General features: G+C 41.5%; 2 protein-coding genes across 2 annotated transcripts in view; both read left to right on the forward strand.

Moving 5' to 3' along the window:
* Nucleotides 1-15,184, forward strand: part of LOC118779207 (adenosine deaminase-like) — a 16,539-nt gene extending 1,355 nt beyond the window's left edge. The window contains exons 2-11 of the mRNA XM_036531182.1: nt 2,409-2,470; nt 3,218-3,340; nt 6,140-6,283; nt 7,176-7,291; nt 8,279-8,403; nt 10,844-10,915; nt 11,976-12,077; nt 14,332-14,399; nt 14,589-14,718; nt 14,836-15,184. Coding sequence (XP_036387075.1) covers nt 2,409-2,470; nt 3,218-3,340; nt 6,140-6,283; nt 7,176-7,291; nt 8,279-8,403; nt 10,844-10,915; nt 11,976-12,077; nt 14,332-14,399; nt 14,589-14,718; nt 14,836-14,934 — 1,041 coding nt within the window. The 3' untranslated portion in view covers nt 14,935-15,184. The remainder of the gene's footprint in view (nt 1-2,408; nt 2,471-3,217; nt 3,341-6,139; nt 6,284-7,175; nt 7,292-8,278; nt 8,404-10,843; nt 10,916-11,975; nt 12,078-14,331; nt 14,400-14,588; nt 14,719-14,835) is intronic.
* A 31,333-nt stretch (nt 15,185-46,517) lies between these two features.
* Nucleotides 46,518-60,694, forward strand: si:ch73-267c23.10 (serine incorporator 1). The gene is made up of 10 exons (XM_036530910.1): nt 46,518-46,724; nt 51,033-51,194; nt 51,516-51,709; nt 52,583-52,662; nt 52,747-52,884; nt 54,001-54,170; nt 57,058-57,148; nt 57,467-57,668; nt 58,023-58,253; nt 59,354-60,694. The coding sequence occupies exons 1-10, from the start codon at nt 46,683-46,685 to the stop codon at nt 59,490-59,492; spliced, it is 1,449 nt and encodes a 482-aa protein (XP_036386803.1). The 5' UTR covers nt 46,518-46,682; the 3' UTR covers nt 59,493-60,694.
* The last annotated feature ends 254 nt before the right edge of the window (nt 60,695-60,948 follow it).

The raw sequence follows: 60,948 nt of genomic DNA on the forward strand, positions 1-60,948 counted from the left end.
GTGTTTACTGAAAGAAAAAAAAATATAGTAGGGACACAACTGCAGTGTCTCCCTGGTCAACGGAACCAGCCATCATCTGGTTATAAGTCCTGCCTTCCTAGCATGCGTTTTGGCATCGACCCTTCAGAGACATGAGGGAATATCACACCAGTGGTGGTACGGTGAGCCACACTGCTGTCACAAATTGCTACATTATTATTACTACATCACATTATTTTCATTTAGCTGATGCTTTTCTCCAGAATGACTTACATACAATAGGTTACAATTTTATCAGCTGGATATTTTTTGAGGCAGTTCTGGGTTAAGTACTTTGCCCAAGGGTACAGCAGCAGTACAATCACACATCTCCCATTTAAAGCCGCTGCATTCCGCCCTGCTATCCACGCAAGCGTGCACCCGTGACTCAGTCTTCCCTCTCGTCTCTATGCTGTAAAGACCCGGCTGATTCCGGGAGAACAAAGAAATACCACTGTGTCCAAAACGTTGATTAAGTGCACATCTAAGAAGTTGTTGCAGTTACATTTCAGTTATGATTGAAAATGATTTTGAGCAACAGAAATGACAACCCGGTAGACCGTTGGGCTGCTTATCTTAGTGTTTTTGAGTATATGTTGTTTTGTGAGAGTAATTCAATCAAGCGAAGGATTAAAAATATGCATTGGCGATGGTTAACTAATAAATATGAATTTGAAACCCTTTCAATTACGCTGATATTGTGTAAAAGACTATGTTCAGATTTCCCTCTATGCTGCTCTTCCATCACCCCTGCTTAACATCTCTTGCATGTGTACAGCCTAGACCATTTAAAAAATACAGTGGCCTTATGATTTTATCCCATTAGTCAATCTAGAGGCAGGCCAGGAAGAGAAAAAAAAGAAATGCGAAGATGAAAGACATGTCAGAATGAGGGAAAAAAAAAAGCAAACACTCTCCTGATTACAGCTTGTGTGATGCGACAGGCTTGGAGATGATCAGGACAGCACCCGGTTGTTGTGTACGACTGCAAACTGGCTTTATCACTGCCATCTGCCAGCATTGCACAGGTCCCTGGCTGCTGGCATGAGAGCAGCGTGCCCAGCACTCACTGGACCCGCTCTACAGCTTTAGCTTTTCACTCCAGCTGAGTGCGTGTGTGTGTGCGCGTGTGCGTGTGTGTGCGTGCGTGCGTGTGTGTGCGTGCGTGTGCACGCGTGCGTGCGTGTGTGTGTGCGTGCGTGCGTGCGTGCGTGCGTGCGTGCGTGTGTGCGTGCGTGTGTGCGCGTGTGTGCGTGCGCGTGTGCGTGCGCGTGTGTGCGTGCGCGCGTGCGTGCGTGCGTGTGCGTGCGTGTGTGCGTGCGCGCGTGTGCGTGCGTGTGTGCGTGCGCGTGCTCGTGTGTGTGTGCGCGCGTGTGTGTGTGCGTGTGTGCGTGCGTGTGCGCGTGCGCGCGTGTGTGTGCGTGTGCGTGCGTGTGCGTGCGTGCGTGTGTGCGTGCGCGCGTGTGCGCGTGCGCGTGTGTGTGCGTGCGTGTGCGTGTGTGTGCGTGCGTGTGCGTGTGTGTGCGTGCGTGTGCGTGCGCGCGTGTGTCCAGGCGCAGGCCTCCATAGGAGATGTGGTAGCAGTGCAACACATCGGTAAGGAACTGAAAGGTTGCTGGTTCAATTCCTTGCTGGGATCACTACTGCTATACCCTTAGGCATGGTACTAAACCCAGAATTGCCACAGTAAATAATGAGCTGCATAAATGGCTGAAATTGTAACCTATGTAAATCGCTCTGGATAACAGCATCTGCTAAATGGTGAATGAAAGATGGGCAGGAGGAGGAGGATGGGTAGGAGATGGGCAGCTTAATCAAAAAGTGTCTTTGTTCAGCTAATTCAGTGCTGAATAAGAGCAGTCTCCAGCTTTTATGTACTACTGCTAAAATATATTATTTTTCAGGCTGGACAGCGTAAAACACACCTAGATTCTCTGAATTCTGTTTTGACAATCGGAACATTGTTTTGAAACCATTGCAAAACCTGCTGGTTTGCATGGTAATCTGCATCTGTGGCTTGCTATTTATGTGCAGTGGGTGACATTTTCTCATTCAACATCTGTGTACATGTCATGTGTGCCAAATACTTTTTTTTTGGGAATCACTTCATCCGACAGGTGAATTCCATGTGATGTGTTTAAAGTGTATACAGTATTTGTGCATGATTGTTTTGTAAGGCTGATGTGTTTAGTCATAATTTTTGAACATTGATTCTATGTACTGGCCTTGTGAATACGACTTTTGCTCTGTTGCTTGATATTGTTTTGTCATTTCACTTCATTCAAGACCAGAATCATGCATCTGAAGTCCCAAAGATTCAGCTCTGGCTGAATATTAAGAGAATCCAAAAGATAAAACTGATTTACTTGTCATGTATTTTTTGTACTCAGGTGGAGCTGCATGTTCACCTTGACGGTGCTATCCGACTAGACACCATTCTGGATGTTGCACGGTAAGTGAAATATACTGCGTGTGTGTTTGTTTCTGTATGTTACCTATATTACACTTAAAGTGCAGGCTTACTTGATTGTGAAACTGATCGCAGAGCTTCTTCCTGTGAAGAAAGTGAAAGACGGTTGCACAGAAACCAGTAAAATATGATTAACTGAAGCCTTGTCACCGGGTTAGATTAAATATTTATTCAACCTTGAACGATAAAGACTTTGAAATGGTCTTACAGGTCTCTTTGAACCACAGCCAGCACACCCTATTCATAGGAAAGAGGGCTGCCACCAGCTTCACAATCAAGTAATTCTGCCTATCTGGCAAGAATTCAGAGTGTCAGCTGCTGTGCAGACACAAGTACCTTTGGCTACTTAAGCATTTGAACTGAGATTGTTAAATTGGTGGGTGTGTGTGTGTGTGTGTGTGTGTGTGTGTGTGTGTGTGTGTGTGTGTGTTTTTGTTTTTTGTTATCATCTTTAACTTTGGCACTCATTGCGCTGTTTTTGAATTTGGATCTTGTTAGTTGCCCTATACCCTGTAGTTGTATAAAATTAGCTAGTACTGCGTCTTCAGACAGACTTTGCTCTCAGCTGAGAACTACGGTCTCATTGTGGAACTGTACGCATCCTGTCCCCGTACTGTCCCTATACTTACTGTATGCACTTTTGTACGTCGCTTTGGATAAAAGCGTCTGCTAAATAAATAAATGTAAATGTGGTTCTGAGCGGCACGCTTGTCTGACTGTGCGTTGCAGGAGGCGAGAAATAGCGCTACCTGCAGACACACCCGAAGGCCTGGCGCGCTTTGTTACCCTTCAGCAGCCCTCCTCCCTCACCGATTTCCTCAGCAAATTCGGCCAGTACATGCACGTCATTGCGTAAGTCCCGCCCGGCTCCTGATGTCTCCGCAGTGTCTGCACCGGCTTCCGGTCAGTCACATTACTGTCATTTTACAGACACTCTTATTATCCAGAGCGACTTACATAGGTTACAGTGTTACATGCTATCCATTTATACAGTTGGATATTTACCGAGGAAACTGTTAAGCACCTTACCCAAGGGTACAGCAGCAGTGCCCCAGTGGGGGATCGAACCCACAACCTTTCAGTTTACGAGCCTGGCTCCCTACCACTATGCTACACTGCTGTAAAGAGGACAGTGGGCTAAAAAAAGAGGGGTTACCATCAGCCTCTCACTTTCACATTCTAAACACATATTTATAATTATAGTACCAGCAAAGGTGTAAAGCAGATCCTGCAGGTCACTATATTATAACTAGCATTTGATGCGTTGTGTAGGTCAGAGCACTGGGCTCTGGACCTGAGGGACATGGACCAGATACCTGGTAAGAGAATGGTATCGCACCCTTGAACAAAGTACTTTCTTAACGTAGTAGAAGTCCAGGTGAGGGTTTCTTTGTCTTAATATAAGTCGCTCTGGATAAGAGTGTCTGCCAAATGACAATGTGATGTAACGAAGCTTATGAAGTAATTAGCAAATTGTTATTGCAATTTTCTTTATTTACTGTTGAATTTGCCCTTTATACTGATGGATGTCAGATATTTTCTGTGGTTAAACCACTTGTTTTTCAGAAAAGTGCTGTAGTAAGGGCGAGATAAAATACAGGAAACAAGTGAGCTTGAAACTGTGGAACTATACATTTCACGAAGAACATTTTAAGTTGCTTGGCTTGAACAGCAAGTGCGTTCATTTAACTAAGGTCAACCATCTACGGCTCATTCCCTTTTGATCACATCAAATTGCTGCACCCTCTCTCTTTTGTCGAACCAGTAAGCCTGGTTAACCGTCCAGGACTCCTCACAAATCCACTTACTTTCTGCCTCTTATCCTGTTCCCCGCATTGCGCATTACATTACATTATTGGAATTTATCAGACAACACTCTTATCGAGAGCGACTTACATAGGTGGCAATTTCACATGTTACCCGTCTATACAGCTGGATATTTACTGGGGCAATCCTGGGTTAAGTACCTTGCCCAAGAGGAACAGTAACAGTGCCTCAGTGGGGGATCAAACCTGTAGCCTTTTCGTTACAAGCACTGCGCCTTGCCACTGTGCCACTGATACACTGATACACAATTAAAGAGAATTGCATAATTGATAATACACACATTGATAGTACATCATTGGAAAGTACAGCTAATGATTGCGTGACAAAATCAGAACACACACACACACACACACACACACACACACACACACACACACACACCCAACCTACCCCTTTTGTACACAGCACAGTGCCTTTTGTAATATTTATCCTTCTTGGTCATGAGTATGTGTTATACTGTAAAACCAAATCACTCCTGAATCTGTCACTGTCACATGTCGCCCCCCCCACCCCCCCCACTTTGTACATACCCAATTCGATGTGGATCATTCCCCACCCTCACCAGATCTCTGGAATGGTGTTAATGCAGGCTGCGTTTGGGAAAATGTCAGAATGCAGAAGAGTGCCTTGTGGGTCATGGGAACTGTCAGAGTTTCAATGTTGCTTATTCTGCTTATGTACTTCTCTTTAAAAATCCTTTTTAAAATTTATAAATTTGATATCCAGAGTCAGTCTTGTTGCTCTACGGTGGAGCTTAAATAATGTTCTTATTGTGTGGTGCTCAGAACTTGACATAATGTTACTGTATTCAGTGTACTAAAGATAAACTGCATGTATTTATACTCAGAACTTAGGCAAATAGGATACTGTGATATAAAACACTTTTTTGCTTCAGCACAATGTCTGATTGTCAGTGTAACTTAGTCACCCAGTACTGATGTCTGTCCTTCCTGACATATTTTATGTTGTCTGTTCCACAAGTGCAAAGTGTTAAGATTCCAGCCTAATGGTATCCTATAACATACTCCTAGAATAAAGCCCCTCTCATAAAGAAAGGCTTACAGTAAAAAAGAAGCATTATTTATTGGGCCTTCAAACACCCACACAAGCTACTGTAGCTATATTTGGCTGTTGTGAGATTTTAACTGTTAAACTGTTACAACAGTCATATTTACATGCTGGTACAAGTGTTTTCGAGGCCATGTGATCTTTGCTGTGTCCAGAGCCATCTTGTTTTGGAACATCTGAGTAAGTGTAGGGTGGTTTCCTCCCTACAGAGATAATAGAAGCATCACAGTAACCGAAATTAAGAAAGAACCTGTTGCAGGTGAACATTCTCTCAGAAAGGGCTAAAAGGATCAGCCGTTGAGGCGTTAGGAGTGGCTTTCTCACAGCAACACACAATGGCTGGTGGGATTAAATCTTTTTTCTGTGACATGACACAGCAACATGAACAATTCAGCTCAAAGGAATCAGTGCATTGCAGTGTCCCTACATCATGGACTGGGCTGGGTTGCAAGGCTTTTTATTTCATTAAGATTCTGTAACGACATCTCTAAACAAATCACCCAATGTTCTCTGTAGGCACATAGCAATGTCATGTCATTTGGTCCTTAGTGAAGCTAAGTCCAATGATATAGTGGCCTTAAGTCAACACTTAAAGCTGCACCTGTGAAAAGCTTTTCCATACAATTACCAGGACAATTTAATCTTTTTTGACCTCAATTATAGTTGAACAAACCTGATACAGGAAGTGCTGGTGTCCTTAATTACATGTACAGCAGCATGAAACTTGAGCTGCTAATAAACCTCGTCTCTCCGCAGGGGTGACAGGGAAGCAATCAAAAGAATAGCCTGTGAGTTTGTGGAGTCGAAAGCCAAAGAAGGAGTGGTATACGTGGAGGTGAGGTACAGTCCACACCTTCTGGCCAACAGTAAAGTAGACCCTATACCCTGGAACCAAAAAGAGTAAGTTTGCAGTTTGTCCATCTCCCATGTTTGGGTGCCACCTACCAGTTTTTTCCAATGTGATTACGCAGGATCAGTGATATTGCTCTTATCAGTTACGTCACTCAGTTAAATTCACTTCAACAGGCCCAAGCAAATAGTATTTTGTTTATAATTGTAATACTGCCATAATTCTATTAATATAATAAATATCGATACAATTATATTAAATATGTTTTTCTAGTCACAAAGCTAGAAAAAGGGACAAAGGGAATTCTTATGGAAGTAATTAGAGTTATTGAGTATATTCTTTATTTTAATAATCCTTCATGCTCTCGTTTTAAATTTTTTTGAGGTGTTGAGCAATGACCATCCTTCAGAGGGTTTTGGTCAGTCCAGTGTGCAGCATCACATTACATCACATCATTTAGCAGATGCTCTTACCCAGAACAACTTCCAAATAACTACTCTTAGCATAGTGATGTACTTATCGAGAAGTATTACAAGAGGTCAGTAAGATACTGAGTGCTAAACCAGTGTAGAGTGCTTTTTATAGAAAATAAAGATAGATAGATAGATAGATAGACAGATAGAGAGGAAGGTAGACTAGAGAGACAGCTAGAAAAGATGAGTTTACAGCTCTCTCTCGAAGACGCCCAGAGAGTCTTTTGCATTCCCGTATCTTCCCGTCGAAATTCGTACATCATTGCCTTCACTATGGCCTACAGCTGCAATGAGCTGGCAGACAAAGAAAACCAGAGAGGGAAGTTCCCAGAGCCTCTGTTGTAAAACTCCCAAAAGACAGGGCCAGCTGAAACTCGTCAGGAAGCCTGCAGTGCGCTTCCTTGGCTCCTGGACCCATTTCCGTGAGATTTGCTTTACTGACATTTTCCGTGTCTCCCCCCCCCCCCAGAGGCGACCTGACCCCAGACGAGGTGGTGGATCTGGTGAACCAGGGACTGAGCGAGGGAGAGAAGAAGTTCGGCGTGAAGGCCAGGTCCATTCTATGCTGCATGCGCCACCAGCCAAGTAACTCCCCCAGTCTTTCCTCTCCTGACCATCTGCCCCCATTCCCACTTTCAGCCCTGCTCCGATGTCCTGTCCAAGACTAGCATTCTAGGAGACACTGCATCTGCGTTTAGGAGCTGGCACGGAGCTCGGTCTGAAAATGCATTCTCTCATTTATCATTTACTTGCCTGGAAATGTAAGGGTTTGAATGATGTCTAAAAGTAGCGACGTTTAGAATTTGCCATAATTGGCAAGAAAGAAGGCCGAGTATGTAGCAAATTGGCCTGCTGCCAACCATCCTTAAGTTGTTAACTTGCTGAAGTCTGTTCTTTGGCAAGAGGATATTAAAGCATGTCTTGTCCACGTTTTACATTTTTACTGCAGAAAGCAGTACTGCAAGCATCCTCTCACGCAGATAAATGTGGTTTTCATTTACTGTAGATCAACACTCCATATATTACATTACATTTTTGTCATTTAGCACACATTCAGAGCTCTCATCCAGAGCAACTCCCAAAGTTACAAGGTCAAGTGCATCCAACAAAATGACACAGAACTTTACACAAAATAAGGGAACCAACAACCACAACCGCAGGTGTGAGCGTGGACCAGCACACATATACAACACAATATGCCAGACGGGAGGAGCTTCAACACACTGCTAAACTGAAACTTTCACATGTAATATGCTGTAAATTCTCTCAGATTCAATATTAGCCTACCAATTTGCTCTGGAGTGTCTAAATGTGAAAGTCAGCCATGCTGTGATGGTGGTGATGTTGTGATAAAGCTTGAATAATGTGGAAGTGTAAAAGAATGTATGAGAATGTACAGACTGTGGCTGTACAGCCATTTTTTAAACCTTCTGAACTGCATTTCAATGTTATACATGGATGTAGTTTTAAGACTGCACCTATTTGAGTGAGACATGAGATGATGTTAGACCCTTCTCTAATGTGTGTGTGTGTGCGCGCGCGCGCGTGTGTGCGCGCGTGTCTGTTGTGCAGACTGGTCCATGGAGGTGGTGGAGCTGTGTAAGAAGTATCAGAAAAAGGGGGTGGTGGCCATCGACCTGGCAGGAGACGAATCCCAGGACTGCACAGCACGTCCACAGCACAGGGAAGCCTTTGAGGTAAAGCCAACATAATAATAATAATAATAATAATAATAATAATTTAATAATGATTCATTATGAGGAAAGAGAATTACTAATCAAGCTATAAATCCATCATGCCATGAATCAATGATCTCTGAAGATGCACAATACTGGAAATACAATGTGTTTACAGAGTGACTTATTTCAGTCCACACTCAGTTAATGCAAGGCATAGCATTGTTTACCATTGACAAAAGTTATGCCTATGCCTATGTTCTGTAAGTGAAAATTGTCTGTACAAAACTATGCTGTGCCATACGGACAGCGTTTCCTTCCATTTATTCTTGTGTAAGCTTGTGCTCCATTTTAAACTGTATTAAAATGTCCCAGTGTGAGAAGATACCATTAGATGTACATGTATGTAGGAGCTGATGAATCCTGTGTAATTCATGGACAATCCTTTTCAAAATGAGAGTGGGAATGCATCCCATAATGGAGCACTGTGGTGGTCTGACCTGCTGGATCACCCCCTCTCTACATGACCAAGAAGTGACAGTAACATACCAAGCATTACTGCTTCCTTTCAAACCTTTAGACTTTTAAAACATTGTAGGAGGCTCACTTCACGAGATCTGTTGATTTGTGCTTTGTGTCAGCCCAGTGCTGTATGTTTCCTGGGTATTTGCCTCTGCAGGTCACAAAAAAGATATCACCCACAATCATTTATGCTTCAAGGATCGCTTGAAGCACATCAGGTCAATCAGTTGCCTGTGTGTTAGTCATCACCTCTGAGTTTTTAAAAAGAAAGCACAAGTTAAAGGCTTGTGTGGCCTTCATCTAAAATCTTTTCTGTTGAAAACAAGAGTTAACATCACTCAGAAACTATTGATGTGTGTAGTGTAGAAAATCTGAGTGAGGATGTTAGAGGGAGACTATAAACTTCATGTTTTTACTTTCTAATTACTTTAAGGGGTGAACAGAAGCTGGGGTGAACAGACACCATCAATTTTAATAGTACATTACATTAATATCATCTAGCAGATGGACATTCTTATCCTGAGAGATATAAAGGTTACAATGTTCACGTCTAGTTGTGAAAACAGAATTCAGAGAATCTTGGTGTGTTTGATGCTCTCCAGCCTGAAGCAAGAATCAATGTGTCTGTTCACAGTGAAATATGTCCTGTGTTGAAGCAGTTTGTGCAGACGACTGCTCCGTCTCACTGCGATAACTTGCAGGCTAGCCCTTAGCCGGGCCTCAGGGGCGTTTATTGTGGTGAAGAGGGGTCAAGAGACAGGGAAGATAGATAGCAGATAGCAAGGCAATTTCCTTTTTGGATCAATAAAGTACTAACAGTCAAGCATGTTAGGAATAGAGGTAGACAACATAAAATAAAGATAAAATAGGACAATAAATACTGCAACTGCCCTATTAAAGTAACAAGTTGCAGAATATCAGTAATTTCTGTACGTGAGCTTCTTGCACATATTGCACTTATAATATCGATAATATATTGCACATGAGGGGTTTCATTGGCAAGGTGGTGCAGTCCTCCAGCTCTTTAACAAGGTACAACTATTGAACTTGCCACGCCGTAAAATGACACAGCTAGCATTAAATGCTTTAAAGTACATGAACATTAAGCCCTCATAAGCCTGGTTTACAAATGTTTTTTGCTTACAATTCAAGCACTCTATAAGTGTCTGACGCCCAAACGTAGAAGAGAAACCACCCAAGCCCTCCTAGCTGATTACTATGAATGTCTTCGGGAAGTTTCCCCAAACATGCCATTACACTGTGGCCATTGTTTAGCGAAAACCATATGTCAGTTGAATAATAATTATAAAATGTGTACACACTAACCTCTGTGGTTATGATTAGTGGGATGGAGAGGAGTGCCAAGATAAACTTTAAAATTTCTTTCTTGGTATTTGGGTCCATTAACTAGCTGAATGGTTTTCAGAATTGGACTTGCTCATCATCCTTATCACCTTGGTTTCAGGTTGGTTTTGATTCATGGCTGTGAGGGTTAAGTACCAGTCTAAAAATGTGGGAAACCTTAAAGGGAAGGAGCACAGCGTTACTTTGTGGAAAATATCCCACAGCAATGATAACATTTGCAATTGGATTGCTGTTGTGAAAATACCACACTCGTGTTTAGATGTTTTCGGTCATTTATAACATGAAGATAGAGGAGCATTTGGAGAAAAACTCTAGCCTTCAGAATAATTAGCCATGCTTCCAAGTGCAGAAATACCTGCACATAGAAACAGACAGTCCTGCTGTTGATCTGCACCCTCAAGCTGTAGAGATGAGCGTCTCCTCTGATGCTCAGAGCTTTGCATCAGCGTGCTAGCACTTGTGCAGCTAGAGAAATTTGTCAGTTCTCAACAGAACTCCTACAGAATATGATGTAATCATTAGGCAGTAGACAATCCCTGTGGCTGACTCAACTAATGGGTGATGATGTCAACAGGAAGCGGTGAGGAGTGGGATCCACAGGACGGTTCACGCAGGGGAAGTGGGCCAGGCGGCAGTTGTTAAAGAGGTGAGTATCATCCCAGCTTTCATCTTGACAGTTAGCATATCTTATCCAGAGTGACTTACATAGATTGCAGTTTCATCCAATTATAGAGCTGCATATTTACTGAGGCAGTTGTGGGTTAAGTGCCTTGCCTAAGGGAACAGCGGCAGTGCCCCAGCTGGGAATGGAACCAGCAACCTTTTAGTTACAAACCCTGCTCCTTACCAAGGGATGCTCCATTCAAGGGACAATGCTAGGGAGACAGGGGCTAAAGGTAGAAGTGAGTATGGTGCATCTTCAGGAAGACAGCTTTTGGCTAAACAGCATTCACGGTCAAGGCAGCAGGGACATGGAATTAAGTACCCACTAACAGAGTATCTAGTGTCTATAGTGTCGATTTTTTTTTTAATCGAGTTTGGCTTAAGACCACCCAGTCGCAAACATTAGCCTTTGTTATGGCTACTTGCTCCATGATAAATGTAATGTCCTTTTCCATCCATCCTTTTTTTTTTTTTTTTGTGAATGTTGTATATTCATGTTGTAATGTTGCGACATGATGCTTCCTGCTTGTAATGTGTTTTAATGCGATTCCTGTTGAAGGACTACATACTCAAATTAGCTTCATAGCTAAATATGGTGTAACTAATGGTGTTGTGTATGGTTCTTGCTAAATAAACTAAACCAAACCACACCATACCACACCACTACACCACATCTTTACAAGATGTTCTGGAACAAACCTGACCAAGTCCACAACTAAGAAAATACCCTCGGTACTAGGAAGAGATAGACCTCTCTGTCTGCGGTGATCTACTCGGTGTCCCAATAAGCTTCTCACACTGATGAACACAGTGGCCTACAACCATAACGTGTTAAAGTAATTATTTAACTAGAATTGCATGCTGCATTACCAGCTTTCTCAGGACCCTTTTGCAAGGTTATGGAAGCCACATTTTTCATACAAACCATGTCATGGTTACAGTGAAATGGTTTTGTACTCAGTGAAAAGGCAGCAAAGAACAGACAGAAGTGGGGAGGGGGTGGATTTTAAAGTCTGTGTGTGGAACTCTATATTCCCTTCTAGGCAGTGGAAGTCTTGAAAGCTGAGCGAATCGGGCATGGCTATCACACCATAGAGGACGGGGCTCTGTACAAGAAGCTGCTTAAACAGAACATGCATTTTGAGGTGAGTTTGAGAAAAGCAGCATGAACTGATTTCATCTCATAGAAGACCTACGGGACCTGGGGTCGCTTTTTGATGTTGACACCAGTTCTGAAGCTCAAAAGCCTTGCTACACCCTTTATATCTAATGTAAACAAAATTAAACTTTTTTATATAGCTCTGTGTCTTTAATTTGCTGCATTTTTCACACTAAATGTCATACCAAGAGTTGGACTGAATAAATGCAGTCAATCAATTGTGAAATGATTTTTTGTGAAAGTTATAACCATTGGGGGTGTAATGCAAAGCTGCAGGTTGTGTAGCCTTATAGTGGCATCAATACTGCTTAGAGGGTAAAGAGTCCACTCCACTATCCAGTATATTAACAGATCACTGCACAGACATGGAAACCAGAAATCTACCATCATTTGGTAGTGAGTTTTAAGATAATTGCAGTGCAGTTTCTGGACCCCTTTATGAATCTTGTTTGACTGTCATTGGTGCCATTATGGACCAGCACTGTGGAGCAGATGTCTGATGGTAATGACCAAGACTCCTCTAACAGGAGTAATTGGGTTGGGGTGGGGGTTAGACAGCGGTCAGAAATGTTTCAACCCTGTGCATTGTGACTACAATCCTAAGAAATCCTGTATAATATATATAAATTTAGATGACGTGTATGCGCGTGTGTGTGTGTGCGCGTGCGTGTGTGTGTGCGTGTATATAAGGATTGTCAGTTGATAAAAAAAAAAAAAAAAAACTGTTTATGCTGGCTGGGTGGTAAATTGTGTGGTTTGGACAGAATGTTCTGCAACATAGTGCAGAATGTACCAACATAACAAAAATTGATAACCAGATAAATCAACACTTTTTGTTCTATGCAACCAAACACAAAAAATGGAAAATTACAGACCTTATCTGCATATGTCAAAAGATGTCTGGGTTGGTGGTAAATTGTGTGGTTTGGTCAGAATGTTCTCAGCAACATAGTTCAGCATGCACCAATTGAAAAAAAGAGCGATAATCAGATGCAGAACTTCCTCTGGTGTTCTATACAGCCAGACAAAAAAAAATGGAAAATTACAGCCCTGATGTATGTGTCAAAGATGTCTTATTTACGATCATGCCTTTAAATCTGCCAAATGCATAAACGTTTTTTAATTTTTAAATTATAAGTAAAAAGGATTGTTGGGTCTGCAGTGACCTCTGGTGGTCTGGAGTTGTAATGCACTGGAATGAACTTGGACACTAATGTACTTACAACGATGATGCACACTGAAGTTATTGAAGTTACTTTCAACATTGCCTTTTCTTTTCCTTTTTAACATTGGAATATGTGTATAGAATCTGTAAATTCTTCCAAAAAAAAAAAAAAAATAGCTGGGTGATCCACCCTGAATATGCAATTCATTTTTTAAATGGGTGCCTGTGTGTCCATTCTAACTTGACAATTAGATTTTCTTTTAGCAGACACTCTAATCCAGAGTGACATCCAGTTTTATCCATTTATACAGCTTGAGGTTTGCTGAGGTGCTGCTGTGGGTTGGGTACCTTGCCCAGGGATACAACAGCAATGCCCCAGTGGGGAATCGAGCCAGCAACCTTTTGTTATGAGCGCTGCATTACCACTGCACCACACTGCTGCCCCAGACTGGGCACACTAAACAGCCACGGTGATAAAACTACAGGAGTGTGCTGTAAGGTTCCATCTGGGGTGTAATTTAAGGTGTTTGTTTGCAGTCAAGTTAATTCCACACATGACCTACAGCATCTTCAATATCATTGCATGTTGACCTCATGGCAAGTGCAATTTTTTTATGAAAGGTCTTTATTATCAGTACTAGTAGTAGTACCTGATAATTCCATTTAGTTGATATGGGAAAGTAGTTTTGTGACATTTACTATAACCAACATGGGAGGTGTCTGGAAGTCTGGTCTGACACTGTTGCTCATAAGGATTTAAAGGATGTGCTTTTGTGCTGGAAGTCATTCTGGATAAGAGTATCGGCTAAATCATACGAATGAAATGTACTGTAATGTAAAGGAGTGGAACCAGACCAAACAAGCCAAGAACTGAACTTCAGTTTCTCATGGTGCAGCAAATGGTTACTAAGAGACTCAGATTGCCTCCATCTGGTACCAGACAGAGCAGCAACTAACTGTGTGGCTCAAAGCTGAGAACAGTCTTAAAAACTCACAGCTCACGGTCAGAGAGGTGGGTGCAAGTGTTTGACAGTGACGGCATGCCCTCTAATGATTCACTGATCTTTGACTCCAGGTTTGTCCAATATCTAGTAAGTTTACAGGAGCCTGTGACCCAGATTTCACCAAACATCCCCTCATCAGGTGAGCCCCTCTCTGCCCGACACCACAAGCGATCCGTTACCTCAGACTGCAGTATCTGAGCTGAGTGTGCAACCGCTTGTTCCGAAGGTCATTAAGTGCATAAAAATATGACTTTACTTTTTAAACAGATCTGCTTGCAAATGAAATTCTATTTTAATTGAATTCTGGGGATGTGGTGTGCTTGTCCAGGTTTAAAGAGGATGAGGCCAACTACTCTTTGAACACCGATGACCCTTTGATATTCAACTCCACCCTGGACACAGACTACAATACTGCCCAGGAGTACATGGGATTTACAGAGAATGAATTCAAAAGGCTGGTAAGATTTCATATTGACTCTGCATTTGATCTCTCCACAATATCTCTGCGCTATATTCACATTGAGTGGATTGAGTTTAGATTCAAAGAGTTGTTTCTTCTTGATTTATTCCTTCAGAATTTAAATGCCGCCAACTCCAGTTTCCTGCCGGAGAAAGAGAAGGGTGAGCTTGTGAACCATTTGCGCAGTGCTTATGGAATGGTGAACAACCTTTGAAGGGACCACTGACACACAGCACAGATACCCACTGTTTAAGCATGATTTCAACGGGAACAAGATCATGGATTATGATGCGAAAGAATTTTGGGCCTTTTATTCCAGTGCAGATATCCAACTCTGACGCACACACACACACACACACACACACACACACACACACACACACACAAATTCTATATTTTCCTCATTTTATATGTAGTACATTTTATACAGTACTTAAGCAAACTAAATTCTTACATCTCCTGTAGGCAACCAAAGAACTTCCTTATAATCTGTGCATATTATTTACTGTACTGTAGAAAATGCCAAAGCATTATGTTCAAAAACTTCTCAAAAGTGCCTTGAACACAACAGTGCAAAGGGCTTACATATTTATGCATCTGATGTTACAAGACTCTTTTTACTTAGACGTCTTACATTTATTCCATAAACGCATTGTTTTTTTCCCTTTTCTTTTCATATTCTACGGTATATATATGGCCTCCTTTAAGGCTTAAAATGGCTGGCTCCATTCACTGCTTTGCACAATTTACACTGTAACAAGGATGAGCAGGTGATGCCTATTCATGTCTAGATCCCCTGGCATCTCATCCATAATATTTTATGCGTTTCTGCGTTTATGATATGACATGCATCGCATTCAAATTATAATGCAGATGCCAAAAACAGCTGTCAAATAGTTTGATCTAATTATAAAATTAAAGCTGCATACGCACAGATTATTATGGAAAAATAACGTTTCAGCCCCTGTAACGGAGCTACCTGTCCATTATGGAATGTATTCCAAATTACAGGTCGTGAACACACAGAAAGACTAGAATAATAGAAAAGACTAGAAAGACTATGTGGTTTTATTGTATACAGAGACAAATGGCAGAGGGTACCTATTCCAATGCAGGGCACACTGAATTGGGAGCAGACGCACCAATGGGGGTTTCAAAGTTGTTTGATAATGTATTAGCAAGGAAAAAGTCACCATTAGGATGGCTCTTTATTTTTATATATACACACACTTTTTTTTTTTTTTTAACTTTGTAATGTGCAGGAATATTGCTACCTAGCTAAGACCAATTTACCGCGTATGTATGTGTTGAAGTGTCTTTTCTGAATTTCTGAGAGCAACCAGAACAAAAGGGGGGGGGGGGGGGTGGGGGGGGGGGGTGGGGGTGACGCTGTTTCAAATTATTGGTATTTATGTGTATTTTTACCGCCAGGGAACAGTTCATTCTTTGCCGTATAATTACTGAATGTGTACAGTCGGAAATTGTGTCTTTTTTTTAACTTGGGGCTATAGTGCATAAGGTAGCACGTCTATTGTAATGGAAAATGAAATACTTAAGGACTTTCTTTTACAATGGTAAAATTAGTTTACATCTTTGTTAAAGGAAGTCAGTCGTGTTAGTTTCTCTTAGGTAGCCATCAGGTATAATAGCCACACATTTACTACCATTTGAGGGTTGGTTGGATGCAGGCTTGGCGCCAGGAGAGAATACAGAGATGTGCAATTGCAATCCACAGGGGTGCACAAAAAGTCATAAATACTATGTAGACATCGGGATATAAAGAGACAACTGGGGGTGCATTGAGGTCTGTCTGGGGGGTGCAATGCACCCCTAAGCACCCCCATAGCGCCGGGCCTCGTTGGATGGGAGGCCAAAGTGGTCCGAGTCAAACTGCACACAGCCATACGTAATAATTGTGACCTTCTCTATACATTTGTTTCTTGGTGCTTTTTTATAGTTGTCTTTGTTTTTTTCTACCTGGACTGTAAGTAATCCTCACCTGCAACTGTACCTGTTTGGGGAGCAATAAAATCGCTATCATTTTGGCATCATGCATCTTCATCTGTTATGGAAATCTAATCTCCATCACAGGCATCTTGTCACACCTCCATAATCCTAACATAGCCAAAATTCCCATGAATTTCAAATACTGTAGCAATGAAAATGGTCATTGAAAATTGTATGCTTAGCCTGAAAACCTCCCCAAAAAGTCATAGAAATCATGCAGAGAATTCGATTGGGAACCATGCTTACTACAGATCCCCTTCAGTAGACTTCAACATTAATGCAGTGTGACTGGATAACTGAAATCAACACTTGGCTCTGTAAAAGGGGAAGCCAGTTTGTGTCACACAGAACTGTCCCGAAGCATTTTCACAACACAGTGATCATTTATGCCAGAGCAAATATCCATATTTCATTGCATGTCTCTGCAAAGGTGTTTTACAGCATATTTCCTTGAACCAGGCAGTGTTATTTTGAAATGAGATCAGCTGGATGTAAACATATCTGGGTAACATCAAGAGGGTTTATGACCATTTTTCATCTGTGGGTGGCTTTTTTTTTTTTTTTTTAAACAGGCACCACTCAGTGAATATCTGCTGCTAATTCAGCTAGACTATTCCTAAACAGGAGATATCACAGCTGTACTTTATGAATAGACCACCTAAAATACATTCTGCATTCATAGATTTTTTTGATTTCCTATTTTTATAAATCAGAAGATATCTGCTGTAGTTTCCTCAGACCAAAGTGCTATGAAATCGAAGCTCGAGTTCTGAGAACCAGAACCGGTTTCTTTGTGATACCGGAGAACATTTCCTGGAAAAGATCACAATATATGGTTCCTGGAGATACATTTAAAACCTCCATTAAACAGATGGAGCTCTGTTTATACACAGGATGAATGAGAACAAATTAACCAAGAAACCATGCCTCAGGTGAACTAGAGGGTACTGTAACTTTTTTTTATGCAAGATGTATGTATGTAATAGCAGGCAGAACTGAACATGAAATGGCCAAAGGGACAGATATGCTTTGTTAACCTGAATGTGTCCCACCTTGCCAAACAGGCCATGATAAACTATACATGAATTACTACATTAATATATCATATGGTGTGAAAAGGAATGCTTATTATGCCCACGTTAAGGAAATGACACAAATTGAGGATAAATGTATAATTTATTTCATAATTCATTGTTACAAATGTTTTGAGAACTTTCTGAAATCACAGAAATGTAAAAGCCCTTGAAACAAGTCAAGGACAAAACGGTTCTTCATCTGTAAAATGATTTGGTAAATTAGAATGAATTCAACTGAAGGCACCCTTAAAAACGATTATTTTTACATTTTTTCCTTTCTTAAAGCCAGCCATTAGCAACGTTTCTCAGTGGTATGGCATTAGATCCTGTGAAGAACTCTTGTTAAAGGTGCAGGTGCAACCATCCAACAAATATGCTGGTATCTTAAATCTATACAAAAAAAAATACACCACCGCATATTTTAAGTGCAGTTTAATATGCCATTTAATTTGCCAAGTGGTTGTTCATGATGACAAAGGATTCATCTTTTTAAACTAAGCAATACTAGTTACATATAAGACCAAATCAGACTACAATTTTCTGGAGGAATGGACAATGCTGTGAATAAAGAATGTTTAATTTTAATTTAGGCTTCCAAACCAAAACAGGTGAAAGCCTATTGCATTTGTTAAGCTTTGGTTTCCATTTATTTTTCCCTTCAGTCTGAAGACATACTGTAAGTTGAAACAGATGGTGTTATTCACTGCATACTTCAAATGCACATTTGAAGTCTGTTTACAGTATGCATTCCCTATTAATAGATTTATTGTAAATAACTGTAAATGGGTCACCACTTTCATATGATTGTTTGTGTCTCGTTATATTGTTGTTGCACTTCAGTCTTTCCACTCCTTGTTTTTCAGACTCCTTGCGTTATCCTTGTTTCTATAATGGTAGCCTTATTGCATACGGAGCTGGCTCTAAGGCCAAACCTTTGAACTGGCAACACCCCAATATTTGCTTTCTCAGTTTGGAGGCTGTATTGTGGAACACACATCAACACATATAAAAGCGGCGTTTGCACATCCTGATTTTTTTACGTTTGTCTTGAGAGCATTTCCCAGTGTTGCGCACTTCTGACATGCTTCTGAATTACAGTTTATGGGTAGACCTACAAGGGGTGTCCAACTGTTCTGCCAAGTTAAAATGTAACAAAAATGTGCTTGCTCATGTGATATGGTGGCGTTATTGCACATCACAACCATGCAGATATCCTTGAAATCCATTACTCCACATCCATGACTTGCCCCCTCAGTGGTGCTGGTAGGTACCTTACCATTCAATGCATCGTCCATGCATGTTGGAGAGGATATAACCAGCTACACCGTGAAGAAATCTCCATTTCCCTCCATGCTGTGATAGTGTGAATCTCCCTCCAACGCAGGTGAAGAGTGGACACATGATTTTTAACTCCCTGAAAATAATCCTGAGCTCTGTATGAGCTTTCAATGACCGGACAGCAGTCCTGAACCACTTAAAAATCAATGAAACATCAACTTTTGACATTTTAGTTGAACCTGAACCACAGATTCTGGTGCACAGCTAAGCCACACCTGCTTGCTGATTACATTGATTAAAATTCAGTGAAATTCAGTCCAAATTCTGATTCCAAACAAATCCCATTCAAAAGGCTAGCATGCCAACAACCCGCTTGATCTACCACTGAGATAAATACTGACTCAATGCTTAAATTAACAAAAGGTTAACAAAGAAGCAGTGCATATGGTTAGTGAAGGAGAGGAAGAGCGAAGGATTCTGGGATTTGTATGAATCTGGTATGTTGAAACCACAGATTGATTTCAAACAGTATTGTATTTGTACTTTGTCATTAAAATGAAGAGCTTTTCAACATGGATGCATATTATCCTGAAAGTAAGAAACATTAAATTTTTTAAGAGATTTTCAGGGAAGCGGGTGCTTTAAGTCATCTGAAAGATGGTGAGAGACAGAGACAGAGTCCTCTCAATGGAATGAGTGGCAGCAGGCCTTCCTTCACTGCTGTGCTGATAATGATGATCCCTCTCCTGTCTGGACCTTCACACTCGCAGCCTCATTGCCCTCAGGAGTGCAGGACATGGCTGAGCTCTCCCCCTCTGAAAAACACGAACGCATTCCCTTTCAGCAAGCAGCAGCACAGCGTTCACAGTCTTATGGATCTACAGTTCGAAAGAGTGCAAAAATAGGGCAGTTAGGGATGGTGTTAATTGACGTGGAGAACGTTTTTCATGTGGATCCATGTGATGTTGTGACCAAAATGACTTCATCTGATTACACTTACATTACATTTGGCATGTGGCAGGATGTTCTTATTGAAAGCAACTTAAAGATTGCCGTTATCCATCCGTACCGCTGGGTATTTACTGAGGCAATTGTGCCCAAGAGAACAGCAGTGCCCCAAAAGGGAAATGAACCAGCAATCTTTTAGCTGCAAGCCCTTCTCCTTACCACTGTGCCACACTGCTGACCCTCACTGAGCACAGATAAACAGCATGTTCTATTATTTATGAATAATTGTGGTAAACAGATGCAAACAGATAGCACACAAAACATAAGCCATTTCGTCATTTTCTTCCACCGTCATCCTGCATTCGTCAGGTGTGATGTTGGGTCAGGATGTCACGTCATCCCCCAGGGGCTCACAGCGCATGCCTATGCCTATGCCTATGCCTCTGCACCCACCTGTGGCTTGCACCTTGGAGAAGTCGCCCTCCTCTTTAATGTCAGGTACGGCGTTCCTGCGACCCGTCCGATCACAGCTGGAAAAATCCGTCAGTGCAGGCTCCACCTCCATCATCTCCCCGCGTCCAAAGAGCTCATCGTACCTGCCGTAAGGAGAGACAGGATGAGGGGCCTTCATCGGATGCAACAGGCAGAGCCTGGGATTCAATCAACACTTGCTGCTGACTTTGACCCATTACACATTTTCCTCATGAATTTTGGTGACAGCTGAACTCTAATCTACATCAAAAACAGATTTAAATTCAAAATTCTGATTATTTTTCCCTGTAACCAATCTTGTGTCCTTATGTAAGCAACCTTCTTGGCACAAGCACGTTTAGTCACAATTCACAATCAGCATAGTACAGGTAATCTGAACAGCACTGACAAACTGTAAAGCTTGAGACAAAGCAAATGTAGAATTTGTTGTTTGTTGAATTCTGAATTCAATGTTTATTGAATTCAGTGAGCAGTACAGTCCTGGGCATATTCAGAACCAAGCTGGCCTGCTAAGGCATGGAAAACAGCAGGGGTTTCTGTCTGGAAATGTGTACAGACTTTACCATCTGATAAGTTCATGCAAGTTACTTTTACGTTATCTACCCACATTTCTATCTTAAAAAAAAAAAAAAAAAAAATTCAGACACAGACAGTTACAGGTGTTAAAGTTCAAGGCCAGAGGCACTAGGCACTTCTTTTCTTACTCAGTTTTTAACAGGTCAAGAGGTAAATTTGCTGGGGACTTCAGGATGAGCTAGAACCAATAGCCCTAATAAGGAAAGTCACATACATCAGCATTTATGGGAAAAATGCATGAAACTGAAGTGCCGCTTGCAAGCAAATTACATTCTAGGTGAGTCAAATGGCGAGTCAGTTTTTTTATCCAGTCTGGTCCCAGTTCAAAGTTAGATAAAAATCACACAATGATTAATAAAAGACCCGCTCAACATCCTTTGAAGCAAAGGAAGATTCAGAGTGTACAGGAAGAGTGTAACCTGCAGTTTTTTCACTTTACCTGTCATCTTAGTGCCTTCACTCCCACAAAGCTCCTGTCTCATACATCTTACAAATGCCAGAAGCTGTGAGACTTAACTTTCTGTTCAGGGAACACTAATATCAAGTAATTTTGTAGGAGAACAGAGAGCAAGTTGCTTTTTAAAATAATTTGTTACCACCATAAGTGAGGGATGTAGCATGTATAGCATTCTGATTCTGGTCATTTATTCACTGTATGTTACCAAAGGGTTTGGCACTACCAAGCTTTCAGCACAGACATGGGGGGATATTGCTCTAGTAAGGCACAGCTGAAACTCTGGATGCTATCTCAGATAGCAAAGAACCAGCACAACACAAGAGAACGTTTGACTACTTTTTCCTTCCGATGGATTTCCCTGCATCTTCTCCCCACTAATGGGTTTTTCCATTTAGTTTTTTTTTTTTTTTTAATTAATTGTTCTCCATTTTGTGACTAAACTCAACCACTCCCTCCCTACAGGGGATGCAAATTCCACAAGATTTTTGTACTGGGCTAGCATGCCCAGCTGACAACATGCGTTAGACTCCTCGGTCTGGAAAAGCCAATGCCGTTTGGCTTCCAACCTCATTGTACCAAGGCTGTCAGCTCATTTTTTGTCAGTTCCACATGTGTCTGGGCAAAGGTGGGGAAAAGGCTAAATTCAGCCATTCTGATTGGACTTTGACTTAGAAAGGTGATCCTGTCACAGGTAGGCAATGTCCTGGAACTCCAGCATGAAGGCCTAATTCAATGCATGGAAAGACATGGCAAAAAAAGGCATCCCTTTCCATACTAAAAAAATATCCTATTCAACATACCACACAGCTGGGCAGGCCAACATGCCATGCTGGATATACATGAAGGTGCATGTTTAAAAAAAAAAAAAAAAAAAAAACATTTTGAGTATTAAAAAAAATTATAAACAATGTTACCACGCAGTAAATAAGGGATCATAAATATTATATTATAAATTCATATTGCAACATGAATTTTTCCGTCTACCCATTGTATTGAATTAATATGGAGTAGTACTTCTGGCCTGCCCCGAAACTGATTATGGGATTAGTCTGTAGGTGTCATTTTTGTCATGTCTGCTTGCAGTTACTGCAGACAGCTTGTCATTGGATTTCACACTGGACTCGCAGTATTCATTGCCCTGTTTCCTTAAGGTAGCCCAACAGATCTGTGGACAGTGTTAGAGCACTGACTTTACTCCCATTTGCAACCAGAAGGTAACCGCCCTAGATGCCAGGGGAGGAAGACTCCCTTTTACAAGAACACAGCCACACAGATTCAAAATAAAGAATAAACTGAACCAAGACAACATTCTCGTTCCATTTTTGGGTCCTCTTTTACAGCTGGTATTTAACTAGGTCACAAACCCTGCCAGCAAAAAAGCTACTGGTCCCAGGGTGCAAAGAGAGAGAAAATGAATAGGAACAGACACACCACACCACATGGGAGAAGTAGACCACATGCGGAATTCTCTGCAGTTTCTGATGCGGGGATGTGAGACCATATGCAGGATTTGCATTAGGGACAGCTGTGGAAGCCCATCTCCACAGGCATTAAGGAGCAGTATACACCAAGAACAGACAGCAGCTGTTAGAAAAAATTTGATAACCTTAATGTATCAAAGATGTGGGTCTTTTGTAAACTAGAGCTCACAAGTTGACAAAATGGCTACAACCAGTAGCTAATAATTTGCAGATTGAAGCACCAAAGTTTTTTTTTTTATGTTTTTAAAATGTTAAACTGAGCTCTAGGGCATACTCCTTGGGCACACGATAACAAAACTTATCCTGTTTGTTGAAATCAAATGTATCAATGTTTTCCAACCAAACAAGAAAGTTGGCAGTCCTTCCTTTCCCAGTGACACAATGACCCCACAGACCTAGTTCCCAAACTCATTTCACATTCCCTGCATGTCATGTAATGGTTCCAGAATTCTCTCTTAAGACATAAACAACGCAAATCATGAAGTGAAGAGGGGGAAATGAAGGTAATACTTAAGCTTTTCCCCTCAGTCATCAACACGTATTAGTCATCTTCCCATTGCTAGAAGATCAATGTAAAATGTGTTTTGATTAAGATCTTAACCGATTTAAATTGTTTTGTCAGGGAAAAAAAAACCATAGATCCTTGCTTTCTGTAATCATTCAGCGACTGTTTAATGTGTAATAGATACTTTGCTTAAGGGTCTGATTTTATGTTTCCACCCCCACACACATAGATCAACAAGCTCCATGTAGAGGGACACTATGTATAAATTTCCCTTTTGACAAACCAGGGCTTACAGAAACAAGTTGTTAGGATCCTGTAGCAGAGATTTATATTATTGTGAGCTAGGATTTTATGACCTAGGTCTGTAGACCACCCAACCATTGATACACTGCTGATTCAGTACACTCCAGACTGCGCTGTGCAAAACCTTATACACAAAGTATGGCTGTCTTATAGCGGGGCTGCCAACTTAAAAGAAATTAAAGGAGATGTGCATTCTGTCATTTCAAAGCCTTCTGCACCAGCGGCTGCTGCTACTCTGAATCTTGTTTACAGTAATGAAGTGCATTCATTTCAAGGAGCTTGAATCAATTCATTGTAATTGCAGAGTGCAGGACGGTCTCATGTGAAAGAATCCGTCGCCACCACCACAGTCATGGTAGCAAAAACACACACAAGATAAACAAGTTCAGCACAGATGCCCTTTAAGTGGAAACTGCTGCCAGTTTTAACAAATCAAAATATTCCCCATCTCTAAAACTGATGTGGGCTTGGTTTGACATGTAGTCTTTGTAAGGTTTGATTTCAGCACCCCCAGTGCATATAGGCCTTAAAAATTAAAGCAAAGGAAATTAATCCAAGCTATACAGGGGAGCTCATAAGTGTTTCATAGAAACCAGCATAATGCAATACAGGACTGGTAGCACAGTGGCACTTTGCTCATTAAGCTTCCTCCTCTGCAAAACCTGTCTACCTTAATAAGCACTATTTATAATTCCAGACATTACATTGATGGTACTTACAAGCAAAAGCACACAATCGCTCTTTTTCATAGGCCAATAAATTTCTTAAAGCGCCTCTGCTAGCACATCATTGTAAAAAGTGAAGTACTAATTTTCACAAGGAATGTTCCTGTATACATAGAGTCGAGTGGAATTACAATCCATCTTCATAAAAACTGACTTCTTGTAGACTGCTTTAACAAAGAGTAAAGAAAGTAAGGTTCATATAGTTAATGTTTACAATTTACATGTACTAGTTTAAATTAAATTACAGATAAGTAATTATTCAAAATAATGACTAGCATAAGTTAACAAGTTGACTTGTTAGCTTATGCTAACTTGTGCTGATGCTTGAATGGTGCTGTGCATGACTGTGGATAAGTGTCCAAATGTATGCAATGTAAAAATCCTGCTGAACCACTTAAGTCGTCCTGTCATATTAAAACTAGATGATATTTTTGCACCAAGCACACAGTCCTGAAAGCCTACAACATTGTCCTCATCCTCTGATCTTTTGTGTGCATCACAGGCTTTTCAGTATGGAGAAGGGGACAGTACAAACCTGTCAAACTTTTTTTTTGTAAATACTATAGCCCTGTGGTCACTAATGTGCTCCATGACACATTTCTGATGGAGTGATGTGATCATGTGACTATTACTTCTCCATTCCAAATGAAAATGACTGGCTGGCGATAAGGCCAGCATATACATCATCAGCTTAAGGATGAGAGCCAGACAGCAGATTTACAAGAATGATTCATTGTTCATGCAAGCATTTGATACATAACACACATACCATGTTTTTTGCCTTAAGCTGTCTTTTAATGGACTCTCAGCTTCTACATTTGAGGGTCTTCTTCTGTCACTTATGAACTGCTTGTCTGGTCATAGGCACTTTCTGAACATCTGACATGCATCGCAAACGGGCAGATTAAAACAGTAACGCAGATTTGGAAAGGCGGCAGAGACTGTAAGTTCAACCCCATGGGACCTTTTCCAGAATCTTTGAATATTCAAAGCAAAGCTTCTATGCCATCTGGTTTTGAGTAATACAACTCCTGTCCAGGTTTATTGTTGCCTGTAACCCAATTTTACACATACATGTATAACTTCACACAGACCTTCCCAACTTTGAAATGCATTCAAATGAATGAGCGTCATACACTGTCAAAAGGTATGGAATGCATTCAGCATGTTTAAATCAAAACCAAGTGTCAAATGGAGATTCGTTTTCAGCTTTGTGACGAGCATGTCGCTTTTCCAAAAAAAGTTGGGAATAGTTAAATTTATAGCGCGTGTAATACTACCGTATTGCCCATTATCTGCAATTTTACCTTAAAAATGCTGACTGGGGTTAGTGAACTGAACTAAATAGTAAGAGCATATTCACATATTGCAGGTTTCCAGCTGAGTAACAGTTCACCAGCAAGTTACGTCTTTCAAATAGTCATGGAGGTACAGGTGTAGAGCATTACTGAATGTCTTTTCCACGGATAAATTTAAAATTGTTGAAACGAAAGGATACATGGAGCACGACTAACAAAAGCATTCAAACTTACCGTCATTAAATGTAAATCCGTCTCAACGCGATGCGGGAAAGATCGGACGGAGATTCTGCAAAGGAAAATCCCTTCAGACCCTTTCCAGACCGGCAAATTAGCTGCACTGAGCCGAGGTTCCTCTTATCCTCCTCCACACGGTAGCTTTCCACATGACACCGTCATCTGCTTGAGTGCCAGCCTACTTTAGACACGGGATTTATGTCCCCTTTTTCACTTTCCTTTGTCGTCGCGCGTTGGCTTTCAAAAAAGAAACGACGAAACTATGCTCAATGAAATCAGGTCAGGCTGCCGCACACACCCTTCCTCTTTTTCAGCAGGCTGAGTTTGGGTGTCAAATGCAGTATATCGGAAAACAGGTACAGTGCGGATGCTCTTCCTTGTGAGCGTGCTCTTGGTCATTTATATCCCTTCTCTTCCCTTTTCCCATGAGAGTTAGTCTTGTTTTGCAAAGAGCAGCTTCATTTCAAAACATTTGCAATTCAAGAACGCTGTCCCTACTGTATGTAGGGGCGTTATACCGCATCAAGTTCCGATATGGCTATGAAAATAAACACGTTACAACTTCCTGTACAAGAACGTAATCGGCAGTTTCCCTGGGGCTTTTCCTTTCCTAAACTGCACGCGGTGTATGTGTACACAGAATGAATGTCAAACGTCATAACACACACATGGGAAATTACAAAAAGCATAATTTCTACTACGGAGAATTTCTACGACTCAAACACTGTCATAACTATTTGCAAACATTCATCAGTGGCGTACTTCTAACACACTGACGATAACCAGTAGTTTACAGGCGCCTGGCAAATCGCCTGCAGGCGTGGGCGCAGCGGAGAAGTGAGTAACCCTAGTGGATACAAGTATGCCCATCCTTTAACGCAAATTCCGTCCTCCTGCTGAGAACTTCCACCCCATCGTCGACTATTGACATATCTCTGACCCAAAGCAACGTCCGGGCAAAAGGGCTCACCCTTCCACCGGAAAGACCATTTTTGCTGACTAAGCTATGTAGAGTCCAGGTGCACATTCGCAGACCATAGCTGTGATGGATACCCGCTTAAGTTTAGGTCTTCGGAATAATATGAATAGGATTCTGCAGGCAAACCGGCTGTACAGTAATTTTACAGAAAATGTCCGATTGCACCAGTTTGGTTCGGCAGGTCCAAAATTAGATGTATTTTGTATAGGTAAATATATCTGAAGTATTACAGATTGAATATTGATAAGGTACAATTTAAAGCTTAGAATCTCTATTCATCCATATCCGTCATTTTAGCTTTAATTACATTTACAAGTTAAAATATTTTTAGTTAAAATATTTTCATGCAAATTGTGACATCAGTGACAATAAATATTTATATTTTTCATTCTGCCAATCTAGACATATCAGAGGTGGACACCCCGGCTTCAGAAAGTAAAAGTACTGCCATGTATTTGTTCTAGCCATTCACTAAACAAGGTGATTTCACCAATTACCTCCTCTACCTGGCTGAAGAGTTGAGCTAATTAAATTCAGATGGTGTAGTGCATGGGTTTAATTTACATTGTAACTTCTGTATGAGCCACCGGGGGGCACCACAATTTCTACTTCGTGCTTCCATAGGATCTTAGGCTTTCAAAACCATTTGTCGACTACCTCAAAATTCACTTAACGTAATAGAAGTACCGAATTACATTTTAATTCATAAAAACCTGTTTAGCTCCGTTTAAAACTATTATGTTCACAATGGCCACTACTTGATGTGCAGTATATATATTTCTTTACAAAAATGTTACAAAAATCATTTAAGGGATGGACCAGACAAGCGAGGAGATTGCATAGGGTCATTCAGTTTACTTCATATGAGTCTGCTCCCTCTGACCACCGTGTAACAGCCCCTGAAATGGGGGGTGGGGTATCATTAATTGATGTGTTTGACATAAATTCTCTGCTTCCAGGAGCCAGAGGTCACAACTTTCTCTTCAGTTGTCACCCTTTCCAGAGGAAAATCTGAATTAATCACCACACCTTCTAGAGGAAAAAAGATTAACACTGAGTGTCTTCTCGAAAGTACGTACAGTTTTTTCAGTCTTTGAATTATTTTATTTCACTTAAATGTAGACATTTGTGCCTTTTAGAAAAGGTCAGATTTATTGCAGTGTAACCCATATAGTGTACTGAATAGTTTCCAGTGTGTGTGTGTGTGTGTAATATTATATATATATATATACACATACACATACACATACACATACAATATATATATATACATACATATACACACATATACACACACACACACACACTTCTGTTGCTGTGTGTTTAAAACAAAGGCAAAAATAAACATTTTGAAACAAAGTGGTATTAAAATTCTTATTCCATTTTATTGACTCTGCCATTGTCAATAGTTTCATCCTTCATCAGGAAACGGCCAAGGCACACTCACAACCCCGTCTCACAAACTCTTCCAAGGAGAAACTACTGGTTGAGCTTGCAAACATTTCAGACCAGCCAGCTAAAGAGGAGCCCATTGCAGGACCATCAACACAACCAGCCCAAACAGAACAGTGTATGCCTGCATTCTTTTCCACTGACGCCACCAGTGGAAGGAGGGTGTGTGTCCTATGCAAAGAAGCAGGAGGTAAAGTAAAAAAAAAAATATGCATCAGAAGTATTGCACAAAGTGCCATGTGGCATTATGCTTGGTGCCCCAGTACAACTGTTTCAGGCTTTGGCATGAAACTGGACATCAAAAAGTGATTAAATGAGAATGCTCTAACATGGCAAAAAAAAAATGCAAATAGTTTTAAGATGTAAATAGTTCTGGTAAATACAGTAGTAAATTGTTCTGTTTGATTGATTCCTTAAATAAAGGTGAAAATCTCATCTCGTCTCCCGTTTTCCGTTTGGGAAGGCCAAAAAGAACAGAGGTGCATAACATGACACTCAAGGCAAGAAATCTGGAGAAAAATGCTTTACATGATGTTGCCATTCAATGCAGATAATACATATATTTTTGTGCAATATATGCTTTTATTCCCGGAGAAGTAAAAGGACTCTTAGAAAGGTAAAATGCACTAGAAGAGGTCACTTGTCCCCCCTTTAGTCGCACTGCAATAGCATCAGATTGGAATGAAGGACGCATTCCAAATTTTGCATGGTACACCACCTAGTGGCCAAAGTTGTAATCCCAGAACAGCCCAATGATATGGAAAAAATGTTTCACATTGACATCTAGATTTCTAAATAAAACTAAAATCGCCTAATATTTTGGACATTTTAGATTTTAGACTTCGAGTGATTTTTCCTTCAATTTTGAGGGGTTCTCTAACTTTACATGAGGTAATTGCCTTACTCTGTTGTGTGAATGGAAAGCCTTAAGATTTGGCTACGTAATCTCAGGCGGAAAAAAAAGCAACCTCTTGGGTTCTAAGAGGTTAATGACTAGTTGGATCCAAAATCTTCGATTACTTATCCCAGTTACAGCAAACTGCGTGAAAACCATACCAGATATGAGCGTCTGAGACTTCCTCCCAGCTATAGGAATTAGCAATGAGCAAACTAGCAAGTTACATTTTAGAGATAAAATATAATATGCCGCTGTAACTGGTTGGCATTTGTTTCACAACTTTTGTAATTTTGGCGTTTATAATTTACCTGGGTTAAAATGGTACTGAAAGCATTTTACATAAACACATTTGGTAAACGTGAATCTGTTTCAATCTTTGACGGTTTCCTTGTGGATGAAATGTCTGCTGAAAGATTGATCGTTTTGAGCTTTAGTGTAGAAAAAGTCATTCCTAAAGGGTGGTATGACTGAACCGCCAGATAAATGCCGCCGATTTCCATTGGAAATTAAGGAGCCTTTTGTTCGTTAGGGAACAGACGGGAGAGGAGATCCAAGATATGCAATGATAGGTTATGGCAAGTATCAGGGCGCATGGCCCCACAAATTCTAGTAAATCTTGGGAATCGTCCAAGTGGCAGGACACACCCCTGCAGCAAACACATGCTTCCAGTGCAAAGCAAATACTGCAGTTGAACCATTCGACGAAGAATTCGAAGTAGGTAGCGCTGTAATAGGAGGCTTGCCATGTTTGGAAGTCAAGGTGACAAGGAAGAGGCTAGACGGCAAAGGAAAAAAATATAAAGAGGAAGGCCGGGCCTCCCTGCAATAGGAAGTCGGACCCGGGGTCTCCCCCCACCTGCCACCTGCCATGCCACACACTTAAACATAATAAACTAAAATAATAAACTGCGAAAAAGGTTTGCCGTCAGCCCGTCCTGCACTCACTCATACAACGAATACGAGACGCTTTTGAAACAATAGAAGCTACAGAACCGACGACCAGTCATACGACTGTCGACATCCGCACACAACAAGACACCAAAGACTAGTGCGAGAGAGACGGAGATCATTTATAGCCCCCGCCTTCTCCCCAAATCTACCGCACAGCTGAACTGAATCCAGTTTAATGAGAGCGATGGGACTGCCACGGACGACGCAACTGATGGTACCAATCAAAAAGGGGGATCGCAACACAATTAGCGTGAATATTTCTGACGCTAGTGCACATTCCCCTTCCAACATCGAATCGAAGTGACGGTGAAAGATGAGAGCGTAGGCCTATTCCTTGGAGAGGGGACAGGAACACCAGCGTGTGCCCCCCACCCTCTTCACTGTTTCATCGCGCTGTCGGCCCATGCACATTAGCTACATAAATATGATTCTGGCGACAGAACTGAAGAAGGTCCGATGTCACCCTTGCGCGGCAGGCGGTATGCAAATTTCACGCTTCAAAATAGGATTAGTTGGATTATATCTTTGGAACGCCACAAATATTCTCAATACCCTGCCTTTCCATGTGATGTACTTCCAATTCTACTATAGTAGTGAGTGCCTTGCTTAGTATGTTTAGGGCCTGCTTGCTATCTGTCAAAAAGTACCGCGTGAAAGATGCTATAACCTCCCAAGAATAAAAATCATTTGTTGCCAAATGAACACAATAAACATAAATGCTGTACCCAAAACTAATTAAAATAATATATTCATGCACAAAATAATGACAGACAGCCATTGGCCTGGAGGCCTCAGAGGTACCTTTCAGTGAGCAACTGATTTACTCTTGTAACTCTTGTAACACCAAAACCCATCAAATGCTCTGTGATAATATTAAACTAGCATGTCAGGAGGGTGAGACAATAGTAATGGGGGACTTCTAGATGGCAAAACTGTGAAAGAAATGTGTAGCATTTTTAAAACGATTATTCTGGATGTACAGCGTAAATTCATTCTGCAAGTGAGAAAAGGGAAACTGAAAAAGAAGCATCCACAGTGGGTGAATAAGTTGCTACAGGACAGTTTGAAACAAAAAAGGAAGTTGGACGGCTCAGAGAATAATAAGATTGAGTACAGTAATATGCGCAGTCAAAGAAATAAAGGAAGCTAAAAGGCATTTTGAAAGACAGATTGCACAAGATGCAAAGAGCAACTCTAAACGCTTTTTCCAATACTACAGTTGAAAGGATAATTAAGGATGTGATAAAAGGTATAAAAAATAAGGATGGAATTTTGGTTTATGATAACGAAGCTATTGCTGATACCCTAAACAGTTACTTTCGAGAGTTTCACTAGTGAAGTGTTTTCACATATACCTTCAGGTGCATTCAGTTCTCAGTCTTATGGAGGAAATTGATTTAAATGATGCAGAAGTACTAGATAAACTTCAAATACTTAAAACAAATAAGGCAGCAGGCCCCGATGGAATATATCCAAGAGTTCTCAGGGAACTAGCAGAAGTGGTTTATAAGCCTCTGACAGTTATTTTTAAACAATCTCATAAAACTGGAGAAATACCAGATGACTGGAAACATGGCAGTGTAGTACCTATCTACAAGAAAGGAGACTGGAAATTATAGAGCTGTCAGCATAACTTGTATCACATGTAAATTACTGGAATCCATCATTAGAGACAATTTGGAATTATACCTTGAACAAAATGGTATCTTAAATCATAGCCAGCATGGTTTTCGCAGAGGGAGGTCATGCTTAACAAACCTCCTGGACTTTTTTGAGGAAGCTACAAGGTGTTTAGACTCAAACCAAGCTTATGATATTATCTATTTGGACTTTAAAAAGGCATTTGACAAAGTACAGCATGAGAGACTCGTAGTGAAAATGAAATCTGCAGGAATTACAGAAGCTATCGCTAAAAATAAGAATAAAGGCAAACAACAGCACAAGATTACTGAGTAATAAGACTAGATTCTACAGCATATCACACTGAAGACAATTCCAAAGCCAAAACACCTGCACCTTCATTCTGAATTGAATCTGTATTTGAAACCTGCTCTGCCGAACAGGTAATGGTACACTTGAGATGTCCTTGCGGAAAATGATAGCCAGGCACACAGGCTCCGGGCTGGGAGAAAATGCAGAGGGGTTAAATTGCAATCTACAGGGCACAAAAACTCATAAATGCCATGTAGACATCGGGATATAAGGAGAAAACTGGGGGTGCACTGAGGTCCGTCTGGGGGTGCAATGCACCCCTAAGCACCCCCACAGTGCCTGGCCTGCAGGCACAGTGGAAGTAGAGTAAGGATATTGCTCTGACTTGAGGCTGGTGACTGATGGATGAGATCATTTCAGTGTACGACACACACAGGAATCCAACAGGAAGTTCTCATTCCAAGAAGACCTTCAGCAGCCAAATAATCTGAAACCACACTGTGAGTAGGATATCCTTCATGCAAGCAGCAACACCTCATCATTAAACCCTGCTTCAAGTCTGTCCAGCAGCTAAAATGGCAAGGATATAACCGAGCATTTTGAAGCAGCACGTTTTCATTGGGTTCTTTTCTCCAAACCGCTGCAGGGGTGAGTCGAAATGCTGAACCCGATTATCAGCACTTTGAACAGATCATTAGTGGTGAAATGCTGTGGAAATCAACACTATCCAGGCTTCAGGTCTTGACTGTGATATTTTAGACTGATGATTCAGTGTATATATCACACCCCGATCTCCAGGCCTGCTACTTCGCTGCCCTGCCTATCAAGCCAACTGCGTGCCAAGAACTGGACATTCTCTAGGATACATTTTATAATTACTCTGTTATTTACTACTGTCTATCAGAACTCAAATGTCTTAAAGTACATTGTACAATTTTAAGTATTCTGTGTAATTCTATCTGCCCAGTGCCGGCCAGAAGCAGATGGACTCCCCCTCTGAGCCGGGTTCTGCTCAAGGTTTCTTCCTGTTAATTAGGGAGTTTTTCCTTGCCGCTGTTGCCTTAGGCTTGCGGGGGGTCTTCCGGGGGTCTCAGGCCTGGGAACAATGTAAAGCTGCTCTGTGGCAACTTGTGTTGTAAAAAGCGCTACACAAATAAAATTGAAATTGAATTATTTTCTTGATGCAACAGTGGGGTGTAAAGCAGAGGTGGAAACAATATTTCAAAGGTTCTTTCAATAAGGATTCATTTTACAGGATTTATTTTTAAATAAGGATTTATTTTTTTCATGATGAACAAACTTATGTCTGTCAATAATGACATGTGTATACATAAATTATGTATTATTCAATAGACTATTGTTTATATTTGCACTAACAAATTTATAATATATAATACACACACATATAGCTTGTATTTTGCTAAATATATCCTACAAACTCATTTAATCTGTGGCGTGAAATCACTTAAACTGAACACTGGATGCTAGCACGCTGTTACCCAGTAGAAATAGCAGAAAGTGTGAATTGTTACAATCTTCTGGACGGTTGACAGAATTTCCCCTTTTAAAATGCTCCAGTCATGTGGGTGTATGTTGATTATCATGGAACAGCATGGAGTTTTATTTAGAGGCACACAAATATGTACATGTACATGTACATGTACATGTAAAATATATAATAACTCTGTTCAGCAACATTTGAGGATGTAAAGGTAGTTCTCATATTAAACAGCAGCAGAGCTCAACAGGAAACAGCTGGGTATGTGTGTGTCTGCACTTCTCCCAGCTCCCAGGGTGAATAAAATAGCGTGGCAGGGGGCCAACGGGCAAAAGAGCAAAGGATAACGCAGAGTCAAAGTGCATTCTTATTTCTATTTAGTTAATTAATATTATTAATATTAATAATAATAATAATAATCAAGTGTATCAGTGTATCAAGACTTTTGGCAGCTTTGATGTGGCCTCTGCTGTTCTCTCTCGTTCTGACTGCCTCCATCTAATGTATTGTCAAAGGTACTCATATTCATTGCTTGGACCTGCCATTCATGTTCCAGATGCAAACAGCTTTCTGATCCCAGAAACATGCACTTATTAGTCAGGCCTTTCATTCAGACCTTCCCAAACACACCCAGAGTCTGCACCTCTCAAGGGGTTTTAGGACAGGAAGTCTGAAGTGTGGTCTGAAATTCCAGGCAGGATGAAGGCATTCAGTTAAGTGACACCAGGTTATGCCCATCTTCACAGCCCATACACTGACTGTCATAACTGTAGTTATGTAAAATATAATAAAAATAAATAAAAGTAAAATTACTGAAAAATAATAGATGTGTTTCCAGTGCTCCGTTTATTCAAGTACACAACTAAATTCCAGTTTGTTCATATGCATCTGCCCCTCCAAATGTCACTAACATAGCACATACTGTATATATTCATATTATCAGAGTAGAAAGATGGACATTTTTACTGAATTAATGCGGGTTAAATACCTAGCTGAAGGTACAATAGCAGTTGCCAGGCAGGATTCAGGCCTGGGCTAGGGAAAGGAATGTACCAGATTTACATTTACATTTATTCATTTGCCAGACGCTTTTATCCAAAGCGACTTACATAGGTTACAGTTCTTTACAATGTTGTCCATTTACACAGCCGGATATTTACTGAGGCAACTGCGGGTTAAGTACCTTGCCCAAGGGTACAGCAGCAGTGTCCCAGCGGGGATCAAACCGGCAACCTTTCGGTTACGAGTCCTGCTCCTTAACCACTATGCTACACTGCCGCCCCCTGCTACCAGATAAAAGAATGTTTGTTTCTTTTCACCACAACAGGCTTTTAGTTCTGCACTTCTTTCCTCTGTTGAACAGAGACCTGACAGAGGAACCGATAGGCTAGTCCTCATGTTCTGTGTGAGGCCGAAGCTAATGTCCTGCAATGAGATCAGAAAATACACTGTGGAGAACCTGTCATGGGGTTCACGTTGCCTTTACTGTACCGTGACTTCGAATCTGCACACACCTGAGCTGCAGTTTGCGTCTCAAATTCACGGGATCCCGGATCCAGGTGTGCTGCACACCTTTCCCAATAGTAAATAGCCCTGATCCTGGGGGAAGTGATCAAAGCCGTGCTCCGCGTGCATCTGGTGCATGAGTGCCGGCGGAAGAGGAAGTGCGCTGTTGCCTTCATGCAACCCTAATTTGGAATCTCCGGCTGTGTACTGGGCTTGGCTCACCATGGCAACCTGTAGACCTGCACAGAGGCACAGGGGCAAGATGGATGCAATTCTCCATTAATCCCGCGTGCAGCAGATTGCTACCTTTTTTTTTCCACTCAGCACACTACAGTGGAGTGGGTGCTCGTTGGAGGGCAGGTGCTACTCTGCCGACATCATCTGAGCAACTTGCTGGTGCCTGACGAATTGCAGGGTGCCTGAGGGGAGATGAGGGGACCCTTGGCAAACCTACCCACTCCCTATCCTAATTTCTACCACCATTCTCCGTCATTACCGGCTGGTAACGTACCTAACCCAGGCTGTAGAGCTCAGCTTGTGCTCGGGTGACGGAGGGCGGCTCTCATTCGTGAGTTTCACCAGTGACCTGCTATTGGCCATTGGTAACAGAGAGGTATTGTATTACATCTCAGATCCAAAACCCCCCAATGCCAGTGCAACTGCAAAATCATAAGAGAACAATAAAAAAATAAAGTAAACAGGAGAGGGCCTTAACTACGGAGCTACCCTGGAGCTATGCTGCTCCCTTTAACCCAGAGACCCCAAAGGCAGGGCAGATGAACAGGAGTATGATTCAGGCCCGGCGCTATGGGGGTGCTTAGGGGTGCGCTGCTCCCCCAGACGGACCTCAGTGCACCCCCAGTTTTCTTCTTATATAACGATGTCTGCACAGTATCTCTGGCTTTTTGTGCACCCCTGTGGTTTTCAGTTGCATCTAGCTATCCCAGAAGGGACTTAGCCAGTCGTATGTCACAGTAATAACAGCATCATGTCTATTGGTCACGTTGCATCTAGTACATATAACAGCAATCCTGGGAGTAGCACTGGGGCCTGGTACAGTCAAGCAGAAAAAAAATAGAATTCAATCTGTACTATGATTCCCATACATGCTGGTCATAGAAAGGACCAGCAGAATCATAGATATGTCATTTCATCATTACAACTACCCGGTTGGCAGATGGAGGAGACCCCCAGAATATAATAATGTTGATTATGTCAGTAATGTCAGCTTTTGTCTCAGTTATTATAGTGGTGGCTGCTACAGCCTGGTATTTGGCCTGATATTTACAGGGGTAATGCAGATAAGAAAACCTTAACTGCAAGGTGGCATTTTAACCCATGATACAAAAATTTTATACAGAGTTCAGTGTTCCAACAAATACAGCATGTAGCCTTAATTCGTCACACAGCGTTCACACTTAGGTTATTGAAACTGTGCACTTAAAAAGTCAAATGCACAGAACAAGACTGACCAGAATACTTCAATACGATGGATAAGCTATGTAGATTCACCGGTAGCTTCAGTTATTCTTACTTTACCAACAATGTGAGCTACAATAGATGTACTCCTCAGAGAGTACACTGCTGCCATATAACAAAATACAACTTTTTTTTAACAGAGCCCCACACAGAAATATGCGTGTTTTAATAAACCAGATATTCTGCAGAGCAAATCTAGTTTCTTGCGCTGTTTTAATGCAAAACACAGCTGAATTGTTAACTGTAAATATTAGATCCTTGTGACCAATTTACATATGAGAGCCTATTGAATAATTTAAGAACCAAAATAAACATATATTGTGAATTGTTCTGAGGTTTGTTGCTGAGTTTGCATTATTTTTAAACTGGATCAATTAATCAAGTAATACCTTCCAACGTTGAACAAAAAAGATATTAGAAAAACACAGCTGTTATACACCTCTTAGTACAAATATGCAGCATTCACGCAAATACATCTCTGACAAAAACTTCATTCTCTCATCTCCCTCCACCATGTCCCACTCATCCCACTCAGACAATGCCCTCTCCACATGCCCTGCTAGCGTGCATACCACCACTCAACACTAATCTTCCCCTGTTTACTCACCATACTCGTTTAAAAATCAGAAGCGAAACGTCAGCAGACAGGCGATCTTCTGGACGGCTAAGCCTCCAGGTAAAGTCCCCGTCTGGTCCTGGTTTAGAAGCGAGAGGTAAGAGAAAGCAGCGCCTCTCTTTCCCCTCTTCTCTCCGATCCCTCTCCGCAGCGGTTGGGCAGGCCCCACGCAGCTGCAGCGACGCTCTCCAGCAGATCTGGAAGGATGTGGGCGTGCGGTAATGCGCTTCTCTTCCAGCAGTCACACAGAGGAAAAAGCAACATGTTCTCAGGCAAGAGGCTTTAGAGAGAAAACGAAAACAACCGTTTTTTTTTTCCAGTGAGGCCTTTCATTGCCCTCTCCTGTTTACTTAATTTCTGTTTTTTTTATTTTTCCCTTATGAAACTGCAGTTGCACTGGCATGGGGGGGTTTTGGATCTGAGATGTGATACGATACCCTTCTGTTAGCAATGGCCGAAGTTAGCATGTCACAGGTGAAACTCATGAATGACAGCCTCCTTCTGTCTCCGAGGAAAGAGTCGCAAAAGTGTGGCAGCTTGAATGGAAAATCATCTAGGAATAGAATAGCTTTCTTTGTCAGTTATGATAACTCTCTCAAACACAAAACCTCAAGCACTGTGTAACCAAATACGGCAAAATTACACTGAATCACATCCTGTTATTGATGGATATCTGCTAACACAGTACCACTGGCACATCAGAATTCATATCTAGAACAAGAAAGCTTTCATATTCTCTATAATACATTCACTGAGTGGATCTTGTGCTCCGGCACTTCAGGATAAAGCTGAGGGATTTCACACACTGAGAATTTCAAACCCACAAGACTAAAGTTATTACTCCTGTGCATTATCATGAATCCACACTGACTGAAAGAACAAGAATGTATTATGTTCACATCTCAGTCAATCATTACATCATAACTAATAAGACTTCTACTTTGATATGTAGGTCATTATTATTTAGATTATTTTGTTGTCTTATACCTTTATCCAGGGAAACACACAGTGAATGAAACACAAATGTATTTAAAATACATTATAAAACAAAATGAATTATACACAGCTGCATGATACTTTTTTTATCAAGTGCTACAATGAGAATTCAGCTTGATTCTGTGAGTAGGCATCCTTAGCAAAAAAATAAAAAAATAAATTTGAACTTGAAGTGCATAATTAGACTTATACTGTAATCCCCACATGACTGCATCCCAGAAAATCTCCCTAAGGCACAAGAAATGCAGCCTCAATGCGGACAACTATTCTGCTGGGGACTGTTAATAACTCTCTGATCTATAATGTCTTTGTAAAGAAAAAATGCAGCTCCTCCCAGTCCGCCAAGCGATCACAAGCATGCGTGGGGTAACAGCCCCAGCAGCAAGGCAGAGCCAAGACAGACCGCTCTCTGTGCCCCTTATAAAGAGCTGTGAATGGGGCAAGATCCAGCCTCGCACTGGGGCAAATGTGATATCTGATTGGAGGGTTTACCATTCTACATTCTCTGTCTCTTATCACAAAAATCATACAATAAATTATCCACAGTATTTTTCCAGATTAGTCGGAATCAGATGAGATCACAAAGACAGGAAGGGCATACCTGATGGCAATGCAGATCTTGTAGTCCCTAAAGTGCAAGAAGAGATGAAGGAGAAATTTTTAACGTGCACAAGACTCTAAATGAATCACCATGTCTTATGGTCATTATCCTGTATCCCTTACTTGCTTTTGCCAGACCTTTATGATTGAAAAAAAAAAAAAAATCTTCCTCTGTACACCCTGGTTACAAGTCCTGCTGTTTACCCACTTCACCCCCTTCAGAAATAAGAATTAAACACCTCAACCTCAGTGTACTGTTTGCCTTGCTGAGCTCAAGGAGATAAAACTGAGTAGTGCCACAACATGAATGATATCTGTGCATTAAATTCATCTGCTGTAACAACTGATCTCATACTGTACAGGGCATTCACAAGAGGGCAACTCTGTGTATTCTGAAAGAAACCTTTAGCATCATTTCAACCATAGCACAGACGAGAAACTCTGCAGTGTCAGTTTCAAAGAGCTGTTTGTGTTGTTTCAGAGTGCGTCCATTGCTGCCACCTAGTGGTGAAAGTGAAGCATGAGCGCTCATCCACATCGTGCCTCGGCCAAAAGGCTGTTTACTTATTTCAACACTGGAACATAATTAATATAAAAATACGTTTGGAATGTAATTGCATACAGTATGGGAGAAGTTATGGAGAAGTTACATTTTCAAATTGCATGAGTTTGATCATTAGATGTTACATTTCATCTTTTGGGTTATATTTTAAACCAAGATTGTGGCCCATGAAAAATCCCATGGCACATATTGTACATCTGGGCCTTTTTGCACAAAGGGCTTTCATGTCTCATTCAGGTTGCATGCTAAAACATTCCTTTCTAACAAACAAGCTTTGACCTCCAAGTAGTGACAAATACATTTGCATGCACTGAATGGAATTTCACAACCATTGGCAAAAAACTTCTTTCCACCATCAAACACAAAGTAAAATCTTCTATAGCCTCCTTTCGCCATCCACTGTCTATTTTAACCAGTTAACTGGTTCTCCTTAGAAATGAAAGGTGTGATAAGCTGTGACTATTCTTGTAGGATCAACTGTCTTGTGCACCAGATATTCTGCAGACATAATTACGTCACCAAAGCTCTTACTGGTTCACATGTCCAATGTGTTATTAATTTTACGTAGCCACCACCATTCTCCGTCTTCAAAGAATGTATTTATTTCAAGTAAATGGAATCATTTATTACCATATTGGTGCCTGAAGTTTTTCTCCACCACGTGACCTGCAGGGCTTTCTGCCTGTATTTCAGTCATTCTCCTCTAGGTGTCCCTGTAAGGAGTTCCAGTGTTAGCAACACTGGCACAATTAGCAAAGTCTTGTGAATATTTATACAATCACCAGTTATAATTGTGACAGCTGGGAATTCCTCAGTGCAAAACAAAAATTGAGACGATTACAGGAAAAGAAGTGGGAAATGAATTCAATTTTGCCTGAAATCAAAATCAAAGAACCAATCAAAACATCTCAGAGTATAACTGTAGACACTGATGAATCGACAGATGCTAAAGATCATTATGCTCTACCATTTTTGTTTGCTTTGCAAGGACGATAAATTAAGGCTGATTTGAGTTAAGATCAGTGGTCTTCCCCTACATTTCAAAACTCTTTGGTACTGACAGCAGTATGGTGTAGCAGTAAGGAGCACAGTGTGGTGGAAAATAAGCAGGTGGTTCATAAGCATTGTCACTTTCACCCCACCAGAGAAAAGCGGAGCTTGACGTGGTACAATTAAGCTTGCTACTTTGTGGAGATAATTGTTGCATGAAGATGGTAGGCATTGCCAGTAGATGTCAGTTTTTGATTTTGATTAACCACAGTTATTGACATATTAAATCAGCTATTCACTCTATCTCTACTATGCATGTGGAGGTGTGGAAGTGTATAAGGAAACCAGACAATTTAATATGTTAGCCTTGAATAAACAATATATATCCTATCATACTTTGTATGCACGCAAGCAGAAACTAAAAAGAAGGGTCAGAAGTGTACGGGAGACTGTGGGAGGGGTATGCAGCTGTGAGATATCTGTATGCTGTAAGTTACAAAGTACAGTCTGTTGTTGGGGCTGATAATGGGAGTTAGACACTGTCCCGACATTGCCCAGAAGATGGACCTTGAGTTTAAGATAAAAATAATTGGACTCTGTGAGGAGGGGGTTGCAAATGTCGGGGTTCTTTATTTGTTCAGTGTTATACAAAGACTGCTTAGTGTCATATCCCTCTGATGATGCCGAGTGTTTTTTACTGAAGGGGTGTGACTTGTGGAAATAATGCCAGTAAATGTTAGTTAAGGCAAAGCAAGTAATTAGTTATTTTTAGACATGTGTGACCTGGGCAGGCATTGCCCAGTAGATATTAGACAGGTGCATATATGACCTTGGCAAGCATTGCCGAGTAGATATCAGACAGGCCAGAGCAAGTAAGTAACTATTTTTTATATATTGGGGAAGGTGGAGTGCAGCCGAGGCAGGATAGTTGTTTTTGTGTGTATCAGACAGGTGTGATCTTGAAAACAATAGTGTACAGAAAATGTGTTATGAAACCAAAGCAGGGGGTTTGAGTCTAAGCGCCACAACAAGATGAGCTCAGGGAATAAGCATAAAAGAAAGATGCATTCAGAGGGGGGGTCAGAATGAATGGGTATGAGTGAGTGTGTGTGTTGCTCCGTGCGAACCAGCCCGGTTTACTGTATGTGATTTGCGCACATATACAATCAACCAATTACATCAGACTCTGAGAATCATATTTGTCCTTTATTGGGCACTGGAATTCACTTTCTGGAATTAATACATTACAGAAAAGGTATATACAAATCATGTAACTTATCCTTTGGTGAATCACTCTACAAGTGTGGAGGGAGCCCCCAGTCCAACTGGCCCAGACTGGGAGTGGTTTTCTACCACAACAGCTCGTAACCAAAAGGTTGCTGGTTCAGTTCCCTGCTATGGTGCTGCTGTTGTACCCTTGAGCAAGGTACTTAACTCACAATTGCCTCAGTAAACATCCAGCTGTATAAATGGATAAGATCGTAACCTGTTGTACAATTTTACATACTTCTTGATGTAAGTCACTCTGGATAAAAGTGTCTGCTAAATGACAATTATGTAATGTAATGTAATGTACATGGCAAGTGGAGTCCATACATCTCCTCAGTTATACCCACGATTCTCCTCCGGAGCTTGCTGATGGCAGTCTTTCAGCAACACGAAAGAATGCTAATGTACATTTCTTCATTGAGATGGCTATTTTAGGCATGGATTTCAATACAAGTCACAGTTACACCTCAGGCACCGAGATGTATTTCCATCGCAGGAGTAGGGGTTATTGACACTGGTAATATTGACAAATGGGCGAAATGTCCATTTCAGCTCCTCTCCCTTCAACTCCCCATTTTCACGCTGTGATGACAGCAGCAGTTTGGCAGCTTGCTATATCCTCTCCTCCTGTTCGTTGATCTAAAATGTACAAGCACAGGCAACCTGATGACGAAATGTTTTCACAAGGCCTACATTTATTCATTTATTTAAAAAAAAATACCACAAAAATTGACAAAGTAAATTCGTGTGAGGGAGGAGTGCTACAACAGTATTAGCTGGACTTCACCTGTGCCTTTTAAGCGAATTCATTCTGCTCAAGCTCTTCCTGGTGGGTCTTGATTTTTTTAGGGCAACTTCCCATATCATGTACCGTAATTACATTATATTCTTAAATTGAACATTGTGTTCCTTTTTCTAATGTGTGTAGTAACCTGTAACATTCTGAGACATTTCGTTACGCGACGAAATTTGGCTCGATCCTGCTTTTGCTGAGTGATGATGCTATCGACGTGTAAACCAACAGACAGCAATGGGGGGGAAGAAGCCGGTCAAGAGGTACAAGGCACTGCGCACGCTCTGAGTCGGCATCGGCTCGCCTGTCGCCTGGACGCAGAGGTTAATCGCTGCACATAAATCGATCTCGTCTCCGTTTGCGTTCGCGAGTGGAGGGAATGGATTCCAACCCTGCCTTCTCCCTGTCACTGCTGTACAGGAACGATCCTATTTATTCGCTGTGTGCCTCGGATTTGATGACCGCCTCTCAGACTGTGAATAACAATTTCGTGAAGGAACAGAAACAGCTGGTTAAGGTACTGTATTCGATTCACTAATGGTGATGGGCACTTAATTAAAAGTATTTTGTCCTAATGTATTACCTGCAGTTCTGTCGATACGGAGTAAATTAAACCTTTCCATTTTATCTCTCATATTGGTAAGGTGTGGGTGCTTAATATCTTTTTTCCTGATCATCGCAAAACAAAGTAGCCTACATACGAAAATATCAGCACTGCCGTTTATGTTTTCTCCCATTTAAAAACAAAAAGTTTATATAACGTAAGAGCATAAAAAGAGTATCAGTTGTTTTATTATGTAAAGAAAGGAAGCAACAGAGGAAAAAACATTATGTAAACTACTTCCTCAACTCCCAAATGTCTACTTTCAGACCAAGCAAATCATTACCTAACCAATGACTAACTTATGCTGGAGTGAAGAAGAGGGAGGGAGGGTTTGGAGGGTGTCTAGGTGGCACTTTTTTAACCACCATCCAACGCTGTTAAGATGATGAATCATTACAGTGCTTAACAATGCGTTACTGTAACCATCTGTCTAAAATACTACTGATGTCCCATCAACACATGTGTTTTGCCACACATGAATCTGAGCTTAGGTTAAAATGATTGAGGACAATGTCACAAAGCCATATTTGGAAAAAAATCAAGATAAAGCAACATTTTGAATATCTCTGGGAGTCCAACCCACAGAGAATGTCATAGGTCATGCCTTATTTAAGTGTGGGTAGCAACCCCAGTGAAGAGTTTAGGAATCCAGCTGTCCTCTATCCTCAAAGAAAGTGAGGCCGCAAACCATTGTGAGATGACAAAGGGCAAGGAATGCTCTGTGGTCTGTGGAGCGTCCTTTGTTAGCCACTGCGCAAGTTAAACAAGATGTGCTGAAAGAAACCAAAACAGCTTACGTGTGAGGCTTGGCTTATGCGTCCAAGTCTAGATTCCCAACCTTTATGCCTTGATTTCTCTCTTTTTTTTTTTTCAATGGGTGTTTCTGTAACTGTCTTTCACCCTCTCTCTGTCTCTGACTCTGTCTCTGTCTCTCTCTCTCTGTCTCTCTCTCTCTCTCTCACACACACACACCTTTAGTCATGACCTTAACAGACTAATCAAAGAGCCCATAATGGAATATTTCACTACTGGCAAGTCTGACTTCATTGAGAGGCTTGAACTCTCAATAATTCCCATAGATGCTGAAAGAAACGTGAACAGGAATATCACACACGCATAGACACACGCGTAAAACATAAATAATAATGACTAATTTCCCGGATATTCAGACGCTTCTCTAACTCACAGTCTTTCCCGTAGACGCTGAAGAAACTGGAACATCAGCAAATACTTCGCATGCGGCAGCTCAACGAAGAGAAGAAGCAGTTCGCCACCCTCATGGCGAGAAGGCTGTCACGGAGGGGTGGCGGCTTGCAAATGGCCTCCAACTCCTCGGGGTTCGCGGCGGAGCACCCCGTTAGAGCCTTCTCCGCCCCGGCCTACCTGCCCGCCGCCCCTAGCAGCAGGGGGAGCAGTGCCAAGACCAGCAAGAGCGTGCAGTCCAAGTACTCCTCTTCCCCACCGCGCCCGCTGTCTCTGCCCGGAGACCACCCCGACACACACAGCACTGATGTTAGTAAGCTCTAAGGCCCTGTGTCTTGTTTATTTGATTCTAAATTAAATATACTCCACAGTATCTGGCGCAGAGAACTCTGTTCAATCTTACCATGTTTTATTTTAAATGAAATTTCAGCTATGTATTCAAAGAAGGCTTTTTTAAATACCTTTCTATACAGTATTTTTTTGTTGATTTCGCTTGAAAGGGCAATACTGTGTAACAACTAAAATCAGTTACTCTTCCTTAAATGTGACACAAACAGCACTGTGATTGGATTGAACAGAGGTATAAATGTTGGCTGTCATGACTGTCTTAATTATCATTAATGAAAAAGGAGAACTTGTTTACATGTTTAAATACATTTTACATGAAGGTAAGATGCCTGTTTTCTTTTATATCTAGGATTTGAAGGTGTACATCACCTCCACGACTGTCAGATGTGTCTGTAAATGTGGACGCTCCAGAGAACTGTTAACAGGCAATGAGAGCTGTCTTCCAGTCATGCAACAGAGGGTTGCCATGGAAGAGAACCGACGAGAATATTCCATAATTTCAGATGGTGCATGGGAGCCTTAAAATAGGCAGGAGACTTAAGCACTGGTTTGTGCTGTTCCTGGTGTGTTTATTGAAAGGATAACTTTAAAATAAATGTAAAATGTCACATGTTGTTGTTCCTTATCATGATAGAAGACCACAGACTCTTATACCAAAATCTCATTTGGAATCCTTTGATGGTTTTGCAAGCTACTTCATTCTATGTCACCATAAGGGAGAACCCATAGTCCAAATGCACTCACAAATCATGTAGACTGTTCTTGGTCACCTGAATGCATGAATACAGACTCACACTATTGAGCCTAATTATAGATATAGAGTTCACTCTTTACACACTAAGCTGGTTTGTCTTTTGTTGTATTGTGTGGAATCTGAATCTGTGTTAATTGTGTCAGTGTACTAGGATATGTTAGACAGTTAGACTTCACAGTGGATTTGGGGAATTAAGGCAGACACAAAATAAATTAGAATTACATTTGATTACTATTAAATGTTTGAGACATCTAAAATTATCAAGAAAAAGAATATGTCTAAAATGGTTCAGGACATCTATTTATGCAGTATCATACATGGTCAGAAGATATGGAGGACCCTGAAATGTCATCAGTGAAATTACCAAGGTAGCCATCATCATTGTTCAGACACAAGTTTACTCACTTGAGAATAACACAGTTTTGGGAAGTTTTTTGTACTGAATTGTTTTGTTCTGTCTTTGTGTAAATGAAGCTCTTTTGTCTCAAGAATATATAATTGTGCCTATTCAAAAAAATGAGATATGAGATGTTTCCATCTTTTTTTTTGCATGCGTTGATGTAACCATTTAAAGCTTGGCTGTCTACTGTACATCTACCATTTCATATACACCTGTCGTATCTTGCTGCGTTGACAGACGGCTTAATGACATAACGGGCGGTTACAGGATGTTTATAGATTAGCCCTCATCCTCACATATATTTGACTGAACAGAAACAAGTGAAATGCTTGAGTGGGTACAGTAAAGATTTGTACGTTTTAAATGGCTGGTGTATGAACGTTTTTGGTTCTTAAAAAATAGAAAATAAAAAACGAAATGCTGTGTTTGTGTGTATTTATAAAGCGTATTCATAAATTGCTATATACACTGTATACAGCGGTACAGTAAGATTCAACTCAAGACGTCACCGTGCATGACGTAATGTAATTTCGTGGGATTTCAGCAGCGCTCGCCGAGTCGGACAGTTTTGGAGAAGTGTGTCATGCGGGGGGTAGCCTGTTGCGTTCTCCCAAAATCGCATATATGAAGATTTGTAAAACCACAATCGGGGAGTCGTCTGATAATTAACGTAACCAACCCTGGAGAAGAGACCGAAGGACGGTGTGCCTAAAAACGGGTTTTGAGAGCGCGTTGTCCGTGAGAAGTTAATGATGGGAGCGGTATTGGGGGCCTTGTCTGTCGCAAACTGGGTAAGGGAAACCGTTAGCTACATATTAGCCATTAGCCATATTATATTATTGGGGTCCTAACCCTCAGTTAATCAGTGATGGGGTTCATTGCTTATTTATTGAATTGATGCATAGCATAAATTTCTAGGTAACGCTGGAGAAATCAACAGGTTTAAAACACGAGTGGAGTGAGGGCTGTCTGTATAACGTTTAACACAGGACGACAAACTAGCTGTCCAAGGGTAGCCAGCTTGCTAAAAATAAAGTCTTTGAAGTGTGAAACTAAATTATTTTTTGTCCAGAAGTGCTTTGCAACCTGCGAGCTGTCATTTAATTCAGGGAGTTTTAAGATGTAGTAAATCCTAACATTAGCTAACGTTGACGTTAGAAAGGTTGCCTAACTATCTGTCTAAGGATAGCCAGATCGCTAAAATAAAGTCTTTAAAGTGTGAAACAAACTAAACTAAATATTTTTTGTCAAGAAGTGCTTTTCAGCCAGCGAGCTGCCATTTACCTCAGGGAGGTTTTGAGTCTTAAATTGTGGTAACACCTGATGTTAGCTACCGCTACTGAGGGTTAACGTTATTTAGGGAACGTTAGAAAGCTAATGAGTGAATTGTTAGCTGAAACGAAACCGAAATATTTTGCGGCCGTGTAATGAAATTCAGTCTGTCTGTGCTTTGAAAATTAGGTTTATAAACTAATCTCGTTTAGCTAGCCTTCAGCTCTTCTTTGCTAGCAGTAAGGCTAACGTTAGCTATCTTTGGATATTAGCTGCAGTTGGTAGCCAGTTACCAAGTAGCTAACGTTAATATTCATAGTTGACTTGTTAATGAGGTTTTGATATATATTGGCCTATGTAAATTTCAATATATGCTCTTTGTTAAATTTATGATGTTAAAGTAAAAGAAATTTTAAATGTAGGTTGTCAGCTTGCTAATTACCCCAAGGGCTAATCAGCGCAGTCATACGCACAGCACATGATGAATAGGATCAGCAGGTATAGGCTAGCCCGCTAAGCGTACTGCCTTAAGATTTACTGTTTGAAGTCTCAATCAGGGAGACCTTTTTCAACACAGGGTTACTGATGATTAACTAACATTACTTGATTAGCTAACGACTTCAACGGTTTAAGCAGAACCTATTCTCTTGTAGTACTTCATGAATCAATATGATAACTGTAACTCTGATGCCAGTGGATAAAATGCGTTACAATTTTAAGATGCAGTGGCAGTGAACAGAAATATTTAGACAGAAGTGGTGAACGGAACTGAAGTCTAATTTGATACGCTACATTACACAGTTTTAATTGACCCAAGTGATAAAAGCAACCATGTCAGCTCCCAGTAGTCACAAGACTTTATTTTAAAACTAAGTTGCCGTTGAATCCTCTCTGTCTATCAGAACAGTAGGCAGTAGACGAGATGGTGTCTGCAGGGATGTTTGTGTCCGTCCAGAGAGAGCCTTGCGCTGATTATAACATATCTGTCCTGAGCCAGACCGACCTTGAGCTTGCGGGGTGTTAAGATGTTTATAGCGCTTGTACCATGTGTCTTAAAGGTACAGTGCACCTTGTTCTCAGTTAATCATTCCCTAATCCTTTCCCACAACAGGGGCAGATTAGAGACCTTAACAAACACAGCGCCTGGGTATTCATTTAACCATAGATGGGTGTAACACTTTGGTTTAAAGAAGCAGAATTCTTAATTTGAAGAATAGCACGCATTTTGAAAAGAAAATAAGCCATAATAGCAAGCTGAAATCCAAATCAATTCCAGCAGTGTTTTACATTTGTTCAACTTTAGAGGTCTAGATTTAGTCTAGGTTTTCAAATGGATGAAACTCTGGGTAACACAAACATAGCAGTGTTGTTGCTTTATGTGGATGTGCACAGCTGTCTGGAGTCATGTGTCTCTGTCTTATTTTCATTTGCATCAGATAACTTTTTTTAGTCTCATTTGTGATTGTGGTTGTGCCTGTTAATTACCTATGAGTGAAAATGAATTAACCTTAAAGAAGCCAGTTGAACTCAAAGAAAAATCCATAGACTTGAACAGTCCAGAACATCCAAATTCACTGCAGTTAAACCACACCGTTAAAGACTTTCGCACAAGACCCCTCAGGCACTTAAAATTTGCCAAGACAATTCGTTTTTCTTCTCTGGCAGTACCTGTTGTTTTACAAACATCACTATGTGTATATATTGAGTTTGATATATTACTGCACAGCCGTTAGGTTACATATGAAGTTCCACAGTAATCTATGTATTTGACCCCTGAATGCCACAATACACATAACCTTTAATTTTTTATGTAAATAATTACATACCAGGAAAAATTTAGTATATATGCCAGTGTGGTGAGTGCTTTATAGTTCTTCTGCCTTTCCAAGGTGAGCATCCATAATCATCATGTACCAAAGTTAACTCCTGTACTGTTTTTTTTTTTCAAGAATTTGGTTTTAAAAGAATTTTGTTTTCAAAAATTTTTCAAAAAAATTAAGATTTTAGCATTTTTGAAGGTCTCTCATTTCAGCCATTTTGTACTGAGCTTAGTAAAACATAGGATATGTGATTTTGCAAGGTGTTAGTGAAAGGTGTGTGTGTGTGTGTGTGTGTGTGGAGGAGCTGAAACCATAAGAGTTCAGCAGCATTTGGAAAGCCGGTCTCGGACGTATTTTTATAATATTTTTCAATACTTTGATAAAGGGTGGGGCTGGCGTTGAAGAAAACCCTGTGAGTTAGCCCATTGTTCAGCAGCTTCTTACATGTGAGGTGAGGGCTTCAGTTATTTCAGTATTTCCTATTATCATAATAATCATGCAGTTCTTTGAGTTATAGCTATATTTAATTTCCTTGGCCATGCGTGGAGTGAGGCTGTGAGTAGCTAGCTAACTGAAGATATACTAATGGTATGTGTCTATACAGTACTAAAACTTTCTCAGTGTGGTTGGTTTTTTTAGGGGACATTGGTAAATAGAAACACCTAGTTCTGTGGCCTGATGTACAGCAGCAGTGCCCCAGCGGGGAATCGAACTGGCAATCTTTCAGGTACAAGTCCAGCTCCAGGACTTGTAAGTGAAAGGTTGCTGGTTTGATTCCCCACGGGGGCACTGCTGCTGTACCCTTGGGCAAGGTACTTAACCCACAATTGCCTCAGTAAATATCCAGCTGTATAAATGGATAACATTGTAAAAATCTGTAATTGATGTAAGTAGCTCTGGATAAGATTATCTGCTAAATGCCAGTAATATAATGTAATGTAATGTATGTGTGTGTTACGTTGGTGTTGACGAAGCAGAACCATTAACCCTGAAAGGATTTTTTTGAACTTTATGGAGAAATAACATTATTATCAGGAACAACAGTTTCATGCTAGGAGCAAGGTGCAGGAGCATCCAAGCAGGGACCCAGTTTCACACAGCGTGTAAAGGTTACAGAAAAGGCCGTAAAATGCCTTGTCACTGTGCAACGTGACTGCTGCCACAGTTCTGATAGTGTTATGCAACCCTGCAAAGCATCACAGCTGAGGTTACTGTCTAATACAGTCCTTTACCAAGCACTTTCTGTCTCTGGTGGCATGATAAACTGTGTGTTTATAATAATAATAATACTATAGTAATAGTAAACATTTTTCCCTATGTAAGTCTGAACCTTAAAGAAACTAGCTAGTTATCGGTGGCTAAGTCATGAACTGTTACGGAGACAGAAAGAAAATAAAACGTTGCTTTTACTTTTTCCATTCTTTTATTACCACTTTTAATGGAGAATAATCTACTTGGTTACATTTTTAAAAAATATGGGTAGTTGGCAGTGTAACATAGTGGTAAGGAGCAGGCCTCATGACTGAAAGGTTGCTGGTTCATTTCCCCACTGGCTTACTGCTGCTGTACCCTTGGGCAAGGCATTTAACCTGAAATAGCCCTAGTAAATATCCAGCTGTATAAATGGATAAAAATGTGACCTATGTAAGGTCATTATTATCTATGTAAGGTCTTATTATCCCCAAGGGGGCAATTTGTTTCACAGCCAGCAGACAAGCTCAAACATCATCAAGGACACAGAAGATAGAAGTATAAAAAAGATAAAAATAAAAAATAAATTAAATGAAATAAAAGTCACTCTAGATAAGAGCATCTGCTAAATGACAATAATGTAATGTAATATGTTGATAAATACATACCATAATATCCTTACTTGTACCATAGTACCCTTGATTATCAGGCAGCTGAAAATAGGACAGATGGGTTAGCTCTGATAAGGGGTGTGTGATAAGGAGCGCAGCGTTAACGAGCGTGTGCCGGCGGTGTCGCTCTGACCCTCTTTCGCAGATGCCATGTCTGTGCAGCAGTGCCACATGCTTGATGTGCAAGTGCTGTCCCAGCATCAAGAACTCTACCGTGACACGGCTCATCTATGCCTTTATCCTGCTTCTGGGGACCATCATATCCTGCGTCATGCTGTCTCCGGGCGTGGAGAAGCAGCTGAAGAAGGTGCCGCAGAACCCGCCGTGAACGCCGGCCGCGCCGTAACGTTGCCGTAGCTGTTAGCTCATCTTGCCCGTTTCAAGCTTTTCAAGCTGTATCTCTAGTCTACCTTCCTGTCTACCTATCTCTATCTGTCATATCTATCCCTGTTTTGTATTAAAAAAGGCACTCTACGCTAGTTTAGCACGTAACTCAGTATCTTACTTCTCGATAACTACTCTTAGCATAGCGATGCACTTATTTGGGAGTCGCTCTGCGTAAGAGCGTCTGCTAAATGATGTGATGTGATGTAATGTTCCCGCCCGTTCTCTCTCCCTCCCGCTGCAGATCCCCGGGTTCTGTGAGGGCGGGGCCGACTCCACCATCCCGGGAATCCAGGCCGAAGTCAACTGCGACATTTTCGTGGGCTACAAAGCGGTGTACCGCGTCTGCTTCGGCATGAGCCTCTGTTTCCTGCTGTTCGCGCTGCTCATGGTCAACGTCAGGAGCAGCCGAGATCCCAGAGCTGCCGTCCACAACGGGTAGGCCCTGCCCACGGCCACACCCACATGTCTTTAACCCCGCCCACACCTCTTCACCCCGCCCGCACATCTTCAGCTCCGCCCACACCACACCTCTTCTGCCCCGCCCACTCCTCCTGATCAAAATGCATCAAAAACGTTTTATATGGCAGGACAAAGTGCTGATAGGTTTGATAGGTCCTATAGGTAACATTATATTTTCCACCCTGGTATTGCAGTTCGACAGGCTACCCTGCTGATAATTCATTAATTAGAGCCTTTTTTCGTTTTTGCTTATGTCTTTCTGATATCCAGTCATGTATGTATTTTGAACAAACTTCAGGAGGAATTATAAAAAGCGTTTCAAATTCTGAAGGTTTGTTATGCTGACATGTGATTATCACACTGCAAGGCAAAAGGTTACATAAGTGTAATATGCTGAAACAGTGAACTGTTGTAAAAAGTATATGCCAAAGGGAACAATTTTATTAAAAAATTACAAAGTTGCAACTTTAAAAGATGCTTACGGTGGTTCTACTGAAGAAAGTGTAGGGAGGGGACGTGATCAGCATTAATGAGTGAGCTTTATCAGAACCATTGACCTGATGTGCCACAACCAATTAAACACCATTTTATAATACTTACAGATTTTTTAAAGGAAACATGTCAGTAGTTTCTAAAGAGAAGGACAGGGGAGATGATAGTGGTATGGTAAATGACTAATGGAAGTCTTAGGTATCTGTCAGGTTTGCAAGTGGAATGCATGCAGAGTAGCTTCATATCAGCAATGCTGGCGAAGGGAAGGAAAATAAAACAAGACTTCGAAGAGCGTCTGTCACGCACAGAGAAAAAACACCAGGATTTCTCTTAATTTGCCGTTGTTTCTCCCTGCAGGTTTTGGTTTTTTAAAATAGCTGCCATGGTTGCAGTTACAGTTGGTGCCTTTTATATTCCCGAGGGGCCTTTCACGCGCAGTAAGTCCCTTCTGGTACGTCCTGTTTTATTTTAGTATCTCGCTGTCTGGGAGTCTGTGCCTGACCTCCTTTCCCTCTGTCCAGCCTGGTTCGTTGTGGGCACCTGCGGGGCGTTTTGCTTCATCCTGATCCAGCTGGTTCTCTTGGTGGACTTTGCCCACTCCTGGAACGAGTCCTGGGTGGAGAAGATGGAGCAGGAGCCCTCCAGGTCCTGGTATGCTGGTAAGAAGTTCCCTCTGTCTGTGACACCAAGGGGTATGAGGTCATGTTACATTACATCACATTATTGTCATTTAGCAGATGCTCTTATCCAGAGCAACTTACAGAGGTAACAGTTTTATCCATTTATACAACTGGATATTTACTGAGGCAATTGTGGGTTATGAGTCCTGCCCCTTACCGCTATCCTACATTGCTGCCCCACGTTAAATGTGATATTACCGAAATGGGATACTCTGCAAAGGAGTCAATATAAGTGGGAATAAGAGAGGTGACAAGCCTCTGTAGTTTGGTTGTAGAGTCACCACAAACATTTCTTAATCATTACCTGTGGTTCTGTTTTCGTTATGCATTGCTAACTTCTTCCCCTTGCTTCATACACTGTCTTATGCATTGTACTACGCTGTTGGGGACCCTAACAGCCTATTTTCTGATGTTAGAATTTCTCAGAAAGAATGGATTTCATTATCTAGGCCTGACGAGTCAAGTTGATGCAGAGTTGAAATGCCAGTGATTACACTTTTAGTATTCACTGTAAAATTCTGGATCTATGAATTTTAAAATAAGACAGGAAGGCAGATACACTAAAAGGCTATGGCTAGCCCACACTCATTCTGTTTGTTTTCAACACAAGGCAGTTGATGGATGACAGGTGTTGTTCCCTGTAACATCACAAATGACCAAAAGGGTCAGTTCTGTTATTACACAAAAAAGGATTGGCAAGGCTTGACTATTAATTAATTTTGCACATGGTTTCTGGACAGGTCCAGGAAGTAGGAGAAGTCTGGAAAAATACTAATAATTTTCAAGCCTAGAAAAGTCTGGAAAAGGCAAATAAAAGTCTACACCACGCCAGACCAGACCATGGCTGTAGTCTGGACATTTAAGCAGATAAAGTCAACAGAAACAGTCTGGCTGTGGTGTTCAGGGCCTGGGTTTGTTTCTGAATGCAGTGGTTTCTTCACCAGTGGGGCACTGCTGTTGCCCATGGGCAAAGCACGTTTCCCAGTCACTTCAGTAAAATGTCCAAGTACCAAAATGCCGTAATACACACAGGCATAAACTGTACGTGTTAGAGGGCAGCTAGTGACCCAGCTCCTTACGCTTCTTGTTTTGCAGCTTTGCTGTCAGTGACCGGACTGAACTACATCCTGTCCGTTATCGCCATTGTTATGTTCTTCGTCTTCTACACCCAGCCAGGGGAATGTGCTCTGAACAAATTCTTCATCAGCTTCAATACGCTGCTCTGTATCGTGGCGTCTGTCATTTCTGTGCTGCCTAAAGTGCAGGTGGGTCCCTGGGTCGTGTGCTGAAATGGGGTCATAACATTTACATTTACATTTATTCATTTAGCAGACGCTTTTATCCAAAGCGACATAGGTTACAGTTCTTTACAATGTTATCCATTTATACAGCCGGATATTTACTGAGGCAACTGTGGGTTAAGTACCTTGCCCAAGGGTACAGCAGCAGTGTCCCAGCGGGGATTGAACCGGCAACCTTTCGGTTACGAGTCATGCTCCTTAACCACTATGCTACACTGCCACCTAACCATAACAGAATAGGAAAGCTACAGTGTAAGAAACTTTGTACATCTGTATGAATTGAGTAGAGAAGAAATGTATTTTCTGTTTGTAATTACTTATTTACAGCTGCAGGCTAGAACATTGACCTTTTATTGTTCTAAGTATTTTATGTTTTGTCACACTTTCAGCTTGTCCTTTCCTGGAATCCCATGTCATTTGTTCATTTGTTAAGAGTTCTTTATTTTATTCTCCCCTTCCAACAACTGAATGCAAACAACTAACCACCAGTGACAGATATGACCGGTGACCACATATACTTTATCATGGAAGAACATTTTCCACCTTATGCAAAACATGTTCCTGTCAGGGTTTGTGGGGGAAAGGACCCAGCTGCAGACAGTGCGGGCGGTACGAAAAAGCTAATCTTTATTGACAAGTCCAGAAATCACAAGCAAAACCGAAGTCAGAAAAACAGTCCCAGTCAGTAGACAAAGATCCAATGGAAAACAGACAGCATCCAAAAATGGCAGGCAAAAGAGAAATCCGGGGCAGGCAGAGTCAGTAACAAGCAGAAATGGAGCAGGCGGGAACGAAACAGCTAAGACACTGAGACGATCAGGCAAAGGACTATGAAAACAGCAGGGTATATGCAGGCAGGCAGATGATGAGGGGACGAGACACAGGTGTGCGGAACAGGCTTCAGGTGACGGGCGTGGCCGAGTAACAGGAGGGCAGGGAGGCAGGCGGGACAAGGAAACGCAAGGACCTGTAAACAAAAACAAAAGACACACCCACACAGAGAGACAGGGAAGAGCGCGTAGAACCAGAGGACCTCAAGCGGAGGTCCTGACGGTTCCTGTGAAGGACTGCCAGGAGTCACGCTCTCTATCAGTTTATTTATCACAAGCAGTTCACCTACTGCAGGTCATTGAATAAGAGTGATTCTGTGTCAGAATTGCAGAAGGAGCAAAAAGCTACCAATTGTGTGGTCTCTGAAGCACTATTTTTAGTCCTAGAAAATATCTTTTAGGGTTAAATTCCTCATATCTCATGTCTCACATCTCTCACACAGCACTTTTCAGTTCTGCTTTTCAGTTGGATGTGAAGTTGTTTTTCGTTATTTCTCTACAGTCTGTTCCTCTATTCCTGTGGCTTTGAAATCATGGCCTGTAACCGTGTAACTCTCGGTCATGGATGAGCCTGGTGCTGTCTGAGTGCCTTCTCATTCTGGCGTTCTCCTTATACCTGGAGTCAGCCTGCTTATTAAGTCTTACATATTTGTCAGATAAATTAATGAACAGAACATGCATACATTGAAATAAAGTTACACCTTAGTTGGGTGTAGTAGTGACCAAACATCAAAGAGATCAGTAATTTTTGGGTGCTGTTGTATACATTTTAAACTGTGTACATACACAGTGTTTCAGTTTTGGTCAGTTTTGGTATATAACAAAGTAGTAAAACGTTGCTGTGATGAAATCAGTATGGAATAAAACACTGCTGGCCGTGCAGTTATCGGAACAAGTAGGGGTGGTTTTTCTGATTATACTATGGCTACTTGCACCAAAAATAATGCCTGATTTCATTACCTTGAATGTACGGTATAAGCACTGTATTAAGCACTCCCATAGCTTGGCATAGTAAACAAAATAAGCTTGTCAGGTAGTCATGACAACAGAGGGAGCAGCATGGGAGGACAGCTTGGCTGATCCCTCTACATGAGGCTGATCTGCACTGGACACAGAGGGACGGCTGCCTTTCTCTGCCTCCTGTCGCGCTTCAGCGCTGGATTAAGAACATCGTCGCTTGTTCAGAATGCTTTATCCTTGGTGACGCTGAATGGCACGAAATTGTGATAAATTCCAGTTCTTAGGGCCAGGAAAAGCAGGGGAGTATCCTTCATCCGTTGTTGTCCTCACACAGGCATAAATAGAGCATCTTGTTCGGTTCTTTCCCGTAACTGTGCAGGTTTGTACAAGCTGTGTTCTCTGCTAGCTGGTGTGTTAAAATGCTGACTGCCCACACTGTGGATTTTGTCACGTTGACCTCATTTCTCCCCTGCTCAGTCATGTCGAGGTCAGCGTCGGTCATTATTTTGTGTGTTTCTGTGCTTCCGGTCACTGTATCTCTCTTGCTTTGATGGGCTGGATTTTCTTTATTGGGGAGTCTTGATTGGCTTTCAGATGTGTTTTGAAATTTCCATACTTCCCAAATAGATTGAAACTAAGCTGTTAATGTTATGAAATTCTGAAGCGGGGGAAAAAAGGAAGTTCAGAAGCAACGGGTCAGTTGAGCTAACATCTGTAGTGTTGCTCCAGGTCATGATTTTTATCATTTGGGTGGAATGGAAGTTTCCCTTTTAGCGGAAACTTCATCCGTTTCAAACATGCTGCTCTGTAGTGTGGATACAGCCCTCCACTCAGTATAAACATGGGAGAGGCTGACTGAATGATAGGAAGTCAGGAGCAGCCAGAGACGTGGGACATTGGGTGTGTTCGCCTGTTTTCAGAGCAGAAGAGGAATTCCTGCCGAAAGGTACTGCACGTAAAATGAGCTCACATAAAAGGTATTGTGTCTGGCAAAAAAACCTACGTGTAGCATAAACAACAGCCATGCTTGAGAATGGTTTTTTTTTCCTCTCTGCGTGTAGGAAACTCAGCCTCGATCTGGCCTGCTGCAGTCCTCTATCATCACACTGTACACCATGTACCTGACCTGGTCAGCCATGAACAACGAGCCTGGTAGGAATGCATGCAATAGATTAAAATAATAAATACATTTACATTTACATTATATTCATTTAGAAGGCGCTCTTATCCAGAGCGACATCCAGCACAAAAGTCTGTTCATTCAAGTTGAATGAGCAACAGTGTCAGAGCAGGCTAACAACACTCCCAGACCAGTGAGTGTGAATAATGTCATTATTATTATAAAATAATATATAGGGTAATAAAACAATTTGGGATTTCAGATGTTCTGGGGCAATGTAATGATCCATTGAAATGCATGTTTTATATGTGAGAAACGACCCTCACCCAGGTGTCTGTGTCCTTCCACAGACCGCAAGTGCAACCCCAGCCTCCTGGGCATTTTCCAGCAGATCGCCGCCCCCACCCTTGCCCCGCTGGAGGTGGAGAACCAGACGGCGGTCATCATCATCAGCACGGAGGAGCCCACCCCCTCCTCGCCCTACCTGCAGTGGTGGGATGCGCAGAGCATCGTGGGATTGGCCATTTTCGTCCTCTGCATTCTGTACTCCAGGTAGGATGGGAGATCGGAAAATAGGGCAGCGGAGTGAGGCGTGGATCCGACGACCGTTCAGGCGCCTCTTAAGAATGCTCAGTACCCGGTGGTTTCTCTTGTTAAGAGATTACTCCGTATGTTGCGGTTTATCTCATTAAGAATACCCAGCACCTAATGCTTTGTCTCATTAAGACAGCTCAGCGCCTAATGCTTTCTCTCATGAGTAGATAGTGTCTGTGCTTCATGTCATAAAGAATACTCAGTATCTTGTGCTTTGTCTCATTAAGAGTACTCAGTACCTAAAGGTTTTTTTTCCCGTTAAGAGCACTCTTGCCTTGTTAAGAACAGCTTATCATGTTCTCCCTGTGGCAGCATTCGCTCCTCCAGCAACAGCCAGGTGAATAAGCTGACCCTGGCCTCCAACGACACCACAATGCTGGAAGAGAGCGCTCCAGGGACCCCCGAGGAGGTTGTGGTGGGGGACGGGCCCAGGCGGGTGGAGGACAACGAGAGGGAGATGGTCCAGTACAGCTACTCCTTTTTCCACTTCATGCTCTTCCTGGCATCACTCTACATCATGATGACGCTCACAAACTGGTACAGGTCAGTATGCCTCACCTTCATGCATTACAGACATTACTGTCATTTAGCAGACACTCTTATCCAGAGCGATTTACACAGGTTGCAATGTTATGCATTTATACAGCTGGATATTTCCTGAGGCAATTCTGGTTTAAGTACCTTGCCCAGGGGTACAACAGCAGTGCCCCAGCAGGGAATCAAACCAGCAGACTTTGGGTTACAGGCCCTGCTCCTTATCACTAATCTGCACTGTTTATACGGGCATATGTGATTTAAAATCATTTAAAATTCCTGTTCTTTAAAATGTGCTTTACTCGTCCAATAGCATGCCTGCTCTTCTGAGAGTCCTTTACCCGTCCAATTGCATGCCTGCTCTTTAGAGCTTGCTTTACCCGTCCAATAGCATGCCTGCTCTTTAGAGCATGCTTTACTCTTCACAGCTTTGGTAAGGCATGCACCACTGTGTCAGGGAGTACTGTCATGCTGCTGTATGTCCACAAGAGGGCCACATAATACTAACAAAGAGACCAGTAACAAGCTCCGTTTCCACAAAAATTTATCGGCGGGATAACCAGAAGAATCAGTCAGATTTGCCCAACATAGCGTTGGCAAACATAAAATCTTGCGTGCCAGGCTTTGGCTTGTTCTGGTAAATGATGGTTGCGTGTGGTATTTATAAAAAGGATAGTTAATGTTAGCTCAATTTGCAAATGATCCGGGAGACTAATTGCTAACTAGCTAGCATTAAGCAGCTGCTAGCTAGATTTCAGGGCAGCAGTGCAGCATAGTGGTAAAGAGCAGGACTCGTACCTGAAACGTTGCTGGTTTGATCCCTTGCTGGGGCCTCAGTAAATATCCAGCCATATGAATGGATAACGTGTGAAAACTGTAAGTCGCTCTGGAGGAGAGCATCTGCTAAATGTCAAAAATTTAATGTAATGTATTGTCAAACCTAGCTAGTTAACTTGCCTGGTTGGCTCACTACAACAGAAGCTATAGTTGACTTGAGGTGACAGAGGTTGACAGAGGTGTCTAGCGGTTCCTAGCGTCTAGTATTTGCCGTTTTCCTGAGCTTGAGCTTTGCAGGTGCCTCAGTCTGAGCTCTCTCTCTCCCTTCACAGCCCTGATGCCGACTACAACGCCGTGACGAGCAAGTGGCCCTCGGTCTGGGTGAAGATCACCTCCAGCTGGGTGTGTCTGTTCCTCTACACATGGACCCTGATAGCCCCCATGATCCTCACCAACCGGGACTTCAGCTGATCACCCCCATGATCCTCACCAACCGGGACTTCAGCTGAATCCAGCGGGGTTCCTCACCACAGCCTCCTCTCTGAAAAGCCAAAGCTTCCACATTCCTTACTACTTATGACGCGGTCCGTCACCATTTTCTACTTTATAAAATTAGAGTAAAAAAGAAGAGCTGGCCATTTTGCCTGTAGTACATTTGACAGGATTCCTGTTAAAACTAGACTTGTTACATTTTTTAAAATCTAAAAAAGGTTAATCAATATGTGAGTTTTTGAAGTGTGCATGTAGCTGCCCACACTTTGTAAAAAGGAACATCATTACTCTCAAGGTGAAGTCAGCAGATTTCACCTATATGGCAGGCACAGAAAGTGACCAAATTTATGATATGTTTGTGTGGGTATTTGAACGTAAGACTCATGTAAAGATGTTTTAGCTGCGTTTCTCCAAAGGTAATATTGTAGAAGGCATCCTTAATCACAGGGAAAGAGATACAAAAAAACCCCACACCTTAAATGTACCTGTTTGAAGATGCTAGCTCTGAAGAAAGAGGAAAGAAAGATGGCATCAGGGGAAGGAGAAGAGGGAGATGCTGAAAAGAAAGTAATTTATGACTGAAATTGTTGCGGAAGAGTGTAACTCTACAGCGTGTGTGTGCTGTACACAAACACGACCATTATAGCTGCATTTTCTCTTTTGGAATGTAAAGGCGTTATTCAATTGAGGAAAAAGACCATGTTTCAGTCATCTCAGCTGCTGAAATCAAAATGATTTTGTCCTTTTTGTACACAGGCTAGTGATGCGCAGACATTTTGCCCTGCCATGACTTTAGTTTTCCTTTTCCTTGCATTTAGCATCATTCGAACGTTGTACCTTCCCTTCGAATGCATAAATGAGTCACATAGAATATTTGCAACCATTCCAATACCTTTCACTTTAATGGGTGGCTCCTCAGAGTGATGTTCTGCCTTCCTTTTAGATACACACATTCCAAATGCACTCTGTATTGTGGCTTAGGTGTTTGCACTTATCTCCACAAAAGCCAAAGGCTTGCATAAGCATATATCTGTGAAATGGACAGACAGGTCTGTTAGCATTCCTTGTATATAGTGGTATTAGCCATACAATGTTGTGTACTACTGTATCAAAATGAAGCTACGTACTACCAGTGCTCTCAGTTAAGTGCACAGGCTTCCAATGTACTGATATCTTAGAAGTCAGCGAGTTTCGTTATTATTGTCAGATTTCGTACTATTGTAACTGTATGCTTTAAGAGTACAGTATGTTGTCTGATTTGATGCCTTACATTTCTATTTTTGAATGTGCACTTTACAGTCTTGATTTTGAAGCACAGAAAGAATTTAAAAAGAAAGCAATCAAAATCAGTGTTTATTTAAATATCTTGAGTAAAAGATTTTCTAGCTACGTTTAACTGGAATGTAGATGCTTTTGCCAAACATTTCTGAAAGAT

Source organism: Megalops cyprinoides, chromosome 6 (genome assembly GCF_013368585.1).
Source record: "Megalops cyprinoides isolate fMegCyp1 chromosome 6, fMegCyp1.pri, whole genome shotgun sequence".
Taxonomy (NCBI): Eukaryota; Metazoa; Chordata; class Actinopteri; order Elopiformes; family Megalopidae; genus Megalops; species Megalops cyprinoides.

Excerpts from the sequence above, each read along its gene's own strand:
- si:ch73-267c23.10 (XM_036530910.1), top strand. The coding sequence starts at position 46,683 with ATGATGGGAGCGGTATTGGGGGCCTTGTCTGTCGCAAACTGG. Across the intron at positions 51,710-52,582 it reads AGAGCTGCCGTCCACAACGG|GTTTTGGTTTTTTAAAATAG; the intron begins GTAGGCCCTGCC and ends TTCTCCCTGCAG. Across the intron at positions 57,669-58,022 it reads CTCTGCATTCTGTACTCCAG|CATTCGCTCCTCCAGCAACA; the intron begins GTAGGATGGGAG and ends TCCCTGTGGCAG.